Below are 72,089 nucleotides of genomic sequence, written 5' to 3'. Positions count from 1 at the left end.
ATGCATTGAGCTTATTTCTGCGTATAACTTCAGTGGTTGTCTCCCCTAAGTCTAATGAACCACTTTCTTGGTTGTCTCCCCTAAATCAACCGAACCACTTTCTAAGTGATAGCTCCTGTTAATGGCAATTTCAATTTATTTGAGAGCTTTAGACTTTAAAATTATTTGAATCCTCAGCCGCCCTCCCTGATTCGTACAGTTTGAAGAAATCAATTATTGGTTTTTTCTGAAATTACTTCATTTTAAAACAACGTTTACCAGCATTTGGTACTTGTTTAATTGAGTGTTTTAGACTTTAAAATGTTCTGAAATTTCAACCGATTCGTGTTCTTTAGCTCTTACACTTCAGTTTTCGAAATTAAATTTCAGCATTTGGTATAAGCATTTTTTGTTGTTAAATTCCATCCAACCTCTCCGTGTCTCGTTCTTCTGTTCTAGGACTTTAGCTTTTAAGTTCCATTTGTGGCAATCAGTATCAGTGGCAAAACAATACCGTAAACAGCAGAATGTTGATTAAAATATAAAAACAGGAGAGAAAAAGTATGGTATTCAGTTAGCTCCTTTTGAAATTGGGGATTCTCGAGAAATAGTTTTTTTCATTCCTTTTATGTATATCTCTTTATATTTTGTAATGAACATTTCGCCTTTTGGCAGCAATTTTCAGTTTCGTTTTTATATGGAATATACAAAAATGATTGCTTTGTTGGCACCAGATAGATTTCACGTGATATCGTAATGTAGTTTTTTTTAATATTACTATACTTACGCAAGGTGAACCTAGTGTCCACGTGATCGGTCTCGTACCAATGTCTGTCTCCACTTTGATATTTCTTAAACTGTCTGGCTATAATACAAGCAAATGTGGGTCCGACTGCTGCTCCAGGTAGACGAATCTCTGACAAACCTCCTGTATAGAGATCAATGTCATCCGGGTGACTGTAAAGGGAGGCAATTCATTATTATACAACTTGTACGTTACATATCAGCTGTGAAATATATTGTTTAGAATATATGTACCTTACCTTAATTAACTTAAAACTGAACAATATTTAAAGAATTTTTGGAGGACGTTTTTTCACAGAACACACAATATTTTTATTTGTGTGAGTGAGGTCTGGCAATCTTGCCAACTGTGTCAAAGAAATTGAAGGACAACAATATAAAACTGTAACTGAAACTTATCTAACATCAAGAGTTGGTAAACTCTTCTGTCATCTGTCTGTTCTGATAATTATGTCACATTAAATTATATTAGCACATATCTATTTTTCTTTTGCCAACTGCAGCGATCCTCCCAAAATACAATATCTAAGAGATTCGTTAGAATACTTACTGTAAGACGTTTACATTGAAAACTAGATACTTTTGAATTAGTTAAGGTAGCTTCGTATATGGATAAAAAAAAAGAATATTTTACAATACAATATATTGAATATTATACAGATAGTGGTAAGAAGTACAATATACATACGTGTATACTGTGGACAATAGCTTTCTGGTAGCTTGATCATGATCCACTAGTCTCCCAAAGCCATCCCCGAAATGAATGGCAGTCTGCAGACCACACCACTTCCGCCACGTGTTATAGGGTGCAAGTCCATGGTCACGCCCCCTTTGAATATTAATAGCTGCGAGATCAAAACTCTCTCCATCATCCTTCAAGAATAGAAAATTCCTGACACTATCCTGCAAACGTCGATCATTCCGGTCATGGTAGGAATTCGCCATCCATCGCATCATGTTTTCATCTCCGTCCTCATCAAACATCAGATCTGGTCTGTTGAATTGTGTATGAAGCGGAATAGCTTTAATAAGGCTGTAATTTCTTGCCATCATTGCTAAAACTCCCGGAACTTCTGAATGTCCGAATCGGAACGCTGCAGCACCAAAAGCATTTGAAGTCGAGGCATCTACAGTTGAGTCGTACACGTTGTTGTAACCATGCGCTGTCGGGAAGAGACCATAACGTTCCATTTGTTCCTTGCCTAAGACAATTGGAAGATATTCAGAAAATGTTATGTGTTGGAGTTCTGCAGCGACGATTCGTTTGGCTTCCTGAAACAAATGTTCGTCGTCCCAATTTGGATTCAGTGCTCGCAATCCGTCCGCCACCTTGTTGTGTTCTTTTACAAACAGCAAATGCAGACATGTCAGAGTCGGTGTCACGTGGCGGCGTCCATCACCTAGAGTGGAAACATTTCGGTACCTTAATACCCACCTATATCTATATAATCTAAGATACCGTTTTGTTTTGTTTTATTTGACAATGGCTTAAGCATAGAGACATAGGATGACAATTGACTTTTTCTAAAACTTCCAATTTTCGCCGGGTTATCTCGCTTCTCTCCCAGAGACTTATGATATCTTGCTACTCAGAATTTAATCCACTTAGCCTCAAATACCATTACACACAGAAGCATATATCGAAATCCGTATGAAACAAAAATATTAAGTAAATGCAACATAAGTTTTACCACATACAGAAAAACGAAAAAAATCAAATTATGATACCTGTCTTTATCTCCAACAATTTTTCACATCTATTTGATAATTATCAGATAATCCATTTTCTATGGTTCTATGATATAATTATCTTAACCTATCTTTAAAAAACTGGACATTTTCTGCATATTGTACCAAACCATATTAACATGAGAGACTCCGGACATATGTTCTTATTAAGTTTCCAAGATTTATATTTCACATTATGAGAATAAGATATAAATTACAGCGCAGTATGACATGAATTTATTGGGGTACAACAGGAGTATTTCAGATTATTTGATTTACGTCCCCTTCAACGATCGACACAAAAATTGAATGTTCATAGCACTTGACCAAACAATGAGTACACAAGGATTTCGGAATTTTAGTCATGTATATGAAATGTTACTATTTTTGGTAATAGTTAGGTGCTAAGTACACGGTTCAGAGCAAAAATGTCTTTCGTGTAATACAGAAATATTCTGATAATTGATTTCCTTGGTTGCTCTGTATCATCTTTTTTCGTAAGGATTTTTTCCGTCGATTTCGCGGGTACCTTATTTCACGAAATTTATATGTCCACAAACTGTTAAAGTTAGTAAAAGTAGATTGATTGAGCTGAATTCATCACCGAATTTAAATTCCGCGAAATGTTTTTTTTAATTAAAAATGAAATTTTAAACAGAAAGCCTATACAGGTGACATCAATTGAAAAGTTGTATAATGATTATACCTGATTGGAAGCAGTGATGTCCAGGTGAGGATAAGATACACTCGTCCTCAGGTGCGCTGTGCAGATGTCCAGATGGGGTCAGCTTAATACGGCCTGCCAAGAACATGAAATAAATTAAATAAGAGGAAAGCTCGTTGGAGTTTCTGGAACCGATTGTAAAAATTTAGATAAACGGACCTTTTTTGGAAACAAATTTAATGCAAATCGAATATTTCTATAAAACAGAAAACACGTACAGCTGTGAAAATTCCCATATCTTTTTTAACTTACAATTGCTGTTGTAGATATCGGATTCTTCAATTTTGTAAAACTAAAAAAAATTACGGCTTATTTGAAAATCAAATATATTTTCTTCTTAGATAAAACATATGTGATTAAGTGTCCGACAAAGTACTGTACCATTATGGTGAAGTCTCAGTTCGTCCTGGTGAACTTTGTTGGATCCGTAGATGGTGGAACCATCGATATATGATGTAGGATGGTTAAGTTGTTCTCTATGTCCTATCAATACCAAAAAAATGAATTAAAAAAGTAGTAATTGACAAATGTATTGTTGAATAATTGACAAATGTATTGTTGAGTAATTGACAAATGTATTGTTGAGTAATTGACAAATGTATTGTTGATTAATTGATAAATGTATTGTTGATTAATTGACAAATGTATTGTTGATTAATTGACAAATGTATCGTGGATTAATTGACAAATGTATTGTTGATTAATTGATAAGTGTATTGTTGATTAATTGATAAATGTATCGTTGATTAATGGACAAATATATTGTTGATTAATTGACAAATGTATCGTTGATTAATTGACAAGTGTATTTTGTATCAACAAATTACCCAATTTTGTTAGAGTTAGCTCTCTCATTTTACTCCGTACCATAAACCTTGTTGGCATGCGAAACGAAGTGAAATGCTATATGATTTTTATTCGGTTTTTTAAACCTGAAACGTAATGTTTTAGACTTCACATACAATAACTGTTCATGAGCCAGGGAACAGTTTTAAACGAGATCTCAAAAATGAATGTTGAATATTGACACGGAATGAAATGCATTTTGTTTTCTTTCCTGATCACAAATGTCTGCCAAAATCAACAATGCAATCCTTCTATCTCTATTAAAATTGTATATTTTCTTCAAAAGATGTCGCACTGGTGGAACGTAATGCATTTTGTCTGGATAACCACATCATACAAGATTATTATATTTAATTAGTTAAACCATAATTTGAATATCAAATTTATGTTAATTTAATATAATTGATTCAAAATCACATATTCAAAATGATAATTGAAACACCTGAATCAGTAACTGTAATTGCGCTCATGAGTAATGGTTAATATGCAATTTTTATTTTATTCAACATATCATACTACCTGGATCACAGTTAAGAAAGGGCGTCGCCGACGATCTCACGAAACTCATGCACCATCCCCTAAACATGGGGTCATCCAGGGGCACTGGGATCGGGAAACAATGATCACTATAAAACCAAGGAATGACATGGCCAATAACATCAAATAATAAAAAGGAATGTTGAATATTAAATATGTAAATATTAAAAGATCACATCGCTGATATTTTAATTGAATTGCTAATAATCAGTTTTTATGACATATCACTTACGTTGGAGGTATAATCATCAATTTTAAATACAGCAAGATTGTGCGTATGGAAATGGCATTATTATGTTTGAGATTGATGCACTAATTTATTTGATAATTTATTTGTTTTGCCATGACTTATTAAAATGTCTGGCATTTCATGTTTGTTATAATGGCGTACTAATTTGTTTGGATTAGGCGCATTAATGTCGTATGGTTATCATAACTCAAAAATTCCACAAACATAAAGGCTAGGACATGTTTACTGCATTTTAACCATGTAAAAATTGTCATATCTATTTCTGATTGAAATACAGATAAAAAGGGTAAAAATCTCATTTTCAGTGTGTCTTAGACATAATTCTAAGTTTCATATAAATCTGATGTTATACTTGGTCGTATATAAAGTGGGAAATATTTTCTACCCGGGTAAATTTTCGTGTCACTTTGTAACGTAAAGCACCGATTGGCTGAGAGAGGTCGCGTGACTGAGCCTCGATCCAGAAAAAAGTGGCAGGGTACATCAGAGGTAACTTTTGTTTTCGGGGAATATATTGATCAGTGATTCATTCAAGTTATCAGTTACGACATTTGGTTGTCTGTCATACTTATAAGGATAAATTGACTTTGTCTAAATATTCATTGTACGTCAATGTTTTAAATCAACATAAGTAGTTGTTAATTACGTATTTGACCATTGCTATTAACTTGACCATAATTAATTTCTATAATGGACAACTTACTCCTTATTTCCTAGTGGACAACACTTCATATCCTTTCCTTTATCATCTGTAAACAATATCATCGAAACATGTTAAATTATACACAAAATGTTGACATATTAAATAAACAGAATTGATATTTGAATATGACCGATTGAAATCACCTAACAGCTATGATGTGTACAACGGTTTAAATACAAAAATAAATGCTTGTAATATGAAACATTCCATTCACATTTATTGTGTAATTTCTCTGTCAAAAATTCCTATAATTGAGAAAAATCTATAATAGCATGAAATAAAATAAAATGGAAAGACATCGAAATAGATAAAGACATGAAATATCTTTTCTGAAATGCTGTAATATTGAAATCTGTCGATTTTATCTCTTAAATTTCTTGAACGTCTACAAATTATACTAATGTTGGAATAAAAGGAGATCGCATTAGTTTTCTATCAAAGTCTATATTCCAAGCTAATTCATTTTCGTGGGCATTTAATTTCGATGATGTCCGTGAATTCTCAATAGTTATTCTCAACGGTTTTTAATTCATCAGACTTGGTATTACCTTTCAGGACTGGTGTGTGTAGTATATCATGGTCAAGAAACTGGCCATACGCCATGAACATATTGGTGCTCTTTTTACTGTATACTGAGCTCTGGCCTGTGTTACTATGGACAACATTACTGATAAGTCTGGTACTCGGGAGTTGTCTCCCGTTGATCGATTTGGTCCTCGGTGCGTTAATTTCTGTAAACAAAGTAAATATTTTGGTGACATTTCCATTTCCAACTTCGGAGTTATAGACATCAACTTTTGCTTCGCAATTTGAAAACATAGAAAAAGAATCGATATGAGATCATGTACGTGACTTCAGTATATTGATTTTCATGGGGACGTTTTGGCAGAATCCGTACGCCATAATGATAATTATAATGATACTACGTTACAATATATTTTCAAGGAATAAATGCCGACGATGATGATGCAAGACATCAATTGAAAACGAAAGAAAATAAGACAATTACCATCTTCGTACTGAGGAGGTAGAAACCTTGTCTGTGGCATCATTGTACTAGCCCAAAATGGATGATCAACGTTGTTGCATGTTCCGTCCGCGGTCCTGTATCGCGACGAGCTCTCGCACGTAATACTTTGCGCCATAAATTCACAATGTGGTGTCACGTGCTTCCGCCATTCCTTCATCAACATTTCGTCCTTCATAATGGCTTCTGGCCATGCACCTGTCCTACATAAGAAATCAATGTTTTAATAAGTTTGAATGATAACATGGCCTGTTTCATCACCACCTTGTCTTGATTACAAGCAAAATGAAAACAATGCGAAATGCAAGCATACTTTGAATACATTACAAAATTAACGAAAACATAAAAAGGCAAAATTATATCAATAAGTAGGTTATATTGTAGGAGTCCATTACATGTTTAATATGAAATCGATAAACATCTCTAACATCACATTCAAGGTCGTACCTTGAAGTTTACTATTTCCAAGTGGGTTTCACGGTGGAGTGAAATCGCGAAAGAAATATAACTGAGGAGACACTGAACAGGGAATCATAACCGTTTTTTACGAAATGAACAAACATTTGTTTAAAACTATAAACATCCCTTGTTCGCGCATGCGGTATAGATCACTTACAGTTTTTTGAAATTTTCCTGCACTTGTCTAATGATCCGAGCATTTCTGTCGAGGATGCGCACGTGCTCATGCGAGTGTCCGCCTTCTGTATGATCCATGTGACCTGCATGGTGGAATAATTGACACTAAACAACTTCATTTTTATGTTTTTCAATATAGCGACACTTTTTTAAGATGGGAAGTTTGCTTTCGGTGTTTGTTTCATATATACTCTGATACTAAATAATTTTGTAGATGTATGGGAATGCCTGTGAAGTATGGTATGAAAGATCGCAATGTTGGATGAAGTGAATGATGTAATATATAGATATTAAAATAGACAAAAAACAAATGGAAAAAGCAACATATCTTTCATTCTAGTCCATATTTTTGCCAACTTTTCTTTTAATTTTGGGTCAACCGAAAGATTCATCAATAATTTTAACAGTACCAATCATGAGTCATACAAAACCATACCGTGCGATTTGGAGTGATTTGCTATACTAAAAATACTTACCTTTTGAGTGTCCGTTATGGGCATTGTTGTCCGGTGAATTCATCGTTTGAGAGTGATGTCCGTGATGTTGTTTGTGTCCAGCCGAGTGACCACCAGGCTTGCCCATCCTTTCTGAGTTGACTTGTTCGATAGCTGTATCTACACATATCTTGATTAGGTTAGAAACGAGGTCAACACTGGTTGGCACGTGCGATGATAGGCAGCAACTGAAAAGGCCAGCCAGGGTCAAGGACACACGCAATACTCCCGCCGCCATCATGCCTGCTGTATTTGAAAAAGGAAAGTTATAATATCACGCATCATCAAACATGATGCATGAGTGCGAGTCTCAATTAAAGATATCAGTGACACACAACGGCATCATCATCTACTATAAACTACGATAGCACAAAGAGAAAAATAAAGGACTAGTTCAATAATGATTTCTTCAACAAATGATACTATCATCCCGTGATATGTACATTGTTATTGTTGACAAGCCTGATAAGATTACATCTTGTTTGGTAGTCGGAATAGCAATGTGTGTTAATGGACAATAATACAATTTGCTAAAACTTCCATAACTTGAATTTTGTAAAATAAATAAATATGCCTCCCTTTGAAATCTTACAATTTTGTGATGTTCAGTTTCGTGGTTTTAAATAATCAAATCAACAGATCTATCTAGGCCGGTTTGAACAAGACTTGAACATATCAATTTGTGAAATAAGAATACCAACAAAAACAGCATACGATATTCCCACAAAATGAAATTATTTTTCGGTTCTTATTTTACACTTCTAATGCATACGTGATCAAGTCTAAAATGGTCTCGCGTCTCAGAACGCATTTTATACCGGAGAAGGAAGATTATTTGAAGAACAATGTAATGGATGAAAAACAAACCAGATCTAAAACATTGTCCATTTTATTTATTAACGGATGAGTTAAAGAATTATTCAGAGACGATGGTAGTATAAATCCTCCAAGTGGGAACGACAAACATCGATAATGATAATTTTTAAATATCATTTATTGATCATCGTAGAATAATGGTTATATAACGCATCTGTTTGGTTAATTTTCACGATCTAATCCCCGTTATACCTATGAAAACGTAATGCCGAAATTCGATACCACTATGCCGGGAGATGATAATGAAGATAGCGATATCATTGATCCAGAGTATTTAAGTCAACTCGATCCAAATCTGACTGGTTTATTGAAAATTGACAACGAGCTGAGCACTTCAGTCTACCCTACTGATCGTGATGCTGACACCAACATTACAGATTCTGGTGCTCCGTCTGACAGTGTATCAAGTCCCACAGATCAGGGTCCAGAACGACTTACAAAGCAAGTCTTGTATGCACACGATCTGTAGGCTATAAATATATATACTGTCAAAAACATCAGTCGTGTCAAGATCAGTAGCAAGAGAAAACAATGGATGTCTTGTGCGAGATTCGCAGGATTGAATAAATGAATGTCGTCGTTTCATCACTGTCTGCCGTGTTTTAAACAAGACTATTGTTGACCAATTGATTTTGATATTTAGGAGATGAGACCAGTGATAACCACAATGTAGCAAGATCAGGCGTGACGACAGCCAAATTTCTGGAAACAGACAAGGACGAATTGGCAAATTTAGTAGATATGAAAGATTCTGAAAGAACGAAAACAACAAAATCGGCTGTTCCCTGGCGTGTGTGAATAAAGTATTCATGGTTCAAAAATACAATGTATAAATATGCAACTCCTATTTAATAGTTAAATCAATACAAAAAGATATCTATGGTGGAATATTTCACCATATTCTGAGTTAGAATATCATGAAAAAGACGCTGAGGTAACAGACATCTAGCGGTAGACAATAAATACATGTTATTTCATACATGAAAAAAGTATGGTTTCGTAAAAGTGGAATGGAAACCACATTTGAGCAGCGAGGATTTGGACTAAAGACTGCGAGTTTTCTTATGAAGTTCGAAATGTAGAGGGGAATTCATACAGAAAATCTGTTTCTGCTGGCATCCGAACAGGCGTATAACGTTATTTAAGAGATCTGAAATTTGAAAAAAAAAATACAAACACTGTGAAAAAGTAGTCCACAGGTCAAATGTCATTTTTACTTCCATGTTAACGAGACAAAAAAGAAAATGGCATGACATTTCCAGTCATCACCAGTTCATTTCTGATGGGGAAGGAGAAGAATTATATATCTATTTCAACAACAGTGATAAGGATCCTCATTTGCTAGTGCTGAAGATTCGATATAATTGTGTCCGACGTCATGAAATCATTTTATCACACTTTGATTTTTAAGGTATCTTCGACCATAGTGAAACATTGCAACTTTCCAGTATTACAACCTTTACAGTATATAAACTTTGCATATGAACATAAGAGAATATCAAGTGAAGGGAAACACGTTGTGTCCTCATAAAAATGAAGGTCAATTAAGCAGTCATCAATGCTACGTATTCTTTCCTGCATCACGATGTTTGTCACGATGTCTCCTGTCATATCCAGGAAAGATCCCTTGACGTCTAACGCATAACAAATGTTAAGTCATAATGAATCCCTAAAAGCACATAGTTGCCAATTAATTAAAATCACAGGTGAAGTAAACAAATTTGATTTTGACATTCATAATCTTATCTTCAACAGTCAAATGTGTATGACATGCCAAACAAATGTTAAGTATTCAGGTGGTCTATCCTCCCACATAAACTTCGTTCCGTATCAATTGTTTTATATCATATTAATCGAATCCATACACTGAAATTGAAATTGATCTTCTGGTTTATGTGTCTTAGCGGTTTGCTTGTTTGGTTTTTTTTATACAATTCTGAGGTCAATGGTTGATCTTGGTTAATTAAATCATCTCAGAAATGGTACAGAAATTCCAGAAAAAAATGTAAGGTCATATTACTGTTGTCATTAATTGCAAAATTATTTATTTTTCTGCTTCTTATGTACGGCTATTAATTTTCGTTGAGGTTTCATTTTCGTTGATGTCGCGTTTACTCTTAATCCACGAATTCAAATTAACACTAATTGAAGAACTGTTAACTGAAATAGATAGCAATTTCGGGTTTCGGGTTTCTTAATTACTAAAATAACATGAAATTTCAAACCCGCGAAAAAGGAAGGGTGAACTTTACTTTTAAAGTAGGCTAAGTAAAGATGGTATTTAAAGCCTCTTCATATGGTGTGATAAGTGTTTTATTTGTTTATATGAATGGAATATGTTGTTGATAGTAATCTTGTCAAATGAAAGGTTTTTATAAGAAAAATCCTAATGGCTTGAAAAACATTACCTACATAAAAATACCGATATATTAACAGAATCATAATTCAAACAAAGTCGACGAAAGGAAGGCATAATATGAAAAAAGAAATGCTTTTCACAGTGAACGCTTCAAAAGTACAAGAGGAATAGGTTCCAGAAGGGTGAGCGTTTTCTGTTACATCGACGACACCCGCTATGTAAAGCTTGGTCAATCCAGGTAAGTAATGTTATGTTCTTACATGAGGACAAGGTTAACAACAACGGAACCATCAAGCAAATTATGGAGCATCGTTCACAACTAACTTCATATCGGATAAAGAAACAGAATATTTCCCGATCACTATAACGATCTTTTAAAATTCCAGATAGTCTTTCACAATTTTATAAGATTGTTTCAAGTTGTGTATATTGCCATTTGTGGACATAATCGTTTTTAGATTCAATCATCCGAAATATTTGTATATTAATGACAATGACCTTCTTGAAGCATGCATATGTAAAGGGTCTTACTGGATGAAGAAATTGAATTATCAAAGGAGAATGCACTAGGTTAGGCAGGTTTGTACTAACTATGCTATTTGAATCAAGTGCTTGAATGTTGTAGAAATAAGTAAGGGATGCCTATCGTACGTAAATAATCTTAAGTCGAAGAAAGTGACACAATATATTAAAGCTTTTAGATCTATTGACGCTAACAAAGTATGTACCGATTCCTTAATACACGGCGGACGAAAAAGTATTTAAAGCGACATTCAGCACTAATTAATCTATAAATATCTATTACATTACATTGAAGAATTCGATAAAGAATTATATCGTTTTTCAATTAAAAATACACGTATCGATATAAACTACCACATTTTTAACAATTTTGGTCATTCATCTTGTTGATGAATTCATACTTCTAACTTGAAGAAAAAGATTGAAATGTCAAATGTCATTTGGTCTTTACTTGATTTACTTCATTTATCCTTCGCCCCCAGAATATTCAATTTAGGAAAATCTCTTAACATTTGCCGGTATTGTGTCACGAAATTGTTAAAACATAGACCTTATAGGACGGCGTTGATTTCAGAATGAAGAAATTTTCCCCTCGGCGGAAACACTTTTTAACAATTTTACTCACTAGTCTTGTTCATGAATTTTTTATACAGCTTTGATGCAAGCTGCATGTAATATAGAATTGAAAAGTGTTTTTAAATTAAACTGAAATGGTTTTGGATGCATAAACAAAAGCCATAGACTGCTTTCATAACCATGTCATTTGTGGAAAAGTTATACTCAAAAGAAACTGAAAAATAGACACCGTCATGTCTACCGCATTGTAATCATATGTCTTACTTGATGGAAAAGTACAACATATCAAAATCGATATAACACAAAGACTCATGAAAATTTACAGGATTGGTAAGACCAAGCATTCCGGAAACATAAGCGTCATTCTGAGACCACAGCCGCCATGTTAGTAGTGTAAATTAAGATTCTGAAAATGATTTTTTATAGTGAAGAGGGACACAACTGCCTAAAGACATTTCATGTCGTGGAATCACATAAAATACACATCAAAATATTATAATGGCTACGATACAATGATATATAATTAAGATGTTCATTCAACTGTGTAGACAGCCTATGTGCTTTTCCCTGAAGACCTACCAAGCGAAATATATTTTATGTCCATGCAAATATCATAAAGATAAAGACAGAAAATGGGATCTAAGGCCTTTAGCTCATATGCGTGGATTATATATTCACTGGTAACTAAATGCACAGAATATATGGACTAAACTGAGTATCAAATACCTATGTATTGTATTTATATATAAAATGTATGGTGGAGAACTTCAAAATAGAAGAAACGGAGCAAGTACTTACCAGGTGGATGCAGGTCCCGGAAATATTCCCCTGGCTAGCGGTGAGAGATGAACTGAATCAATAGCAAGACAAGGGGGTGACATCTGTGTGCCTGTTACAACCAGACAAACGCTCCTGGTCGTCTCTGATTGACACGTGACAACTTCTCTAATATGTTTTATTAATTAACCACCTCTATAGATCAATTTCACCTATGGTAATTACTAACATATTATAGCACACACATTTTGAACGCTGTTGAGAAACCTTTGTGACATGTACGCTCCCCTAAACCACATTAGTTGAATATGTCAGCTTGAGTGTCAGAACCATATGTCTTAACTTGCTCTTAATTAAAAACTATAGCTGTCCTTAAAATATTCTGTTACCGTTGTGTTTTTAATAAAATATTAACTGATATGTAAGCTAACGTATAAGATACACGAGGTACTCAATTGACTAAAGGGTTTTTTTTAATTAATTTTGTTAAAATATTGACATGTCAAATGTCATTCTGTCTTTACTTGATTCAACTAAGGAAACTCTATTAACAATTGCCAGTATTGTGTTATGTAATTGTTGATACATCTATCTTATGTGACTTCGTTGATTTCAAAATAAAAACAAATGGAAACATGTCATCGATTGCCAATAAGGAACACTCAAGGCAGGAGAATAAATTGGTCTTCATACACAGGTGACCTTTATAAAGAGGTTAGAGTACCATGGATTGTATTATATAAGGAACCAAAAAAAACGACCATTATAGACAGGTTGCCTTTCTATTAAGGTGGCCTTTAAAACAGGTTTGACTGTATATAAATATTAATATAGCATTAACCATATTATGTCCCACCATTTTATTTAACAGAGATATTGCATGTTGCTACTTTGCAATATTTCAATGTTTAAGTGTAACGTTTCCTATGAAAGCAAACAAAAACGTATTTAGGGTTTGTTGAAAACTATGCAAGAGAATGGGCGAAACGAAAAACATGCTGTGTTGGATTCACTTTCTGAGTGGTTTTAATCCATTCGGTCCATCATTCTTAAAAGAATTTGCAGCTTGTAATCGAAAATGAAAACAAAACACAGGTAGGCTTTCCTCGATCCCCATGTTAAATCCACCTTTCAAGATTTACATGACAAGTATGCTATTATGCCAACAAATAAGGCGTTCAATAACTTTATCCTTGTCTACAAGCATTATTTCATTCCCTGTGTACAAAAACAAATGGGCTTGGTGGATTTTAATGATTGCCTATTAATGATAAGGATACGGACCTCCCCTGTTTATATTGGATCACTAAAGTTGACAAGATTCCATATAAACTATGTTTTATAGCTGGCTATAACTTTTCAACCAAGCCTTATCTAAACTTTTAACCACAATTCTAAGTACTATAAAATCTGGGTTACAGTCTAATTGTGATGCTGTTTACTCAAGAAGTGGAATTAATAGTATATGGATTTTGATGAATTACAAAGAGCTTTTGGCCAATCTTCAACATCCTCTTCTTAAAAACATTTCTTCTATAAAAACATTTTTTCGTTTTCATTTTGCCACCATGTACACCACCATATCCCATTCTAAACTGAAGTTACGCCTTCATTCTCTTGGTATGAGAGCTTTTTCCTCTCCAAGACAGGTGAACGGCGATATAAATATATGTTTGTGACCTATACTGAAGCGTATTTCATAAATTTTGCGTCCAAATCAAAGGACGATATCATAAAAATGATTGAGATTTTGGTTGACAACATCTTCGTCGAGTTTGGCATATTTATGGGAACTAAATGTGCCCCTCTGTTGGCTGACTTGTTTTTGTTTTCATACGAGGCTGAATTCATTGAAGAGCTTATCAAAACAGGCCACAAAGACCTTGCAAAATCGTTTAATTTCAACTTCAGATATACTGATATATTGATTTTCATTCTTTCAGTAACATGAAATTTGTTGACTATATCCGCCAGAAATCAAAGATACGACAGACTCTTCTAAATCAGCTGCTTATCTCGATTTTTTCCTACAGCGAAATCAGTACTAGTATGGACAGCTTTCCATTAAGCTGTATGCTAAACGTTCAATTTCCCTATTGTGAATTTTTCATTTCTTGATAACAATACCCTGCGTCTCAACCTATAGTATTTATATATCACAGTTGATTCAATAGTCAAGGGCCTGTTCCCACTATCTCGATTTTCTTGCAAGAATTCGCCAACTGACCGACAAACACAAGGGTTCAAATGATGCAGGTTGATGAAAATTATGGGGATGTTTTATGGCCGCCATAGTTATATCATTGAGAAACATTCTGCTTCTTTGTGCGACATGAAACAGGACTATCTGATGCTTATTAGTTTGTCTGTTGGTTCCGTTCTATATGCTCATTTGAGTATGTGAAGAGTAAGCATATTCTGCTTCATCGTCGATATCTGCCTTGTAAATTTAGGTCAAATTAGGTGAGTAATGTCCCGTTCCCAAATGAGAAAATGGTATACAACAACGGAACAAGTAGGCATACTACCGATATTTTCTTGAGTTTTGAAAAAAAAATAACGTCTAGTTTTATTTTGTTTTTTTCATCTTCGACTACAATTGTTTACCTCTCCCTTTTGTGATGTCGAAACAACAACACATATTGATAAATCACAGGTAAATTGTCTCATCTATCAGTATAAACATGATATGATGATGTATTAACAGACGAAGTCAGTAGCTGTTCATTCTTACGCGAAACAATGAGATTTGTAATCTATGTGCTGACAATTTCGAATGATGGAATGGTCAACACTTAAAATGACATATTATATGTAGAATAAGTAGGGATTGCTAAATTAATATTCGGCCATGTATTCTCTGGTGTAATTTTTGTAAAATACTTTTTCTCCTTATTACGAGTTCATGCTTGCAATATCACGTTTTTATATTGTTGAGGTATGACGCTTGTTTCGTAATACCCTTAATACGCAAAATATATGTTATGTGTTCTTGCACAAAAAATCATCTTTTTTGCTTAACCACTTGTTAATATTTTCTTTTTGTCTTTGTTTTCTCATGGTTCTAATCGGCTCTTGTTATCACACATGTAAAGTCTAGGTTACTAAATTAATTCTACAGTATGCATACCTTTGTTGTTTTTACAGAATAACCATAGGACAATTTATCACTGCCTCGTTAATTGATTAATTTTGTTAATTGATGATTAACATCTCCCGGAACTAGGGAATCGAAAAAAGTCATTTCTAGTAAAATTAATCAATGAAATTAAAATTTATACTAAAACTCTACGTCAGCGGAATGATAATTTTGAATTTGAAATGTAAGATAAAATTGACGCATTGTCTTGTTGCGTTTATTTTTGTAATTCCAATCTCATGATCAAAACAGAACAAGACAGGAGTAGAAGGTAATTCGTGGCAACAAGGAACTTACGTAATTGTGGAATAGATGCAGAGTTTATTAGGTATCCATGTGTATATACAATGTCCCTTGTTAAGGAAGGGTCAAATGTCAGATTTTAACGTAAGGTAAATCAGTCATAGTAATAATCTGAGTTTAATTGCATTTTTTAATCCACCAAGATATTCTTTCCTTTTTTTTATATTCAGACACGTTCTGAAATAAGAATATAGCCATCCTTACTTTCGAAAATATAAATTTGTTTAATTTTCATTTGCTTTCGTCTTTATTTTTTGTTTGCCGTTTATAAAAAAAAAGTGCAGATTATATTTTGATATGAAATTATTAAATACAAATGTCCATATATGTGTTTCTTATATCTCTGATTTTATTTGATATAAGAATAGACTTATCAGATTCTCTACTTAAGGCATTATGTCACCCGTCTCTGGAATAATATATTCATATTGTTGTTGTAAGGTAATGATGCGTGGGCGGACGATCTTTCAGATAGAATTCTAACGTGGCAACATAAAACTTAGAGTACGTGACACTTCCCTAAGAGTACGTGACACTTCCCTAAGATACGTGACACTTCCCTAAGATACATGTCGCTTCCCTAAGATACGTGTCACTTCCCTAAGAGTACGTGACACTTCCCTAAGATACGTGACACTTCCCTAAGAGTACGTGACACTTCCCTAAGATACATGTCGCTTCCCTAAGAGTACGTGACACTTCCCTAAGATACGTGTCACTTCTCTAAGAGTACGTGACACTTCCCTAAGATACGTGTCACTTCTCTAAGAGTACGTGACACTTCCCTAAGAGTACGTGACACTTCCCTAAGATACGTGTCGCTTCCCTAAGATACGTGACACTTCCCTAAGATACATGTCTCTTCCCTAAGATACGTGACACTTCCCTAAGAGTACGTGACACTTCCCTAAGATACATGACACTTCCATAAGATACGTGACACTTTCCTAAGATACATGTCGCTTCCCTAAGAGTACGTGACACTTCCCTAAGATACGTGTCACTTCTCTAAGAGTACGTGACACTTCCCTAAGATACGTGACACTTCCCTAAGAGTACGTGACACTTCCCTAAAATACGTGTCACTTCCCTAAGAGTACGTGTCACTTCCCTAAGATACATGACACTTCCCTAAGATACGTGACACTTCCCTAAGAGTACGTGACACTTCCCTAAGAGTACGTGACACTTCCCTAAGAGTACGTGACACTTCCCTAAGATACGTGACACTTCCCTAAGAGTACGTGACACTTCCCTAAGAGTACGTGACACTTCCCTTAGATACGTGACACTTCCCTAAGATACATGACACTTCCCTAGATACGTGACACTTCCCTACGTGACACTTCCCTGACACTTCCATACGTGACACTTCCCTAAGAGTACGTGACACTTCCCTAAGATACGTGACACTTTCCTACGATACTTCCCTTCTCTAAGATACATGACACTTCCCTAAGATACGTGTCACTTCTCTAAGAGTACGTGACACTTCCCTAAGAGTACGTGACACTTCCCTAAGATACGTGACACTTCCCTAAGAGTACGTGACACTTCCCTAAGAGTACGTGACACTTCCCTAAGATACGTGACACTTCCCTAAGAGTACGTGACACTTCCCTAAGATACATGACACTTCCCTAAGATACATGACACTTCCCTAAGATACGTGTCACTTCCCTAAGATACGTGACACTTCCCTAAGAGTACGTGACACTTCCCTAAGATACGTGACACTTCCCTAAGAGTACATGACACTTCCCTAGGAGTACGTGACACTTCCCTACGATACGTGACACATCCCTAAGAGTACGTGACACTTCCCTAAGATACATGACGCTTCCCTAAGATACATGACACTTCCCTAAGATACGTGACACTTCCCTAAGATACGTGACACTTCCCTAAGAGTACGTGGCACTTCCCTAAGATACGTGACACTTCCCTAAGATACATGACACTTCCCTAAGAGTACGTGTCACTTCCCTAAGAGTACGTGGCACTTCCCTAAGATACGTGACACTTCCCTAAGATACATGACACTTCCCTAAGATACGTGACACTTCCCTAAGATACGTGACACTTCCCTAAGATACGTGTCACTTCCCTAAGAGTACGTGGCACTTCCCTAAGATACGTGACACTTCCCTAAGATACATGACACTTCCCTAAGATACGTGTCACTTCCCTAAGAGTACGTGACACTTCCCTAAGAGTACGTGGCACTTCCCTAAGATACGTGACACTTCCCTAAGATACATGACACTTCCCTAAGATACGTGTCACTTCCCTAAGAGTACGTGACACTTCCCTAAGATACATGACACTTCCCTAAGAGTACATGACGCTTCCCTAAGAGTACGTGACACTTCCCTAAGATACATGACACTTCCCTAAGATACGTGACACTACACACGAAGAGTTGACAGTAAACGGAAACATGCAATACTTCGACAGTGGCATTAACGGATGTTGTCCCGTCTCCGTATATCAAAAAGTAGTATCAAAACCACACAAGTTATATTACTTTTAATGCTTTTTAAGCACACATTCTTGATAACCATATATCTCCTTTTTCGTATTTTCCCATTTAAACGAAACGTAAAAAGATAAGATTCTTTCGAGCGATAATTTTTTGCAAAGTCTTCAGAATCTGTTGCGCAGTGACATCAAATTCAGAATTATTTTTGTCGCTCGGAGTTATCGTAATTTTAATGATAGAATAATTAAAGAAAACATCGAACAGGTTCATTCATGGAGTCTCATTACAAATTTATTTATTATGGTAGTAACTTCACAATACTGTTAATGACTTAATTAGACGAAAAGGCGACACACAAACGTACTCACTGGAGAAAATAGGTATCATGTCATAAAACGTCAAATCCCATTTCATAAAATGTATAACACTTAAATTGACATGTTTGTAGTTAGTATCACCAGTATATTATACTAATATGAAACTTTTGCCAGTCAACACTATGGCGTCACTAGGGCGTAACGTCTGCCGATACCATAAAGTCACTCGTCCGTAACAACAGCATTTTTCATTCATACAAAGGTTTGTTTCTTATACGTGAATAAGTGTTATATCACTTGAAATAGACACAATAATTATTTGTCTCCCTCTTTATTTGCATATTAGGATCGACAATGTACAAGTGTAATCGTAGTAAAACATACAGGACATTCTGTACTGATATTATGACGATAATTACAACTGTTTTATATATTATGTAAATTGTTTCTGAGTATCTGTCATCATTTGCAGTGAGTAAAAAACAATTTAATTATTTAATTATAAAACGTTAAAAAATTGACAAGTAAATTAAGATTCGCATTTAGAGGTACACCCTTTCCAATATCGTTATGTTCAATCAGGGTGTTAATTAACCATTGAAACATCCAAAAGAATGATGACAGACATTTTATAAATTCATTCATGTAATATTAATGAACTCTTTCTAATGAAATCATTAATTGTCGTTGGGGGACTTATCTTCCTAGATTTTATGGGTGTTCTTCATCAGCAAATTCATACTCCAGAAAACAGTTAAAATATGTATCAGTACATTTATTCATCTATAATTATCCGTGAAATAAAAACAATCAGCAGCAAATCAATATTATATCTAAGTATTTACAACAGGTACCACTTCATATTGCTCACTTCTGATGACCCGGATGGAAGGGTCATACCTCGGAAGGAAGCCGGCATACCCAGAAAAAAATCCACCACATAAGTCAAGTGACTGCATAACTTTTAAACATCCAATCCGTGTATCGAACCGTCAACTTTTCCAATCAGATCAACCTTGAACGACATAAAATGTTTCACCAATAAAAACTTATTTCAATACGGAGCGTCAAATAAAATATTAGGATCACACTTCCTAGCAAACATGTTCTTATCTATTTTCTGTAGTGTTAAAGAAGCCCTAGCCTGTGAGACATGATGTATCCAGTTTTATTCTATTTTATTTATGTAATTGTGCTATTTTTTCTACATATTTATTTAAGATGTCTTTTGATTTTTTTCTTTTTTTCCTTGGATTTATTAAGCTTATCGTGTAGTGATCTTGGCCATTTTTTAAATAATTCTTTTTTCCGGTTATGATAACATGAAGAACCCGGACATTTAAAAACTCCATGCAGGTTACTTTGGCAAATTATGAGTGTGAAAAGTCTACCTATATTGTAATAGATGCACAGGCTCCCGATGTATCTTGGATAGCTACTTCCCACAATAGCGAATGGGTTACATTCTAACAGTTTAATCTTACGTAACTATGATACTAATTTCCAGCTATTTAAAAATCATAAGACTATGAACACCGATTTCGACAATTTTAAAACCAGAACTGAGAAAGTTCATCAGCCCTGATTGATAATCACATTCAGGACAATATCCGTTTAATTTATTGGCGAGTTAAATATTAATTCAGTGTGATTTATACAAGACGCCAGTACAGTGGTTAAATCATAGTGAAAAATTGAATGAATATGTTAATTTTATGCATCCACATGTACTTCCGCGATTCGAGCTTGTCAAACGTTTTTTCCGAGTACTATATTACCTAAATTTCACGGGGATTTCTGTTTGGTTAAGGTTTTACAATGATGAGGCAGGGTACTAAAACATTCGTAGATGGGAGCGGTGTGTGTGATTTTATTACGTGGTAGTTTAATTGTTCCTCAATTTTCAGGACATGACTATGTTGGATCTAAAGTATTTTAAATATTCTTTTGGTTCTAGAATATCTGTGTCTGGTAGGATCACAATCTCGCACTGAATTCCATTAGAAGCTACTAGATTAAATATTCGCGGAGTATCATTTAGAACAATGTAAATTGTATTTCATTCTTTCAAAAGGCCCGTTTTTAACCCAGATTTTGATTTATTAATATATGGCTGTTCAATTGTGATTATTAACATAATTAGATAAAATTAAATAAAAGATGAAACTGTATTTATTTATTATGTATTAATGAACATGTATTTGAAAGTATAACTCACAATTTAAAGATTTTTATTGAAAATAAGTAATTGCTTCAGAATTTACTTAATTTTAATTTTCAGTTTTGCGTGGATATAGAACCATAATGGAAACAAATGGATGGAATAAAAATATTCTGACTTTAAGTTGTCATGCACATATTTTCATTAGTATATCACATATAAATCATAGTTTGAATACTAAAAAACGCATTGTTTTCGAATCAACTTTCTTATCATCAGCGTCTAAAGCAATTGCCGAATGGCGGCATCCTTAAGTGTATCCCTAAGAAATTTCTAAATATTCAGGTTTTAGTAACCTTTGGTGATATTTAAAGTTGCCACAGTGATCTTCTTCAGAGCAAAATTAATTCATGTATTGTAACGTGATTGTGATAAGGTCTACTTTGTCGTCGTGTTATCAGAATCCTTGTTCCAACCTTTAGTACTTGATATTAAAAGAATAAGATTTGCACGGTAATTGTCGTTTGTGATGCTTCTGGAACACTGCATCATTTCCCGGCATTAAACGTCTTCCAAATCTTTCCAGCAGTTCTATTCTTGATCTCGTGGACAGGATTATGGTTTTGAGTTCATTTCTATATAATTTTGTTGATTTTTCACGATGGAAAAAAAAATCCACTTCAATAGAACATGATATGGTGCATAACGTTACTATTTGTTACAAAATATATCTACGAATATTCATGCTCATAGCATGGGTTTTCAATTACAACAATGACACGTTTATTTCCGTTTTCTTTAGCCCGTCAATTTTGTTATGAATTGATACACTTAACGCCTGTGCACCTGTATAACACAGCTCTGTGGTTTGTAACAGGTGTACTTCGTTGCAGACAAGGGGCAGTAAACGTGACGCTTCGTTTCCTTTACGAAAAAGCATCTATTGTATCTGTGTACTTATCTTATACAGGGTTTAATCTGACATAATATCAATCCCGGCGCAATTCACCTGATCACTTTCTTACTTATTAAAGTCCCCATATGATAAACAGGTAAATTATATGTCTTTTTTGAGCACATTCACGCCATCATCATTTTTTTCAGATATAATTTTTTTGTAATATTATATAGCATATTAGATAGCAATAGAAAATTCTAAACCTACAACCACAGTTATTCATGATATCGTAGTTCTGTAGTTATAACAAATAAATAACAACAAAGGTATTTAATATTCAGCATCTTAAAGCATTTTGATATGGTATAGCTTTTTAGGATTCCAAAGGGTCCGTATTTTCTCCATAGCAATTTATTACATTAATCCCCTTTATATTTTAACATTTGGAGGTCAAAATTAATATCATATATGAAAATTACTAAATGAATTCATTTATCAGTTAAGTGCATCTCCTTATCCAAATTTTGACATCTCTTTTGATTACTTGGCATTTAGATCGATTCTTTGGATATAGAAAGTGCTATTTACTTGTATGTCTTTGGTGCGATATATTGTATTGTATACTGTTCATATACATATACTTGTACTAGCCTGGTATATCAATTTGTTTTACTTTAATTTTAATTAATTACATCACCCTAATGACTTGGAATAAAAACATGATATCCGCGTTGCTGTAATTAAAAAGAAATGACGTCATGCATTATCACTGTTAAATGATTCCCCAATATATTATGTAGTATGTTTCGTTAGGAATCTATAAATATATTTTAGAAAATCAATGAATTCTTTAAATTGACATATTATGTCATCGGCTTCTGAATGTAAACTTCCAAACAACATATGATCTGGTTACCTTCCTCATCCGTCGAGGATGCAAGTGCCATCGTACTTTAAATAAGATACTTGTGAATGAGGAAGTGGCAATAAAATGAAAGTATCAATTTCTAACGTTTCACCTTTAACGATACAAGATAACAATGTAATTGTGGGTGGATCTTGTTTAAACCCGATGTGGTAAAATGATAAGAGAAATAAAGAAAAAAATAGAAAGAAAAACTTTATAGGAAATCTCATATGAACATCATTTGATTTTGCAATATATTTGTTTTTAATTTTGAAGTTACAATAATGTGTTTACCTTTTCGACACAACTAGGTTTCAAATATTGAAGTTTGGTTTAAATGGATATGTTTTCTCGTATGTGTATGTAGCAAAATATATAAAATATATGAAAACTCAACACTGTATAAGGTTCAGGAAATAAGTGTATAAGCTTGTTAACACATTCACATTTTTTCACCGAATCTTTTTCCTACTTCTTCAATACAAACGTATGTTTTCTACATGTGGTTATAAATAACTTGTCCATATGACAACTGATTTGTTATCATTAAAATATTAATATAAACGTTATTTACACTACAACGATTGCAAAAAAAGTATATCTTATGTCACACCTTTTGGCACAGGGATTCAATACCTTTCACCTCCTATCGGGGAATCGACCTCCGGCGGTCCGGATGAAATGCATTGCACAACAAAAATAATTTATCATTAAATCGACTGAAGTCAGCTATCTTTGTAATGATCATGGTTTATAAATATAAATATGCAGAGAAGTATTTAATACTAAAAATATGATACATTAACAGACTGTGATAACTGTGTCATTTTGATACACCTCTGAAACATCAGAGAAGATTTTACAAATGACAATCAAAGTGAACGGCGCTTTTCAATCATTCATGAAAAGATATATTAGAACCAATAAATGAATAAACCTCCGTCCTACAGCTGTTCATACATCCAGGACAGCGGTGTTCAGGGCCTAAATTGTTGAAATTAAAGAGGGAAAGCAACACTGCCCGAAACAGATGTCCAAGACCAGGCGGGGGTTGCACTCACCAGTGCATTCTGCAGATTTTAAAAGAACAACAAGTTTATGTGTATATTCTGAACAGCACGACAGTATAAATGTATACATGCAACTGCGGAAATGTCGTTTATAGTTTCATATATTCAACAGAATTAAGCATTAACATAGTACATTCCTCTATGCCACGTGTCTAATTGAAGACCTTTGAACCTTTTTCTCGAAAGTGACATCAAAATCATAATTCCAAACCATGATTGATGAATAGAGGGCAAAAATGAAAATAACAAAATAATTGTATTCCAAAGTGTAAGTGTTTGCTGCTTCCCCCGCCACAATATTCGAGGTTAAATATGTCACATTTACTAAATAGAAGCCTCTCCTATGTAAGGAGATATGTATGAATTGTTATTTTAAGTCTTTGTCAATAAAAGGCAAGGAATGCTTTTTCTCTTTGTTTTCCAAATATTTATTCATCAGAAATCTTTCGAGTAGTTACTAAAGTATGGAATTCTTAAAATAAGCCATCAAAAACAAGTTTACAATATCCTTTAACGGATCTGTTACGTCGTTAAATGACAAATTGAACTATTTCATCAACATAATTAATGTTTGTTTTTCTTAAACCAAATTCCTTAACTGAATTGTAATGTCATTAAATGTTTCAAAAACTCTACCAGGTGGGTGGCTTAGATCCAAAAATGGAGTCGCGTCCGGAACGGGAATTTCCAAATAGCCCCCACACCCATTAATGTTTTCCTTCTTTTTCCTTTCTGAGACCTCAGGATGTCTTTCTCTTCCTAAATGATATTCTAACCACAATGGATGTTAATTGTAGACGTCGTTGTGTAATCAAAATGTAATAGGATGAGAAATGTATTCTATTCCTCTTGTGACATTTGCTTTACAGCAAGTTTGATTAGCGAAATATTTCATTGGTCACATGAATGGCGAGTTAAGAATATCTTTACAAAGGTGTGTACAAAGATAAAATTGGTAGTGTTTTTCCGAGAATTGTCTTTTTCATAATTACTCTGCATGTTATACGAGATACAAGCTGCGTTCCCAATGAGTACATGTGTAGTTCCTGTGATAATTTTCACGTTATGAATGATGAAATGCTGGCATTAATGTATTCTGTGTTATTCATAAAGAAAGCGTCAACAAATAAATAATAAATTGATAAATAAATAAATGCTTTTATTCGGTTCGAGCTTCGCGTAATAATGATCTACCTGCTGAGATATTGTCAGCATACAGAGTCAATTTGTTATACTTGAAATATCAGATAATACACAATAGGAATCACCTTAGTGAAAACCTTGTCAGTGTAGTGTAGCAGCAATTATGAACACATTATTTATCAACTTATATAGCTCTTTCTGGCACGGATGGAAGTGTGCATTGGGGTCTTTAAGTTGGTGGAAACTGGAGCTTCTAGAAAAAAATCTCTGAGGACGAACATATGACACCACACCTTTGCTTTACCAATTAGGGAATGGATCCATTGACTCCTGAGATAACTACAGTATTTAGCCCACCGTCCGACCATCCCCATGATAACATAAACTGCCCAGGTACATCGTGAATTCTATTCAACATCCTGGTCTATAAATATACTATCATCTTTCTAGTAAAGGTGTTCCTAGTTTCATTTAAGAACTGGCAGTGAACCCATCTGAAATCTTTACAGAACTATACATGTACTCTTCAAAGGAGGAAGTATACATCTACCATTACAAGCAACAACACCAACAACGCCTATTGGCATGGCAAAAATAGTATATTATGTTCATAAACACAACCACGCCCTTCAATTAGATGCACATAAAATGTACATTTCACTCACAAGGCGTAACTCTTTAAACATGACACTTCAGGAATGCAGTAATATATAATTGGTATTGATTTAACTAGCGTTCTGGAATGTTGTTTATTTCATCTAATATTGGCACTTTTCCCAACATGTGATGATTTGTTAACTTCAAAATACACTGATGAGGCGAATCTTTAAAATGTTCATGAAAGATCATTAGTTTGATTTCTTTTAATTCAAATGTATTGTTGTTTTTATTTTTTAAGTAGTCCTATATGTCTATCTAAAGTCTTCCGGATATTTAACCATTTATTTAATTAATAATATAAGAAAATAAAACAGCAACATATATGATATAGGGATATAAATATCTTGCTTAAGATAAATAAAAAAACAAGAAAATATGAACAAAATAAATATCTACACGAAGACTCCTGAAACACTGCTTTGGGAATAAGATCAGATGTTCCATGAGAATAAGCGTCTTCTGCTTTCTGCTTCATCTTGGACAAATTTTGGTAAATCTGAGTACGTTATGTCAAGTTCACAAATGAGAACAAGACATATAGCACTATCACTATCCCCATAATTTCTTAAACCCTGTGTTGTAAGTTTGTCCGACATTGGGTATACACGATAAACAGGGTCAATACATTTATTGTTATTTAAAGGCAAAAGGACATCAGATATCTTAAAGTGAAAATAAAGGATTCAGCAAGGCTTTTGTGACCTGTTTTGATACGCTCATTGATAAATTCAGCACTGTTTAAAAACAAGAACAGGTCAGCAAATTGTGGGTCACAAAATATTTAGTGATTTAGTCCAATCTATTTTCACAGTATTAGTCCTGTTGAAGTTTCATATAGAAATCGGATATTTCATTTTGCTTAATAAAGTTCGGGCGTATTTTATGAAACTTTGAAAGTTTAATGTTTTGGTTTAAAATCTTATTAAAACTACAAGAAAATTACAATATTTGAACATATCATAATCCAATCTTAAATTCAATAAAACTATGGCAAGATGCCAACAAAAGTTCAAGAAGAATCAGACTAGTTGCCACGAATGAGTAAGCGTCCTCTTCATCGACGACACCTAAAGGGGTAATTTTGGTCAATCCAAGTGAGCAATGACACGTTCTCAAATTAGAAAATGGCATAATGATATAAAACAACGGAACCAACAGACAAACAACATTTTGCTTTGAGTACCTTTACAATCATATAGATATGATGAAGTCGTGAGAATAGTAGAATATCCGTGCCGTTTTTAATTGTGTTGTAATGTATCTCCACTGTCTATCGTAGCATGCGCGATTGGTAGCTAAACCCATCTCTTGGCTGACTGTTTTGTATATGAGATTAAATCTATTTGGTTTAAACTTTATTGTGGTAATAGCAGTTGTACATATAAATGATACTAATTACAGGATCTATTTAATGATAAATGAAATATTTATATTGGATCTAGCCGCCGGAATAAGAAATGAAGGCCATTATTGACCCTTCTATGGCAGCCTCGTTATTCTATCTAACCTTATGGCGCAGTTGTGATACTGTATCATTTGTGTAATGATTTTTATCGTTCCTAAAGTAGATATTCTATTCCTGACAAATTATCTTCCTGACCAATTCTTACAAACTCAAATTAATCTTTACATTGTCTCACATTTACCTTTTTGTATTTTTTAAACTAAAAAGGTCACATAACTAAATTGGGTTGACGGGTTAAAGTAACAATATCGATACATACTTTATTTATATCAATAACTCACAGATTGCATTCCTTCTTCATAAAATATTTAAAGCATCATAAATTCAAACAAAACCAATTATTATTTGCTGCAAATTATATAAATCGTAAGTCGTAAAATCTATGATTTCCCTTAGGCTTTATAAAACTAAAAACGTAATAAATACGCTGTTTAAGTTTTCTTTAAACACATAATAATTAGATGTTACAATAAGATATCTGTATCTAGAAGCTGCAAATAATGAAATGGTGGATTAACTATGTTTCCTGGTTTGGTTATATGGAGGAAAACCTTATTAAAACAATGTGGTTTTTCTCCGTACAAACCAACTTGACACTATTTAGATATGGTTTTTCACATCGCTTATCAATAATACGTTACAATCTGAATATCATAAATGCATTGTTAAGTCATTGATTATTGTGAAACGAATTCTTAGGGAAACTTTAATATCGAATTGAAGTGCAATAATACAGTTCCATTTGTCATCGTTCAAGTACTAAAAAGCATGAATTTTCGTGGTCAATTAATTTTTGTTGACTTTTTTGGTATTCTTAATCCACGAAGTTATATGGCAACGGATTGTAAAAGAAAGTACATATAGAATAACTTATTTATTTATTTCTTATCCAAGAAATCAATTATCCACAAAATAGCGTTTGTTGAAAACCACGAAAATCAATACTCAGTAAAATATAGAATTTCACAGTAATTAAGATTTCAACTGGCCAGTCCGCCATTTCTATCGTACACTTGATCGTATCTTTAATGTGTCAATACTGTAAAATATTAATTTTCCTCTGAAAATAAGTTTACGTGGTGATCAGATACCAATACTTCATTTTTATTGTACAACTAACTAATCGGCAAAACGCGATTTTTTTTTCAGAAATTTCAATAATTCAAATTTAGCAACTGATGTAATCATTCTTATCAGAAATTAACCATCCACAAAAATATACAGATCTGTATCTTTTTCTACCATTGTGTCCCAATGATATGATCAGCAACAAGGATGTCTTCCCAAAGGGGCGTGGAATCATGATTGCTTTACTAGAATAGTATAAACTTCAGGTTTATATGACTCTTTTACATATTTGAATGTATGAAACGTTCCCCAAGTCACAGACAAAAATAAACGATATTTTCTGGGAATTTTCGAAATGTTCTATATAAGAACTAAAAAGTTGAATTGAATCAGTGTCTAACATAGTTTAGAGAACACAATGTATTTGCATCGCGTGTTGCAGGTAGCTATAATTCCATCATAGATAATGCAAATTAGATTGAGTTTTAGTTCAAAAGATGAAAATTCTAGATAGAGTGCAAATTTCGAGTAAATATGAATGATGATAATTACGTTGTGGTTTATTTTTATTAAAGTAAACTCATAAAGCGTAAAATTAATGGAAAACTCATTGGACGGGAACACAACCCGTATTTAAATGCACACAAATATTTATATTTCTTTGTAATTTTCCTTGTGTGAACGTTTGTATGCGTCTGATAGTTTTCATTAAATATTTTTCTACAGAATACATATATACTTAAAAGCTCGAAACTGATATTTGTATACTGTTTGACGAGATATATTCTGCAATTGGCTCCTTATTAACAAAACAGTGGTATTATTATTTATCTATGTGACAATATAAAGTAAGACATTTGCATCTTCTCTAGATATCACTATTCCTTACCATTGTTCATGGGAACCCATTACAAACGTGCCGGGAACCAGATGAAACGTACATCAACATGATGCGGAAGAGCGTACTAGAAGATTTTGTGTACATGTCTGAGGCACATGTACACGTGGATGAAGTTAACCGACAGTAAGTTAATATAAAACTATTAATTGATGTTTATGTACACCAGTGACTTTAAAATGATTCATTTATACTTGTCTGTATTCCACCTGTTGCCGTTTTAGTCTCACTTCATTCAAATATGTCAGGAATGTTCATATTCTTTGAGATGATATTTTTCTGATATTTTATTGATACATGCATGGTTTCATTGAGCAGTACGGAAATGTCGTTTAATATTTGTTTTCGTTTATTTTTCTTAAGGATTAAAAGAGATTGTCAGTCAAGAACCTTGCTCGCTGGTGAAAACAGCTTTTCATTGTGTCCAACATACCAGGAACTTGACAGGGATGAAAGGCGAACGCCAATTGACATACTTCAAACCAGGTGTTACTGCGATCGCTGTGCCATGCGCCGTAGGAGGCGTTATCAGTATAAATGTACACCCGTCTTCCGGTACATACCTGTCCTAATGAAGGTAGGCTGCACAAATAGCATATATGATTACATGGTAGCTGAGCAGAAGGTTTCGGTTGCATGTGTTTGTTCGGAGAAACTTAAATCGAAGTTTAATCGAAGAACTGAAATATCTACTAAACAAAGAATCGAACATGATGTGACTAGAAATTCTAACACAGAAAATAAAGCTACGCATTACAAAAGGATTAGACAACCACGGCCTGTACAGATTGACTCTGACGTGGAGGCGACGCCTCATGCGTTTGAATCAACAGATACCATCGACTTTGCTCAAAACGGAACCAATGACGGCGAAGTGCAAAGGCATCATACAGAAGGAAGTCTGCTGGAAACAGAGAAAATGGCGCGTACTTTTGTGTCAACAGACGACAATATTGATTCGTCTGAAGAAATACAGACGGAAATACATGTTCCCGAAACTGAGAAAATGCCAGTTGACTTTGAGTCAATGGAGGGTATAGCTGAATCCGTTGAAACAGTTTCAACAAGGACAAACCATCATGGATTGACGTCACATCCGACAGAGAGAAAATCTCAAGATTTCAAATCTACAAATGCAGAGCCCCAGAACGTTTTTCCTCCTGTTGATCCGGAAATGTCATCTGTCTATGACGATATACAAGGATATGATACGAGTATTGAGCGAATGCCGAAATAAAAAAAGTATTGATAGAAGTTTTACAATTGCCGAGATTTATCATCTACCTGTCAGAGTTTACCTATTTTACATATTTAATGTTAACAATATATTGATTTGTTTATTCTTTTAGTTTAAATTGAGTATTAATGTTGATGTTTTGTTCTGATTAAAAATCTTATTCTATCATTAATGTTATTATTTTCAACATGGAGATGGAATGGAGCAATGTCTCTACATTATCGGTTTATTTTACAGGTAAGTTAGAATCAACGTTACTGGATATCACGGATGGCTTATAAACATCCTCTGCATGACTGTCAAAATGTTACGTGGTTCACTTATCTTAAGGTGAGGATTGAAGCTCATTCCTGTTCTACCTCGTTTATGTATTCCGGTGTTTACACTATTGATAGATTTAATATTGTTCCACATTTCCCTACTTTATATGTTCAATTGTCTTTCAGTACAGCTGTCTTTCATGTTGTTAGATATATAAAACTAAAATTCGAAATTAACAAATGACTCATTTTCAGTGTGTTACATCTTTTTATCGAAACTATTTACCATACATATTACTTCTATCAAATAATGGTTTCAACTGTATGATACCACTATTTAATTCATATGAGACTCGTCATTTGCTAAGGGCTGAAATTGATAAACCTAGAAGATGACTGAACATAATCAAATTAATAAACCAAGAAGGTGACTGAACATAATCAAATTAATAAACAAAGGAGGTGACTGAACATAATCAAATTAATAAACAAAGGAGGTGACTGAACATAATCAAATTAATAAACCAAGGAGGTGACTGAACATAGTCAAATTAATAAACCACCAAGGAGGTGACTGAACATAATCAAATTAATAAACCAAGGAGGTGACTGAACATAATCAAATTAATAAACCAAGGAGGTGACTGAACATAATCAAATTAATAAACCACCAAGGAGGTGACTGAACATAATCAAATTAATAAACCACCAAGGAGGTGACTGAACATAATCAAATTAATAAACCAAGGAGGTGACTGAACATAATCAAATTAATAAACCACCAAGGAGGTGACTGAACATAATCAAATTAATAAACAAAGGCGGTGACGGAACATAATCAAATTAATAAACAAAGGAGGTGACTGAACATAATCAAATTAATAAACCAAGAAGGTGACTGAACATAATCAAATTAATAAACCACCAAGGAGGTGACTGAACATAATCAAATTAATAAACAAAGGAGGTGACTGAACATAATCAAATTAATAAACCAAGGAGGTGACTGAACATAATCAAATTAATAAACCAAGAAGGTGACTGAACATAATCAAATTAATAAACCTAGCTAGTGACTGAAACAAATCAAATTCATAAACCTAGGAGGTGACTGAACATAATCAAATTAATAAACCACCAAGGAGGTGACTGAACATAATCAAAATAATAAACCACCAAGGAGGTGACTGAACATAATCAAATTAATAAACCACCAAGGAGGTGACTGAACATAATCAAATTAATAAACCACCAAGGAGGTGACTGAACATAATCAAATTAATAAACCACCAAGGAGGTGACTGAACATAATCAAATTAATAAACAAAGAAGGTGACTGAACATAATCAAATTAATAAACCACCAAGGAGGTGACTGAACATAATCAAATTAATAAACCACCAAGGAGGTGACTGAACATAATCAAATTAATAAACCAAGGAGGTGACTGAACATAATCAAATTAATAAACCTAGATAGTGACTGAAACAAATCAAATTCATAAACCTAGGAGGTGACTGAACATAATCAATTTCGTTGTAGCCAATGTCAACTCTCAGACGTTGGAATTTAAATTTTGAATTACTCTCCTGTCAATATTTTTGTCCGATGCTTCCGGTTGAATTCTTAATACAGAATTTCTAAGAGTTTTGTTATGGACAATAAACTTTTTATTTTCTCCACGTCTTTTCTTTCTCACAACAGCTTATAAAAAGAAATCAATGTACACTTAGGCTTAGCCAAATAAATATGTTTAGAAAATGTAGTAAGCAACCAATCATTTTAACATATCATAGATTCCATTGCACAATTGCTTGAGTGTATTCTACTTACAAGAATTATACAAAAAAAATTAATCATTGCATGAATTCGATTTCCCAATTACAGTTTGATGAAATATTTTCGCGGGGCTCAATTTTTATGTTGATGCTTAACAGTTCATGGACATATGAATCGTGGATTGACAGTAACAATGAAATCAAGACAAAGATACAACCTACGATGAATACTCGATATGTTTCCATATGGATAACACAGACATACAAAGCAAAACAAGGAATATACATTAGAATACTATTGCGACGTTTGCTTATGAGTATACAATATATCCCCAAAGAAGTTACCAATCGAGATCCTAAACTGCAATGATAAAGATATGTAGAATTGTATCATACCATAGTGTTCCACTTTACTAAAGATGGTTATTGATCGTTTGATAAAAATAAAACTGTGTTCGTTTAGTTCAAAATTATAGCCGTAATTTCAGTCAGATTGTTTTACTGTAAAGACCGATTTTTTATTGTTCAAATTTTTTGCAGAGTTTGATGCAGAAGGGATTTACTTTTAATACTATTTTTTCTGATCTTATTAACTCATAGATAACGGCGGAAAATTGTAACAAACAGAAATGTGTAATTTGTTAACAATGAATATACAAAAGTATACGGACTCGCAGCCGGACACAACCCAGCCATTCAAAAAGCCAGAAGTCATATCACTCGCAGCCAGGACACAAACTAGCCATTCAAAAAGCCAAAAGTCATATTGGACTCACAGCCGGACACAACTTAGCCATTCAAAAAGCCAAAAGTCATATTGGACTCACAACCGGACACAACTTAGCCATTCAGAAAGCCAAATGCCATATCGGACTCATGGCCGGATACAAACTAGACATTCGAAAAGCCATACAAAATCATTTGTTTTAATGTCAGTATCAAGCTTTAAGTGCTGAATCACGCAAGCCAATGCGTGTGGTGTATATCTATGTCAATACTACAGAAGAAACTCGATCCAATATTTCTTCGGTCACGCAATGAAATGAGGTTGTTAAGCGATTGCATTTCATTTTCTACACTGATTGTCTTGGATTACAACTCCTCCCATTGTCCGATATCGTACCATTCAAAGTGTTGATAAAATCCCTTAGAAATCCAAATTCCACAACTAGGAAGATTTTCTGAATGTCTGTACGGCAAATTTCTTGACTACGGAATCGGAAACGGTCGAAACAAATGTTAATCCTATTTTAATTATAAAAGGAAATATATAGCTCCTTGGATTTTCCTTCGATAGCTGTATAAATCTTCTTGTTGTCACCATTATCTAACACTCCTCTCAAGCAATAAAAGTATGAACACTATGGCCCATCAGGTAAGGTTGATTTACAAAATAAGCTATCACTTTAGTGTACCGTTAATACATATGGTATAGTAAAAAAAGAGCATTCGTAGTAGAAGACATCATAGATATATTTCCGTTTGAGCTTGGAACATAATTGTCATTTATGGTTGATATAAATGACAATGTTTGCAGTCAAACATCATATTAGGCTGTAATGCAACACATCAATCGTCTGCAAATAGTTGACAGTTATTTCAAGCATAAATGATTCAGTTATAAATTCTGTTCATGTTATTGTCCTTTGTGTACTGCTAATCAGTTCTAGCTGAATACATTATTCCTTACAGATTGGCAGTGCAGCGTTGCTGTCTCTATGTGAACAATTACAAAGTTAAAGATACATGATATATAGTATCTTAAAGGACATATTTCCTAAGAATTATATATAGTCGTCACGTCATGTAAATATCACATTATATGATAAACCACATTGCATTTAGTCTGATTATTAGATGGAAAAAACTCTGTATGTTACAATTTCAATTATCTGTTTATCATTTGATATGTTTATAATATGTTTTCAAATGTTCTAGCTGCATTTCTTAATATATATTTTCACAATTGTGCTTAATACATATTTGTTCATACATATTGGTGATATACTTTTGCCTGTAACAATTTTGGTTTCAGAATTTCCCCATGTGTTGTTAATACTTTCAGGATAACGAGTGTTTATATCATAATAACATAAAATAAAAATATGCTTATATATATATATATATCTTCTATAACAAATTATCCAAAATGCAGACATTGATATGATATCAGCTATTTTTATAGGTAGCTGATATGAACTTCTTTTTATACCAATTGTCATTTATTTCGTAAGTTCCTTACTTTAACAGTACAATGTACTCTAGTTCTAAAATTTAAATTTTGAAGTAGCAGCTTTTTCATATTTTGGAAAGTTACCAAGAAGTGTGTCTCATTTATTTTCAGCTTTGGATGGTATAAGAAACTAACTTTCTTTCTTAACGTTATTTAAGGAGGCCTCAATGGACAAAATACGAACATGTAAACATAATCATAATCTGAATCTAGGTCAATGAAACTAGGGCAAAATATGAACAAAAGAGGAAGACTCCTTAAAAGGTACAAAAAAGGGATAAGACCAGGTTGTCCGGAAACGTAGGTGTCTTATGCTTCATTGACGACACCTGCCATGTAACCTTTGGTCAATCCAAGTAGTATCACATTCTCAAATGAGAACAAGGTATACAACAACGGAACCAACAGGAAAATTAACCAGCATAAAGCACGCCTAGCTTCATATAGAACACAAAAAAGAGAAAACCTTCTCCAACATTGTCATCAACCAGCATATTTTGTATGTATTAGCATTTTATCCGTCAGTTGACGACATCTTCTCGAAAATTGTGATATTTAGAACAGGCTCTTAAATATCGAATCAACTGAGAAAGTAAATGCCATAGGTTTTGGATGCATAGCTGTTGCTATCAAGAAATGGAAACTATATCATAGGGAAAATGAAAGCATCACACTTATCATACACCTTAGTGGAGAGCTGTTCGTGTTGGTTTCATTGTAGGAAAAGATCGGGATAAGCCGCCGATATAGAAGAGTCTGGAGATCGTGTCTTTGATTTCCAATCATTGGCAGCATATACGATGGACGTGGTCATTAATTCTCATGTTATTTAAAGACAACACGTCATCAATAAATCTGAAAGTGCAAATTAAACGACTTTGCAAGGTCTCTGTGACCTGTTTCGATAAGGTCTTTAACAAATTCAGTTCGTATGAAAACATGAACAAGTCAGCCAATAGAGGTACAGAGTAATTTCCAATGATATGCCAATGGTCTGTTGGAAGATGTTACCACTAACAAGAGAGCTAATACATTCTTTCAGTTTAGAATGGGGTATGATGGTGTACAGAATTGAAAAATAAATGGTATTCATATTAGAATTTTATCTATGTTCGTATTGCGACTGATTAAGTTAAGTGACCGCTTTGAAAAAGTTACAAACATTCAGTGATATAAAAACAAGAGAAATTTAAGCACAAAATCGATAAAACGAAGAAAAGATCAAGTATATATAATACGGAGGCAATTAAAAGAGAGAGAGAGACAATTAGACCAAGTTCTGAAAGGGTATGCGTCTTATAGGTTAATCCAAGTATTTTTTTATATTTAAATTAACCAGAAAGATATGTGATTTAGATACTATACATACCATCCAGACAGTGACGAATATGAACTCGGTGTTATTGAGAGACCACCCAACCAATTGATTTTACATAGACTTCAGAGTTGATGTTCTGTGTTAATAACATTAAAACTGTTGAATTCAATTTGGCCATTATGATCTATAACAAAAGTTTAGGATTTCACATCATCACCGAATAGAAAAGGAGGAGGGAAGCCCTTCAGCTCCAACTTTTTTCTACGGGAAGGGGGGCATTTTAAAACAGGATGAATTCCACAGTTAAAATTCACAAAATTCTTTATTTTACCTGTTAATAATATGAACTAAAATTTTGACCAAAAAACTCAAATCAGGCTTACCACATTTATATCAACATTATCTATGAATAATTACCTATCAGAACATGCATCTGTTTTGGAACATAATTTACTGGCCAATCAGTGGCGGCCAAACTTTTGTTCTGGGGCTTCTTCTGTGCATAGGGGTCATTTCAAAAGTCTGTTTTCAATTTTCAATCCTTTGTTTACCACAAATCATACAAATATATTAATTATTAAGACCAAACTCTAGCTTATAAATTGTCAATTCATTACAAAAGTATTTCTATCTTGTATATGTTTTATCCACTTTGCGTTAGATTTGTTACAATTTAATAAATGTTTTCTTTGTTACATGGATAATACAAAAATAAATATATATTGCAGATGATTTCCCTATTACTGATGTTGACTGTAAATCTATCGGCTGCTGTTGTGTGTAACGAACCTAGTGTGGAAGATTTAACGCAACTTAAGAGTACACTGGCAAATTATCTATACATGACCAGTGAATCGCCTTACGGGGAGTAAGTCACGTGTTTGATATTATCTGATCTTATTTATTAATTGATTTTAATTTGTTTCATGCTGGGAATATTAATACTTATTTGACGAAACATAATCAAACATATTGCTTTAAACATTAGACGATCTACACACCATTTGTAGTTCTATCTTTGATTACTCTGGTGTTGGTTTACATAGCTGAATATAACGCAGTTACCTTCATTTAATAGAAGACATTTTTTTCAAAATTTTAAAAGCATTTTTTAAATTAATACCATGAGACTTAACCCGATAAAAATCGATTCAGCAAGATTTTTTAAACGAGAAATAACCAGAACACGTGATTTCGAAATAATTCATAGTAGTTAATTAAAACGAACTCATCCAGATCCGATAGAATTGAACTTAGATGTACAAAATGTTTTAGTCTTATTATATTTTTTACTACAAATGAAATGATGAAGCAGTCACCCCTTGCAAATATGTTTCTTTTATTTCTTCATTTACTCTTAGACCTACTTTAAGTTCTAGTACCATTCATTGTTTTGTCTTCATAGGAAGATCTACAGACCATACTTCATGATTTTTCTTTCAACATTTTCCTTTTGGACATACATCGCATTAAATGAACATAGTAGCACTATAACGCATGATACGATTATTTACATGCTATCACATAATTTCTTTTACTTTTTCATTTACAGTCCAATAGCCAATAATGATCATTGTCCTTCTCGTTATTCTTTGATGCAACAAAGAGCAGTGAACACCGTCTGTCCATCTTACACCATAATCGAGTCCGACCTTGACCGAATCCCAGTTAACATTTCTCACACCAGATGTCTCTGCAGAAATTGCCTTGTCAGTCATCATAGCATGTGTCACGTCATTCATCGACAACTTCCGGTTCTTAAAAAAACTGGAGACTGCAGAAATGGAGAACTTGTGTACAATGTTGAATTGCAAGATGTTGCAGTGGGATGTACCTGTTTACACCGTACAAATACATAAATTACGGATTCAAGAAAACGCCACTTTAGAGAACTTGTTGCAAGTATTAGGATTGGATGTGAATTGAAATTTTTTTTTTTTTTTTTTTTTAAAAATGGAAAATAATTGTCAAAGGCACAAACTTTTAATTTTCTCTTTATCTCTACTCCAAACCTGTTTGCACATACTTTAATAAAAATCATGATATGTTGGTTGTTTTTGTTTGTTGTTTGTTACTATCAACATTTATATTTCAACGGTGATCTTGTCCCATTGAAATTGTCGCATTAAGATATGATCATATAGAAATAGATGTGGAAGCGTCAATTTATCGTGGCTCTTATTTACCAAAAGGCCTTGATGGACAAAGCTGTGATTGTGCCAAATTTAGTTTATTTGATCAGAAATTATTTTGTCGTAAAACATTTATAACAATGTAAGTTTTTATAAGCCATTTTTTTATTTTATTTTTGTGTTCTTTCTATCTTTTCCTGTCTGATATCCTGACGATACACAAGTCTTTCTATTCTTCAATATTTTATGATTTGTTCGTATATTGCAATAAAGGATTTATTAGAAGTTTAAACTGTCTTTCCTTTTATCATTAAGATGTTAAGTTTCATATGGAATCAAGAAACTATATTAACTGACACGCAAAAGAAACTAACCCTCCAATGTTCGATACTATTTTATTGTTTCGTTCAAATGAATCTTTTTATCTATTCGATTATATATCACAGTGAATTTAGAGTTAGCAATCATCACTTAAGAAAGCAATGTCAAGGCTGAATTAATGGTAGTCATCGAAATCTTGGATTAATTAATGTACGAAATCAACGGTCTATTAGTTTGCACGTTTACATTAAAACAATATGTCTTCTTTCAATAATAATTTGTAAAATCTTATAAATTTGGCAATATGTTATTGAGAATTAAAGAACCCACAAGAACATGACAACAACTCACAATCTCATGATTTCAACCAGACGTCTCATAACAACCAGCTACCCCAGGAAAAAAACAAGACATCTCATGGATACAACAAGACATCTCATGGAAACAACAAGACATCTCATGGAAACAACAAGACATCTCATGGAAACAACAAGACATCTCATGAAAACAACAAGACATATCATGGAAACAACAAGACATCTCATGGATACAACAAGATATTTCATGGAAACAACAAGACATCTCATGAAAACAACAAGACATCTCATGGAAACAACAAGACATCTCATGTAAACAACAAGACATCTCATGGATACAACAAGACATCTCATGGAAACAGCAAGACATCTCATGAAAACAACAAGACATATCATGGAAACAACAAGACATCTCATGAAAACAACAAGATGGAAACAACAAGACATCTCATGAAAACAACAAGACATCTCATGGAAACAACAAGACATCTCATGTAAACAACAAGACATCTCATGGATACAACAAGATATTTCATGGAAACAACAAGACATCTCATGAAAACAACAAGACATCTCATGGAAACAACAAGACATCTCATGGATACAACAAGACATCTCATGAAAACAACAAGACATCTCATGGAAACAACAAGACATCTCATGGAAACAACAAGACATCTCATGGATACAACAAGAAATCTCATGGATACAACAAGACATCTCATGGATACAACAAGAAATCTCATGGAAACAACAAGACATCTCATGGAAACAACAAGACATCTCATGGAAACAACAAGACATCTCATGGATACAACAAGACATCTCATGGGAAATCTCACAATCTTTTGATAACAACAAGACATCTCATGGAAACAACAAGACATCTCATGGATAATATCCATGTGATAATATCCCACCAATCCATGATAACAACCCGTCATCCCGTGATAATATCCCACCATTCCATGATAACAACCCGTCATCCCGTGATAATATCCCACCATTCCATGATAACAACCCGTCATCCCGTGATAACATCCCACCATTCCATGATAACAACCCGTCATCCCGTGATAATATCCCACCATTCCATAATAACAACCCGTCATCCCGTGATAATATCCCACCATTCCATGATAACAACCCGTCATCCCGTGATAATATCCCACCATTCCATAATAACAACCGGTCATCCCGTGATAATATCCCACCATTCCATGATAACAACCCGTCATCCCGTGATAATATCCCACCATTCCATAATAACAACCCGTCATCCCGTGATAATATCCCACCATTCCATGATAACAACCTGTGTCTATATCCCGTGATAACAACCCATCATATGATAATAACCTAACATCCCTTGACAACATCCCACTTCCCCAAGATAACAAACAACTATCTGAATTCAATTTTTCAGATTATCTCGTCGTAATATTAGATATAATGGCAAACACTTGTGTCTATATCCGGATGTTTTACATACATTCGCATGCAGCTACTAGGAAAGAGCTTAGTTTGCCAAAAAAGTCAAATATAGATCACCATTGATAACATTCTTTTAAGTTATCTATTAATTTTAATTCCTTATCCTTTTAAGATTCATCTGGTATACCTATGTTCTAATTTAGAAAATGGATCAAACAAAATTGTTGAAATTCGATTTCAATTTGCACTAATTGAGAAGTGTTTAGAAGTGGCGTTCCAGAATATGGCAAAGATTGGGGATTTTATTACAAATTACATCATACTAGGATCAGGAGACCAGCAAAAAAACATAACACCAAATGCCATAACCATTATTTAATAAATTAAAACACAAAGTTCGAAAATCATCATGTTGAAAAATCCTGTGGAATTTTACGAGTTGCAGAATATTTCTTTTTCATTGGTTTCTTCCCCTTCTTGATCCTTCTTGTTCTTTTCCTCGTCAATGGTTTACGAACGCAGTGACATGACACTGCTACCCTCTGTTGCACAATGACGTAATCATACTCCCCGTTCACACACGCATCCTGTCTTTTCAGTACCGGAAGAAAGCGATGCGCCGGCTCACACCTATACTGCAGTCTGTTCCTTCCTTTAATTCCAGATATCTGACAACTGTCACATGCACAGCGTGTATGCATGATCACAGAGGGTATTCTCGTCGGCACGGTTTCCTTCACCATGTAAGATGGACACGTAGAGTTTGTAGTTTTGGGGCAAGTTGTAATTATTTCATTGGTAATCTTTGATCTGAAACACATATTTTATATATCTAATGATTAACCACTTGGTATACATATTATTCTTAATCTACATATGAACTAGGCATTTTCTTTAAATCTCCCTGTATTTGTATCAATGAAATCATTTAAGTTTGGGGCTATTGCACCTCGCCGTATAATTTTGACACTTAAATTTGGATTTTGTTCGGTGGCTTCAATAAGCTTAGTTCTTAACATCAGCTAAACAAAATAGTTTATTTCATTTTTCGTTATATTGGACATAATTGGTATTGAACGGCGCTATTCATTAGTATGTTTGCACAACACATATGTATACAATTGTGTAAACTTGAAATCACAACGAGACCATTTTTTCGTGTATACTCATGTTGTTAAATTAAATTTATTTGGTTGGTTTTACAATATCACAATACTGTGACCTTTGCTGATCTTATTAAAAATCAAATATAAATGTTGATGATTTCTTAAAAGTTGTATGACACACAATTCAAATGTAAATATCCATTCAGCTTTTTTTATAATTTTTGACTAACTTGTATTGAAATTATCGTTATTAATTGCTTACATTTTTCACAATATGCTTAGGTCTATATATATATATATATATATATATATATATATATTATCTCTTTTATCTATTTGTTACAAATTCAATAAACATAGATCTGTACAAATGCTACTTACGGTAAGATCTCAATCACAGCCTCAGAGTGTATATCGATGGCGTCGTATGTTAACCAATGACTGTCCCTTAAAAACAGCATCTGTGTTAAATTTTTCAACCTATCCGAACTCGCTTCTCTGCAGGCTGGAGGGCGACCCGTACACATTACAATCAATGCCGTCATCTATGGAGGAAGAATAATAGAGTGTTTTTATTCGCTAGATAAAGTTTCGTACCTAATTAACATTCGTGCCAAGACTGATTTATAACGGCGGACATCAAAACCATTAACGATTTGTAAATGTACTAGCTTGTGTCAAGTAAAATTTGTACACGTTTCTTATAACTAGTATTATGATTTAATCATACTTATAATTGATTATACTTAAAACTGTGGTTATGACATTACAGTTGTAGTTTTGCTTGTTACGAGTAACCGTGAAAAGATTTGTAAAGCAAATCAAGGGAGAAAGCCATTGTTCGTTTTATATTCTCCGTGAACAATTTATCGTCTTTGCTAAACTGCGAGAATTTTAAAAAATAATATTTTGCATAAGTGTCATACTTTGATTACACTTAACATTTTTATTTGTAAAAAAAAACTCAACAAAATTCAAAATTGTTGTATCAAATAAGCAGAGTCACAAACAAGAATGAAAAGGTGTTCCACAGTATAACATATATGCGTGTCGATCGTACATCTCATAAATAATACCGAACACTATCTCAGACTATTAATGTCAGTTGTTTATAGTTCGTCTTTGATTTGCATGGTTGACTTGCCCTGTCCCAGATAAATGACAGGTAATATTCTAGTTGCTGTAACCCATTTCCTAGACCCCGATAAAAGATTTGTCAACTTGCAAAAATTCAGGCGCACTGAATCTGAATCGTTCTCCACATATGATGAATTTTATAAGCTCATTTGGTCGCTTCATAAGGTTGTCTTTTTACGTGTTATTTGACATGTATTTTGCTTGACTTATATAAATTTCACTCGAAATTCAGATCATCTTTAACTCCATCTAAAATTTTGAATAAACTGACAATAGACTATTCAAGATCTAGGAGAATAGGCTAATTCTATGCAGCAAGGTATAAAACACCTTGAATTACGATTCGTGTATCATGTTTTATAGAGGAAAGATAGCTATCAGAACAAGTACAAGCGTAAACTCATTTACTCAAGGATATGTGAAATGGCAATTATCATCCCTGTCATCAAAACAAACAGTGTCTAAACGAGAACTCGACACCGATACACAAAATACGGATATGACAAAGAAAAGAAGTAAGGAAGAGAGGAATGTTGAAAACAAAACCAAAAAAACACAAACAAACATTGAAATTGGAATGTTGTTTCACGGGCCTTGTGTGGGACCTATCTAAACAGCTGTCCTGAAGTTGGCAAAGTATTATTCTTCAAATCTAATGAAATATAAACATCACGACTTTGGCGGTTTGGCATTTCTTCTTTTCACTTTGTTGCTAATGAAAAATGGCGGGCGAAAAAAAGAAATAACAATGTAAATAAAAGAGAGGAAAATCCGCCAAAACGAAAAAAGAAGAAATGATAAAGGGAGGAGACGTCAGGAGTAAACCATCGTCATTGTATCTGAAGATACATTTTATCTGAACAATCAAGATACAATCTGCCAGAAATACTATATTACATACCCCATCTCAATTCCGCTGCCGTACACTTTACACGGAATATTTGAAATCATACTTTTCATATTTGACTTTTGAATTTTAAATAATGCAAAAAGGTTCTTGTGAGTTTGTGTGTAAAACTGAAGTGAAGGAAAATCTAGGTAGATATTTATGATTCAGTATTTAACCTATCTGGAAAAACTACAAGGGGACACTAGTCGATAATTTACCTGACAGAGCAAGATGACCACATCTCTAAAACGAAAAACAGTCATGGTATGAGATTCTCCTGGTCAATTCAATGGTTTCTGGTCTCAACTTAAAACGGACAATTTTGATTTTACTTTTATACAAACACGGACTGGTTTTCCATCATTAACCTTTTTTCTCTCTTTCCTTCCTGAATCTTCTTGGCTATCATTTGTTACATTATTAAACAGGAAGATATTTCCATGTTCACGTATAGGGTATATTCACATATGGATATTAGATGTCAAAATAATTCCCAATCAGATAAGCAGGGAAACTATGTACATATATTACATTGCAATTCAATCTCAATTTCATAAAAAATTAAAGAAGATTAATGAGACTTAAACTTACCACAGAATTTTATCATAAATATTTGAAAAATCACCGCGTCATGCTAAAATCATGATGCTACGTCACAAGATACATGTTTGATTTTTACAAATTGACGATTCGTAAGAATACAATAAATATGACATGTTTCTGCGCTGCTGATAAATTTGTCTTATTACATATATTTGTAACTATTCTTTAAATCGTCCAACAAGCTAATACTCTAAAATCCTTCATTTTCGTGGTAGATTTATTTTCGTTGATTTTTGCTGGAATAAGTTTAAGATGCTTTATTCGACTACATTCATTGAAATTTATCGATCACGAAACAGTATTTTCTTGAAAAACCATAAAATTTGCGCCCCACCAAAATATGTGATTTTACAATAGTGAGAGCTCTCTAGTCAAACGCACAGTACAACCACATACAGATAAGTTTATGTAAAATTTCAGGATTACATTACATTATCTCTTTCTATTCCTAAGTTAAACATTCCGCTATAACGTTAACGGCATTAATAAAGTTCCTAACGGGCGGACTTTGACCATGACCAGAACCAAAATAATAGTAGATAAAAAAAACTTCAGCTTAATGGTATATTACACTTGTATTTTGAGAAAACAAAGTCAAACAAACTATACATGAAAACTGCACACAAGTAATAATTTTATATACTTCAAATTAGATAGATAGATAAAGATTCGCCAAACAATGAATAAAACTGCATCATACAGCTGCTTTTGTTCTCCCAGAACTCTAAAGGCCATGGAATCTGGTGTTTCAATAGAAAATATAATGACAACGAAACGACAGATGTGGTTATAGCCTCCTTCGATTTTTTGTCCTAAATAATCATGAAAGTCAAATGTTTTAGTTGAAAATGTAATAAAATACAGCAGGAAATTATCTACCTTTGACCCAATTTGTAACTCAAACTTAAGGTCAATGAAACGTCAGGATATGAAATAAAAGTTAACACTGGAAAAATAGATAATCAGACCATGTGTTAGACAAGGGTAAGTATCTTATACTTCAATGACGAAACCCCTACCATTCAAATATATTTCAATACCTTTAATGTAACATTAATTCTAAATTCATACCCATTTTCCACTTTCTATTTTATTATCTGTGATAGACTGTATATACAACTGCTCATCAAAATTTTTCACATTTCTTTGATGTTTACATTCACCTCACGATTTAAGCCTTAAGCATCACTAACGAGTCCTATAAGACCAAAACAGTTGTATGGTTCGGTTTAATTCAGTATTTGGTAATACTGATTTAATTCTAATTTTGAATCGATAACTCCTGTTAATTGGTAGAGTCCTTTTAATGGTTCATTTAACTCAGAGCTTGTCAGGGTCCAACACCCAAATTCCCATATTACTCATTTGTAACAAAACATGACATCACCTGATTTATGACAATATTTGAGAGTAAGAACGAAAACGTCGACTTGTGTCAGATCTCAAACCAAACTCGATAACAAAATACGATGAAACTAAGACAAAATAGGAACAAAAGAAATACTTCTACATCTACCACATAATGACCAACTTGAATAGGTTGAATCTTTTGTCATTTATGGTTCACACGAAGACTCCTGAAAGTACAAACAGAATTAAGCTAGGCGTTTCAGAAGAGAATTTGTTTTATATTCTACCGACGACACTGGCGTTGCCAATTATGGTCAATCCAATCAAATAATGTCAAGGTAAACAAGGTGGGCAACAACGAGACCAGCATTCCTACGAACAAAAGTCAAACACAAAAAGTTAAGCAAAATGTCTTATACAAATGATCGCCATTTTCATTCAGTTTATGGCGTTTTATTTCATTGATGATTAATGAATAATTAATTTCAAAAAAATAAATTCTGGTCCTTTCTCTTTTTCGTGTTGTCAATTAACACTTAATGGCAAACTTAACAGTATTTGATTTAAGGTAAGGTTGGCAATAAAGTCTTCAAAATTAATAAGTCACATTATATTGGGAATCCCTTTCGCAAAGCATGCAAGTGGTTGTCTGTGAGTGAAAAATCCACCTATGACATTTCTTCGCCAGCTGCGTTTCATAATAGGTATTGATTCAATTAACAAATCGAGGAAAAAACAGAAAATTTATGGATTGAGATACTTTATCAACACGGTAAACATTGTATAATACTTTATATGGGTGTTTTACGCTCACAATACTGTGATGATACGTCTCTAGTAATGAGCATCAGAAGATATAAGGAAAAGTATCCGATACCATGTAACCTGAAGAATTATTATGTGTATCATAAAACATTGAAATGTACCACCTGGTACCTCTTTTTATCAAAGTAATTGCAACTTAACGATCTTATCGCAAATCACACAGTTTTGTTCAGTTAAAGAAAACAATATTCACATCATTTCAAAACGGTAGTCTTCTAAACTTATGTCTTTACCTTTAAACGTTAAAACACAATGTGAACCCAAGTTACAATTATTTCTCAAGTATCAAACTATAAATATGTGTAAATCTTTCATTAAGCTAACAAGGCTTTTCAAATACTGTTCCATCTTCATACCTCTAGGTTTTAGTATCGTTTTCATCACACTGTATCACAGTTTGAATTGGGCACGCTTGATCAAATTTTACTCCGTTTGACAAAACATTGAAACATAGCGAAATAATAAAATAAAGACATTTCCCAGATTTAAACACTGATTGAGATTTCTGATGCTGTCACTAAAAATTGTTTCAAAGTGTCTTTAGATTAAATGCTTCGTTTTGCTTTTTAGTATCATGTTAATTATCCAATACCGTATATCATGTAGTATTACCTGTCATAGAAGGATTATTACTAAACAAAGACGATACAAGGTAATCAATTAAATTGAATTTTATTTTCAATACCTGAGAATCATATTAATGTTTTCTCGAAGGACGAAACTGTATGATGCAGATCAATTAATCATATGGCTATATCTATCTTGATCTAAATATTCTTAATATGTTGTTATAGATGTCATTCACTGAGTTGTCTTTCCTGCTATCATTTCTTATACGAGGAAATTATTTTTTTATTTTTTCGTCAATAACAAAAACGTGTATATAGATTATAAACACTCTTCTTTAATCAAGACCAAATAAAGTATACCATTTAAAACGTAATTTCACATAAACACAGGCAAATGTAAAAACAGATTATCAAATGTCTTATTTTGGCATTTTCTCCGTTTCACTATGATCAAAAATATATTGATGATCGTTTCGATGGTCTTCTGCTTGAATATCATCGGTATGAACGGAACTAGGAATTTCACTTCCGGGTTCAAAGTCCGTAACAATCTTTCCAGTAATTGAGTAAGACATTGTGTCGTTACGCCGAGGCTCCTCCACCGGTCCTAACTGATTTCGATTATCCTGCTGTAAAACATGTTTCTTCATGCACACACATGTCACAGCTACTTCCTGCAGGAACTCCCTGTATTCATACACACCTGCTACACAACCGACCTTCTTCAGGACAGGGATGTGTCTGAGCACAGGTTTACAAATGTGATGATGACGATGCTTGTGACGTAGTACACAATTCTTACAGCGACATCTAGTTTGAATGATTTGGGATGGTATTCTTGTCGCATCAAAATCTAGTTCCTGAAAGGTAGGACAGAGAGGGAAATTTTCTCCTTTCTTTGGTAGGCGGTAGGATGGGCAATCTTGGTCAAACCTAAAAATTAAAAGTATAAGATTAGAAAGTTTGGTTTCGTCTTTTATGTAAAGAAATATCCTCTGTCACCTAAACAATAACGACCTTAAAGAATTTCACTACGTCATTATCGAGAAATGCACAAAAAACAAGTTATGAAATACAATGTATCATACAGTTTTTTGTCATTCAAGGACTCTACCATGATGATGAGAATGAAAGAGGATCAAAATTGACCGGAAAAGATGTCAAACGGAAGAGCATTAACTGAAACTTCCAAATAAGAAAAATTAGTTCTGCAGAAATTTCATTTTTTCACACAGTATTGCTTGAATGTGAATGTATCGACTCCCGGGTGAACAAAATGCCTGGTTCGGAAGCTATTACAAGGAAAAAGCATGTGACTCTATAACGCATGTGTTCCTTTGTTATCAGAAGTCTTCAGAAAGCAATGATAACAAACAACTCTAGTACTGTATAGGCTCCCGATCACGATACTCAACGTTACATGACATTCTTTCTACTTTCATGCTTAATGGTTTTATTCAAAAGATGTAAACATCTATAATGGTTAATAATACAATGGTTCAGCATATACACATATACTGGACGTTCTTTTAAAATATTAAAAATTTATCGGATTTATGAACCATCCCATCTAAAGTCTGACATCTATTTTGACTACCTTCGATTTTCCTTATTTACCTCAACACATGGCTTAGCTTGAATTAACACAGACGAGTCCTACAATGCGGAAACAGCTGTATGATGAAGTTAAATTCATTTATACGGCTCTACTGTGTATAATTCTAAATTTATGAGGAAAAGTGCTGTTCACTTGTATGTATTTTGTAGTGTCTGGATAATGATTTCGTGTATCGAGACATATTTCTACTCGGCTACATGATTTTCAAAGAAATAATATAAAAAAAAAACAGTCAGAAATTTTTTTCATTACTTGTAAATGATGAAGACTTCGATATATTTTTTTCTAATTTCAAGGATACCATACCCAAATATTCAGCCGCTGCATAAAAGGCAACACTTCTGCGAACATTACTTAATATCTTGTTTCATTAGACGTTGAGACATACCTACTTCCATAAGTTTCGCTCTTAGAAGGTTGTTTATTACCTAACCAAGATAAAACTTTATATGAATTTATAATCACCTTGTGAAAACGTGTCTGTTTATCACTTCTGACATGTACATATAGTTCTCTAATATTCCTCTTTGCTTTCTGTCCATTTCAGCTGCATCCGGTTCACGACATGGACTGTCGCTGTGGAGGACCTCGCCCCGAATTTGTAGCATCAAAAAAGCCTAAGGAATGATAGAGCACCAAGTTGAAACTTTTCAAACTTTATATAGATATTTATGTTCACGTCATAGTTTCACATATCTAATGTATTAACGTTCAAAGATATCTTGCCGTCTTTAGACTTTGAAATTCTTGAAATTCGAACTTTTATAAAATTACATTTATATAAATGAATTTTGAATATTTTTTTGAAGTGCAGATATACATTGAGTTGCATAACCATAATAATGTCATACTATAACACACAAATTCTAATTAACAAAATCAACTGGCTTTTTTATAAGATTCCTATTACCTGTATCGTTATCACCACAAACATTCTGGTCTGTATTAGGTAGTTTGGTAAGAGCAATGCCAATGACTTTTAGCAATGATTGAAGGCAAGATCGAACTTTTATTGTAACATTTTCCAAATTTCCAAAATGCTTTTCCTCTGGATGTCTTCCTTGTGGCTGGAGGAAAAGTCCCTGTATTAAATGTTTGAGAAAAGATCATGACTAATGTGCCGAGAAAAATTGCAATATAAAAGGATTTCAAATTGAGTGTGACAAAAGACATTTTATGCATTTAAATCATGCGGTTTAAAATTATAATGTGAAAAGCATTTTCATACTTGAGTTATTTTCATGGTATTGAAGAAGGATATGATACATCTTAAAAGCAATGAATATGCATTTGGTGAGATGATGAACATTGATAAAAAAGACCCTTAAATTTTCACTATGAAGTGACATTTTTTTCCAGATACTATATTGGAAAACAAGTACTTCCGATATTTTTTTTGGAACTTAATCAGGTACAGTTTATTAGACATGATAGACAAGTGATAGACATTTCATATTAAGTGACATGTATCAGGAAAATAACTTCATGTTCCTTACGAAAAGTATTAAAGTACAAAAACCGCCCTCAATGATAGACATTTCATGCAAGCTTTTAATATGCCATTTATTATTCTATCCATGTAATTTGTAATTCCTCTATTTACTTTCAGACCAGACGTCCGTCTCGTTAAGGAGGGGTGTCAATCCGAGCTATTCTATAGTCACTTAGTGTAGTGTGTCGCCCATAGGCATGTGAAGATCACAGTAAAGGAGTGATGTGAGATACGCACTTCTATTGATAAATATCAAACAAACACAATACTCGAGTGAAAATGGATTATCATTATTTGTACGTGGGGGAGGGATGTCTTTTTCTAGATAAACAGCAGTTCTTATCAGTTAAGTTACAGAAAAGCCAAAAAGTGAAAAAAACAAGTCAGTCACAATCATTTTATTTACTGTTCTATACTTAGTCGTCTTTCGTTTGTTTTTCTCATAATTGAAATGTTTTATTCTGTACAGTTTACGAGGTGTCATCAAAGTAGAGTATTACAGTTGGGATTTTAAGACATTTTGGATAGTCATTGATATCTAAAATGAACAACAAATGTACATGTACAGAACCTTGAGTTACATCGATATTGATTGGTTAAAACTAACACATTTCTTCGCCATAATTAACAAACTAGGACATGTATGATTTAGGTGAAAAGCAAAGAACTGAAATGAAAGAGGTGATATTAGCTACATATGTAAAAGTCCAGTCTGACAGTGTAAAGGCACATAAATACAGTTCCAGTTAACAAGAAAATCTTCGTCTATATTTTTCATCACTTGTTGACAAAAACCAATATGTATCAGTAGAGTAATTTGAATGGAACCATAATTGGCGGACGTGTTACAGTTTGCTATATTATTATGTTTGTTTTTCAAAATATCTTACTGTGGATACTTAATACAGTGATAGGTGTTTAATTATTGACGCAGGAAGGATTACCCAATTTAAGGATAGGAGTAACCTTGGACCTTTTCCATGCGGATAGAAAAAAAATCCCTTTCAGATTGACAAGGTTAAATGTCACACAATAGAATCACCAGCAGATTTCCACAGAAATACCGTCTACCTAAGTAGCCTTACCATCGGTCATTTGCCTGATTTCAGCAATAACAACGCTTTATGTAATATTTGGAATTGCATGGATTGTCACTAACAAAGCTTTTCGTAAACTGTCATTAACGTTGTTACCAATTTCTGTTCAAGTACTACAGACAAAGTCTAAAGCATTAGCAACATCTACCCTTAAAATTGAAAACTTCTGTTTTGCCTTATCGCATGAAATTAAACTGAGATGAGCATTTTCATAATCGTTAACATCCCATAGACTGAGAGAACTATAGAATTTGGAATCCGGATAAAAACTGTTGAATATTAATTTTTAACATACATCACTATGCATGTTTCAATTGTATAGAAAAGATGCGCTTTAAGTAAACATCACATAGTGCTGTCATTGACGGAAGAATTTTGCCAAAACGGAATGGTAAGCATCGTAACAATATTAATAGAAAAAGGACAAAAACTCAAGTATCCAAAATTAACATGGGGTGATCATTCTAATTATGCCACAAAATCGGAGATTAATAAACATTAGAAATTGGGAAAACCTGTACAAATTCTGGATTTTAAATAAGGCCACTTTCATGTTACATAGTATCCCAAAGGAGGTCGGAATTGCAAAAAATAAGCATCACACCACCTTGTGAAATGGATCGTATGTATATCCATTGAAATAGTTACTTAATGTTGCATGAATTGCAAAAAACAAGCATCACACCACCTTGTGAAATGGGTCGTATGTATATCCATTGAAATAGTTACTTCTGCAAATAGATCAGAAAATCTAATGACATAATTCTAATTTACATTTTATACATCTAGTGAGATATATTTAGAAATGTATGGTGTACATAATAATCACAAATATCACGCCATTTATACAAAAAAAAAGGTACAACTGTGTCCATGACTAGCTTGAGAAACCGAGGTGCATAACTGGAGTGACACAGTGCGTGTTGTAACCTTATCATTGTTTACAAATAGTTTGTTTACATTTGGCTACTAAATTTCATCAACATTTTTCTCACCTATGCCTATTCAGGTTTTTTCCCCTCTTTTTTATTTAAATCGTAATGTAGTGGTGTGGTCTCGTGTTAAATTGACTTCAGAAACGACAGCTTTTGTAAAACAAAAATGCAGTTTTTTTAAGTGATCGAACACATAATATTGTTTACCTCAAAAGTTTTCAGTGATCTTAATTTAAATTTACCTTTTACCCTACTTTTGATTCTAATCAAGACTCTTTAGGCGTTTTCGTTTTTCTTGTTTGTGCTTTTAAATCCAGCTAAAAACATTATTCGAAATTTCATAATAAGAATGAAAAATTATCGCATAGCCATGTTTATTATACCTCAGCAATATATGTATTGAACAATGTATTTTCAGAGGAAGCATACGATTTCTAGGACCTTAAATAACATCTATGTGGTTACAATATACATAAACAATTGCGTCACATTTACCGACCATGTGAAAACATGAAATGTAGATCTTGGATTTTCAAATTTCATCAACTACTATGTAGGCTGAGATGGAAGATGACACATCCCTTTAATTTAAGTTTGCAACTTTTTAAAAATCTTGTTGCTATTTTAATACAGCTCTAGATATATTGGAAAACTATGTTACATAACTCAAGTCTAATTGGGGATATTTTGCAATCTTCGTGGCTTAGTGATTGCATTCTTATCCTTTTGTTCCTAAATTTGGTATGCTGAAATATCTGATTACAAAAAATCCTTCTGAAATGTATTTTTAGATACTAAAGCATGTTGACTTCAAAAAAAATATCGTACCACCACAATTAGTAAACAATTAACATAATCGAAATACATCACGCCACTTAACTAAAGAAATCCCCATTGACTTAAAGATGTGTTTGACCTAACATTTTTTCAATCCTCGTCAAATAATTCAAATAATTATCTCCGGGATTAAATAGTATTTGGCATTAAAGGTCATCGACGAAATTGGCGAAGTCATTGAAGTTTGTGATATATATCAAATCTAGGAAATCACTGGGGAAAATATCGCAACAAATACGATTTAAGGCATCTTTTGAATACCTGGATGCAGAGAGGAACGCTTTTAAACATAGTTTTCACAGCATAACCCTATAACCATCTAGTCAGTCTGAATGCAGCATTATCAATAGCTATCACTTTCCGAGACAGACGATTATGGTTTCAGCTTGATCTTGTTCCAAGTGACTACGAGATATTTCTGATATAGATTATAAGTAACCTTTCCAGAATATTCTAGGTAAGATTCTTCCTTATTCAATGGAACTATACTATCCTGAAGTTGGGCTGGTCTGCCCGGATCCGGTTAATCCTTTGTTACCGGGCTACCATATTACTTAAACTGTATACTGTGTATTTTACACACACTGTTTCACACGGTATAAAACTACTGGGAACAGAATGCCACACTCAAACATTTCTTGCTTACATAAACTGAACTATACTTACATTAAATGACCTTAAATATAAGCGTTACGCCCATACAATGTTACAAACGAGAAGCTAGAAATAAGAAAGAGATCCAATTACGATGGAGAATTATCTTTTTTCCTGAAGCTTCACCCAAACAAACTCAAAATACAATCCACTTTCACATCAAACATATTAAAATAATACTAGAGATTGATGAAAGATCAATTAAAATAAATACTAATCAGAATTAGACTTCTTTATGAATCAGAGAAAGTTTTTTTATGAATCAGAGAAAGTTTTTTATGAATCAGAGAAAGTTTATGAATCAGAGAAAGTTTTTTATGAATCAGAGAAAGTTTTTTATGAATCAGAGAAAGTTTTTTTATGAATCAGAGAAAGATTTTTATGAATCAGAGAAAACATTGTTATGAAAAGTGCTTTATGGTTGGTATTTTATCAATTAGAGAAAGATGTATGACAAATTAGAAATAGATACTTGATAAGTTATAATTAGATACTTGAAATAAAAATAAATATTTAACAAATTAGAGATAGATTTTTATGTCACCATGTGTTTTATTAGGTCGCGTGGCATGATTGCTGTGTATGATTTGATTACGATTCATCGTTTATTTTTAAATTAAAGAGGAGATCATTCTAACAGATTAAAATTGTTTACTCATTCAAATTTTGTTTTCAGCATCTTATTTTGACTAAACTTTCTGTTATTAATATATATGGCATTTATCAATACCAAAGTCTGACAGTTCAGTTACTGTATCTACAATTTAGCACTCTTTTTCTTCTGATCATTTGAAGTTATTTTCATGTAAGACAGGTGCGTTTCCAATGTGGTCTCCGACCACTCATAAGGCAGAAAAGGAACAAAGAAAATTTAACACCACGATATAACAAACTAATCATAAATAATGGATTTATACTCATTTAGTACCTGAATCTTATAGTTTTGATAAAGATCATTTTACATTTTTTGTACGTCTGCATGGAATATTTATGTAAATCTATCATTTAACTTCATATGTGGTTCCTGTTGCTAATTTTATTACTCTCTTTTTTGGTATTGTAAGAAATACTCTGTTGTCCGTTATGTCCAATATTTTCTTATCACGATCATAGATCTTTTTCAAACCTTGGACAATATTTTTTTCAATATGTCCGTCAAATAACAAATGTCGGCGTAAGACGATCAAATTACTATTATCTTTGTGTGTCACCATCAAATCAAAAATATATTTTCATATCGTCAAATTAAAACAATTATTGTCACACCAGCAAATTACACCATCTTTGTTGCGTCATCGAATTACACCATTTTTGTCACACTATCAAAATGCAACTATCATTGTCACACCAGCGAATTACACCATCTTTGTCACACCATCAAAATGCAGCTATCATTGTCACACCATCAAATTACAACATCTTTGTCACACCAGCGAATAACACCATCTTTGTAACACCGTCAAATTACACCATCTTTGTCAAACCATCAAATTACACCATCTTTGTCAAACCACATCGTCACACCATCAGATCACAACAATTGTCACACCATCAGATCACAACAATCGTTGTCACATCATCAAATTGCGACAATCGTTGTTACACCGTCACAAGATAGTTATTCTTTTAGTGCCATTCAAAGCACAGCACCATTGTAACACTTTCATAAATACGACTAGTTTGTAAATCAGAAGTGACGTTGATATGCAATTCATTATATTACAAAATGAAGTTTTGAGAGAATTTTGGCTTTTGTGTCCCGTAAATTACATGTTCCTTTTTACGTTGGTTGTTGAATTTCATCCTCATATTTGATAATTTGATTTATTTTTTTCATCCGTTATTTCTTTTCTCAACTCAATTTACATATCACGTCAAATTAGTTTTATTTTTTGTTTATATTGACAAAAAATATTAATAGCAATGTTGATATTTCTGTTTGATGTGGGATTTCATTGATATTGTTTTAGACATGAAATTAGTATATTTAGAATCACTTTTATACTGGTATTACAGTTTGTTCTTTTAATGGAAAAAATACATGAAAATGAATTATTTCTCAATCAAATATTTGTTTTCTATGTAAACATATTTGATGATGTAGTACATGTAGAAGATGTCTATTATTATCCTTCTGATCTGTCCATGCAAAAGTTTCTGGATAAGTCATGGTTTATCAAGGAAACTTACTAGTTTTATTGACTAGGTACTCGGTTTACATTATTCGGGTGGACAGACTTCCTATATGAACAGGATGGAGTTTCCATGAGGGAAGTCCAGGTACCGGACCCGTAGAGAGAGGAAAAACCTTAAGTGGTCAGTATAAAACTCTGCTTAATATAAGAAACAATCATAGTTCAGAATTTTGTTGATAGTTCTGCTACAGAAATTTTGCTACAACTATGCTCCTCTTGCTGTTGTTTCTGCAGGTAATATACTAACTTACAGCGATAGGGAAGAGAATGTTTGTGTGTTAGAGAGAGTAGAGGAATGCTGGTGTTACTGCAGATAATCTACTAACTTACCACGAGAGGGAAGAGAGTGTTTGTGTGTTAGAGAGAGTAGAGGAATGCTGGTGTTACTGCAGATAATCTACTAACTTACCACGAGAGGGAAGAGAGTGTTTGTGTGTTAGAGAGAGTAGAGGAATGCTGTTGTTACTGCAGGTAATATACTTACTGTACAGCGAGATGGAAGAGAGTGTTTGTGTGTTAGAGAGAGTAGAGGAATGCTGTTGTTACTGCAGGTAATATACTTACTGTACAGCGAGATGGAAGAGAGTGTTTGTGTGTTAGAGAGAGTAGAGGAATGCTGTTGTTACTGCAGGTAATATACTTACTGTACAGCGAGATGGAAGAGAGTGTTGTGTGTTAGAAAGAGTAAAGGGGTGTTGTTGAAGAAGCTGTTTATCCAGTACGAATATCAAAGCATCAATAACGATACTAATTAAATTTTGGTGGAGGATTTTGAAAGAATTTGTCAAATGTTTTAAACCTACCCGCTTTTGTATCCGTAACGATGTTATTTAACTATAAACACCTTAAAAAATCACCATACATTATTATATTTCATGACTGAACTACTATTTGGTGTTTGGTGGCGTTTTAATTTATGATCACGTTGCGGAGATCGGGATGTTGGATGGAAGATGGAAAAACAAATCAGACTCCACCCATTCTATTGTTTTCAGTTCGAGAAATGAAAGGCAATTGGCTGAAACAAGTTTGAGATAACCGAATCAAATTTGATTGATATTGAGTTACAATGAGAAAACATTTAAAATGCACTAAAGCAGGTTATGTAAATGATAAACATCATGTAATATAAGATGTAGTGTTACACGGTGTCTATCGACAATTCAAACATAAAGGCATTCTTGATCTCCTAATAGAAGCCACCGTGCGTAACCATAATAGCACAGTGTTACTACCATTTTTAACAGCGTAATTGAATCTTTAAACTAGATACCTGCTGTAACACCTGAACCGCGTGTAAGGGCATTCATTCATGAGGACGAGAGATATGATTATATGTTCAGACATGTATGGGAAGCTTGCATATACCTATCATAAACTTAACTACTAGACAAAAAGGGTAATTTACATCAGGAAACCGGATCATATCCTCCAACCATTACAAGACTATCTATAACTTGAATGGAATAATTAAGTTACCAACTGCAGGGTAAGAAATACAATTCAAGTTTAGCAGACTGACAAGACTATTGACATTTATTGGACATAAAAAATACAAAAGTACACCGCGTCGACACATTAAAAATAGCACACTTTAACTTAATGATGTTCACAATTATTATTCCTCATTAATCAAATTCAAAATACGAACTCTCATGATTGCTTACCGTTTTAAAATAAGCAATTAAATGAGTTGAAATTTTATGTGATTTAACTGCGATCAATCGATCTTAATCTGAATATCTGTAAACAGTATTTTGATACGCTTTTATTGAAAGAATTTTCTTTTATAGAATAAAAATTCAATGTATGATTCAAACGTTATCTGAAAATATGCATCTGAAGTAACAAACATGTAATGTATGTTTCTAACAGGTGATGACACTGCTGGATCGTCAGGTGGTCCAGGCCACGTGGTGTCGCAATCCCAACGCTACCCAGATGATTAACCTTACCCATACCTTGTTACAAGGAAGTAGCCTGTGGCTGTCGCACGAAGCGACGGATATAGATGCATCCAGTGTTTACAGGTAAGTGTATAAACATCTATATTTTCAATTGTTTTCTTTTAGATTTCTGAGATAACTGTGGGTAATTATATGGGGCGTGTACATGAGAATGTAAATCCGCTCTGTCAGATGATGATTGGGTAGCTTTGTAACCTACGTCACTTCCGTGATATTAATGAAAGCCAATCAGCACCCGAAACGCTAGCTCACGAAATGGATAATAGGATCATTATTAGACCCCAATATGTTCAAAACATTCAGGACATTCTTGGATGTTTCAACCATCTCTATCATCTAAGTTCCAACATTTCCCTGTGATGACTCCACATTTTGTGTTTATTAGAACGGGGATTGTCTCTTGGTCTTGAAGGATATTTTACTTCCTTGTAGGCTTATGGTTAACATCATTTACACTGATCACGACGATATGTTAAATTGCACCCTACAGACATATGGAAGCTGGAAAATTTCGTTCTGACGAGGTTTTTTTCGTGTTGTCTTCCGATTTGTTTCGGGGACATTTTAGTAAACTGGGGCTATACTATTCAAAAAATAATAATAACGAAAGAAGACCAGCGGTGGTCAATAGAAAAATACCAATGCATTGTTGAATAATAATTCCATCGTTTTGACGCATATAACATCGACTATTCCTCAGTTCGTATAATCTACTAGTAGTAGTCAATGCTTTGAAAATGTATAGAAAAATAATGAATTATCTCCGTGTGTTGTAGGCAGATCTATATTAATCCTCTAGATAATGTTTAAAGGAATAAACTGCTTAATTATTACTTTTATGACTAGTTTGTGATAATTTTTTCTACATCACGCGGTGGTAATATATCATGAGATAAGATAATGACATTTTTTTCTAGAATAAGAAAAGTCCGTATATTCTTTATTGGTATCAAAGTATGCATCCTATTCTAGTTATGTTGTGTATTTGACGTATTATATCCTTGATTCCACAGAAGTTTACTACAAGGGGACACAAGTTGTCCCGTTCCAACAGGCAATGGCGAGCTGGAAGATCCATCCACGTGTCCTTCATATCTAGTGAAAGAAGTAGACGCTACCAGAATACCGTCAACTATTGTACATGCCCAGTGTAGATGTGATAGTTGTCAGATATCTGGACTACGACATAAGCGAAGACAGCAATATGCGTGCGAGCCTGTTTACCGCTTCCTTCCGGTTCTCAAGAGACAAAACACTTGTATCAACGGAGAGTATGAATACGTCTTATCTCAACAGAAAGTTGCTGTGGCTTGCCATTGTGTACGGTCCAGAACGAATCGTCCACAAATATCGGCTAATCATAAATCTCCTGAAAACTTCGTGTGGTGAATAGACTTCATGTATTGAGGAATTATATAAATGCCTTGTTTGGGTTGGTAATAAATTCTCTTTTATTTATGATTGACTTTTGTCGTGTTATGGAAACTTTATTTCGAATACGTGTTAACGGTATAATGTGACCGGGTGGGATGGCGTGCTGGGAGCCATCGGCAGCATAATTTGATGTGCTGGAACTACTAAGTCTGCGTAAAAGTTTTACGTTCATTGTTTAAACATTTCGACCATTCTTTGGAAACACCGTTCTGCACTATCATAAGAAGGCTTGCACGAACATATCGTAGCCTCCCAAAAGCAAACATAATTACCTCGTATCCACCGGGAGGCCGTCCTCACATGACCTTAGCTGTTGATAGGGCGTTAAACAATATAAACCAAGTCAAACAACTAAGAATACACTCAGAGTATCGGTCGATTCTAGTCATAAATAGGTTTCTTTTTACAGACTTTAGTGTACGGAAGAAAACAGAAAAAATCATGAAAAAAACACACCCCGAAGAAGCAGAACAAAAACAAAAAATGAGCATTAATAGATAATATTTTATCTGAATAAAATGAGATTTGATATGAAAATGGAGCTAGTTTAAGATCGCTTTATGAAATATTGTAGAAAACGTCCCCATTTTCTCTTCAGTGCTTGTAATCCTCTTTGTCATATATGTTTGGCCTCCGGGGTGAATAGGCAAGTGTATGACGTCATTTTTTTTTCTTACCCCGGACAGGGATATCCACAGTTTTTACCGTTGTGAGATTTTTCTATCTCATCCTAGGGTTGAGACAAGCTACACGCGCTCCTCGTGGGTTCTCAACAATAACGTGACGTCACTATCTTGACCTGGAAGTGGAACTTCACAAGTAAATGACGTCATTGTAAAATAACGATTTAATAATATGTGTTGATTTTGTGTATATATTGAAGTCATTTCATCCATACTTTCACATTAAAATTGTTTTTGTCATTGATATTATGCCTTTTTATGTTTTACTGTAACGTTAATGGGAATTATATTTTGTGAGGGATATTACAATTAAGCGTGACGCGGTTGAGACGGCCTCGTCACTATATTCATCCGTTGTCTAAAAAATTTTGTTTTGATCCCCCTGTCTCACCCCAAAGGGGGTGAAAGATTCTATTAATCATCTATTTCTGATGTTGTAAAATGACTTTACTGTTTTTTTATGTCTTTGGCATTGATGCGTGTCTACCCGTATATTCATTTATGTTTTATTGTTATTTTGTCTGGAAGTAACTATGTAAACTTGTATGTAAATAAAGCCCTTTCTTCACAATTCAAAATTGTCTCCATTCTGAGCTATATCAACATGCAAATTGCAAAATTCCTTTTCATCTGAACATGCACGTGTTTCCTCATTAGACAACATCTAAATGTCCAGTCCAGGTTTCAAAGACACTCTTGGAGACATTTGCAACAAAATACAGACATTGACCTTTAAAAGAGCGTTTCAAGTGCACGGGCTACATTTCTTTATAGCATAATATATGTATACAATGAATGCGGAAATTTGAATGTTGTCATAATGACCACTGTTAACTATTTAACATGTCTATAAACTAAACAGTTTCTTTAGAATTAAAGAAAACAAATACATAATCTGTTATTTGAAACGTTAACTCTAACAAACGTTAACTCTGACAAACTTTGGGAGGACTTTCTATCCTTTGGTGTATCCCAATTATGACATGAGAAAAAAGGGCAATATAAAGACTTTTTCTCCAAATGACCGAAAATAAGACTCAAATGCAACTAATTGTTACTGAATCAGAACGAACTGTGTTTGATGAAGTATCAGTCTTGTGTCTATGTACAGTATGTAACCTGTCTGGAGTGTTAGGAAACTTAATTACCGGTTTTTTTTAGCTATTCCTTAATCTAAAATGATAAAATGTATCGAATTCATGACATGAAACATGTCTTGTTAAAGTGCTGTCATGGTTAATCGGTTTATAAAACTTTGATAATAAATCACATTGAATGCATCCAAATACTTTGTCATCATGATATTACAGTTACTTTATCAATTATGACTGCCGTATTCAACCCAAGAACCATCTCATTTCTTTAAAGGTTCCTTTACAGTTAAAATGTATTCTCTCCTTTGTTTGTCAGTCGTACCGAGAAATATGAGACTTTTTTTTTAGTTTTAGAAAATTTAAGAACTTTTTATTTTCATGCTTAGCTGATTGACAAGCGCTCCAGCACGTTTGTTTGGTCACTAAGTGTAAATATTATAATAAGTAGACGAGAAACATTCTTTATCTGATTGCCTGTCTGTATTTGTGACACAGACCTATATAGGTATCCATTGAGGTCATATATCTGTCTCTGTGAGTCGTATTAATGGCTGAATTCCGTCACATGAAAGTACTCAATTTAAATTCCCAGAATAATTCATCAGTCTTAGGCACATTTTATGAATATGTGTAATATTTAATAAATATTTAAATAACAGATATAAACACGTTAGAGAAATATATATAGCATTTCCTGTTTTTTTTCAGTCCCAGGTTCTTCATGTTAAGGTACTCTTAGTTACCAAATATCGATCTAAATAAGCGAAAAAAATGTATAAAATAGGAATTAAAGAAACATTGAAACAAAAGCCAAGACAACACCATAAAAAAGAAGTTAAAAAGACATCGAACAAAACACAAATTTGTACGCAGGTGTGATGAGTGACTTTGATCTATCACTTATTTCTATATGAGTTTCTTTCTATTCCAAACATAGATTAACCCTCTCTGACCATTGATTTTCTCGCTTCTGAAACAAATATATTTTATGTTATGGATGTTTCTGTATTACTTATGAAACGTTGAAGTGCTTTACATACTGTATGTTAACGTGCTCAACAACGTCTTGTTCAGTTTATTAACATATCAAATTAGTTAAGGAGATAAGTGACCGTTCTATAACATAATTTCTTTTTAATAGCTACAAGTTTACGGATATAAAAGGATTATTGTTTGCATGATGTTGGCACATCGCAATTTCAATGGAGAGGCGTGCACGCATGGAAAACACAAGGGGGAGTAACTCGAACGAAAATCGAAGCAACGATTCTAAACGAAGTCATTGTCTGTAATAAAATAGGTAGTCACACTCTCTGATAACACAAGTCATTTTAATATAGTCTTGGTTTATTTCATAAATTTGGTCATCTTTTCCACATAAAATGTACTTTATAACCAAATATCAATTCATCATTCTTATTGGAAATTCAAACAGAATAAAACTATCATGAAATTTAATTAAAATGTTCAGATTTTGTCATGTGATGCGGGAACAAACATCAAGACTGGAAACAGAGTCGAGAAAGAAACTCATCTGAAAAGACACAAACATTCATGATAGAAATCAAGGCTCATAAATCATAATATCTATGTCACAGTGATTCTAGTGACACAGAAACTAACAAACAATTATATACTATAAAATGATATACATTTTTGTAAGGATCATTTCCTGGGGAGGAAGGGGGAGGGGTTCCTAAAAAAATGGTTTTTTGTGGACACTTGATTCCGTGGATAATCAAAGCTTAATAAGCCTGATTATACTTATAATAACAGTTCGTGTACGTATGAGTTTGTGGATGAAGAGTACCCATGGAATCAAAAAATTTATACGAAAATGAATGATTTTACAATATTTGTAGTCTATAAAACGCTAAATTTTCCAATGAACTGATGGTGGAGATAATGGGCCAGACCAATAGTCATTAAGTTGATGGTTGAGGGTCGTCCGATGTATGTAAATGAAATAAGTAATTGCAAATTAGATAAAACAATTTATGTAAATTGCCTTTGTGTACATAGCATGACCATCGGTTAAATAAATAAATGTGTAAATTAGCATAACGATTATGATATCACACGTTTCAGGTAACAAAGAAAAGTTATTAATAGTTTAATAAGTTTTGTTAATTTTCTTGGTGTATAATAAAACGTGAGTTTAATCTGTATAATTGAATTAAAATATGCAAATTATATACAATTTGATATGGCCAAAACAAACACCGAACTGTCGACATTAAAACGATGTGAAAAAAGCTACAGAATGAGATTTAAATGCTTGTCTGGGTAACCGTTTACACACTATCCTGGAAGTAGCGAAAGCGTGTGTTTTAGATTGATGTTGATTCCACCATAATGAAAGAAACCACAGACCACAGGCTTAGAGGTCAATAGTTTCTGACTACTGTAAAAATAGGTGGATGATGATGGAAGTTGACGTAACGTTTATCTGATGTTGTTGTGGCTTGTTGTTATGACAATGTTCTTGTGGAGTAGCATATTTGACCCATCTTGAGTTGGTTTAAGTAGACAAATGTATATATCTCCATCCAGTATATGCTCTTATATCTAGGCATCAAATGTTTTACAACACATTTCTTTAAATTACTTTTATTTTCACTACAAGCAGAACATGGAAAATATGGCTGCTGTATTCCACTGCGTATTCATTGTAGGCGACTAATTATTAACCCGTCACAGAATCGGGAGCCTTTCTCGGACTTCTACCAAAGGAACATTGTAGATACCAAACTAGATCTGCTGGACTCATTACAATACTTGGGATCTTACTATTTCCCTTTTCTATCTAGTTCTATCCGTGCTTTTCGTGACTCTCTTGACACTCGTCTTCATATTTGAAAAGAGAAAAATCCAAGTTCAATATTTCCTTGCTAACTATAATCTTTCAACAGAACCATGGAACTCAAACAGCGAAATGGCCAAACACCGCCACATAAACATTTTCATTTTAAAAAAGACGCCAGCACAACGACAACCGTAATTTGAGCTAGCATTCTCAAGTGAAAAAGAACCAGTGCAACTCACCTACGACAGGTCTACAGGTTCAGTGTCTCCCTCGTTGTCATCTCCAAGGTTGAGGTCGCTTTGAATGGTAACACAAAGATGTTATGGTTTTTGACTGATATATTAAAGGAGTTGTATTCTCATGTAAACAACTCAGTATTCGCGAGTTACTAATTTTCCCGGTATTTGTGAACAGACGCATTAATTAATCGTTGCCGATATTAAACTATTAGATTCGTAAAAACATATCGCTGAGATGCAGTCTAAGAGAGTAAAACTGGAAATTGATAACCACGAGAAAGAACTGGTACAAAGTAGCTCTCAATTTTAATAAAATAAAATCACCTTTTAATGTTGGTCATTTGGTTAACAAAAATGATTTAAAAGAAACTGATATAACAAATGACGTTTCTTATCGATAAACACAAAAAAATAGATGTTTCTTAAGCAATTTTACAATTTTGGCGCAAAATTGATTTCACTTTCTAAATATAATAATCATTCCACACTCGAAGAAAAAAGACCCTCGAAAATTACATTTTTTATAGTAAATTTGACGTTACTTACGCGCCAAGTTGCTGAATGCGTTCCCTCGCTGAATCCAGATGCATTCTCATCCGATCCCCGAGTTGGTCAAGCTGTTCCCTGACGTTTTCATGACTCTCCCTCATAGCTTCGCCGGCATTCTCTATATGGACCTTGGCGGCTAAAAAGCTCTCTTGTACACTGTTCATACTGTTGCGAACAAATTCCGAGGCAGTGTCAAACAATGATCGTTTCTGTTACAACGAAAAGCAAGACGTTTACAATAAGATCCTGCATCCGATTTGTGTAATAGGATGGAGTAATGAAAAATATACTGCCACTGCTGGTGTTCGAACTAGCGACCCTTCGGTCTCTAGCCGGACATTCCGCCGCTCGACTAAGGGGAAATTCCGACTAGCCGAGGCTAGTAAGACGAACTGTAAAATTCAAACAAACAAACCCTTGGAGTGGTCAACGACACCAAGTCTGTAATAGGAACAAGTAATGAAAATAACCTGCCACCATGGAGGTTCGAATTGCCACATGACGGAAGGGAAGTTGTTTTTAAGATGAAGGCCAAGGCAGATTTTTATAACTCATATTTCCATGTTTTAACTTTTACGTCTTGGTAATATTTACACAAGAGCCTTAACAGTCACCTGAGTCACTATGCTTCTAGCAACATGTCATAGAAATGATTTTGATAAAAAACTTTAACTTTATTGTACACATTACGAAAATGTAAATTGTGTACATATTAATTACTGTCCCATACTAAGGCTTCTAACCAAGGTTTGAATTAAAAGAAATTACACTGAAGATTTGAATTTTCCTAAATAAAATCTTCCATCCAGGAACAGTAGAACCGAGTCTAGATTCTGTCTGTACCGCTCAGTCGGAAGAAAAAAGGCATATTGCAGATGCGGTGAGTGTTTCGCCGACGCATGCGTGGTTGAACGCGATAGATTCGATGGGGCTTATGTAATGGTTTGTAAAATCCTCTTTAGTGGTCCTGTATCTAAACCTCAATGCCGTTCGATACAGAGACCAGATCCTTCAACCACACGTCCTTTCACTTCTTAGACGTCATAACCTAATTTCCCAGCAAGACATTTCTCGACCACAAACAACGTTCAGTCTCTGGAAATTTACAATTCTGGTAAGGCATCTGAAGGCAATGCCTGGCATTTGAGAGAAGAAAATTTCTGAAGTTTCAATTAATTAGACCCTATTTGGCCCCACCCCTCAGGCCCCGGGGGGGGGAGTCTAGGGGCCATATAAATTTTGGTGCGCCTTAGGCCATGGAAGGTTTTTGTGAAATTTCATTGAAATCGGTTCAGGAGTTTTTCAGCAGAAGTTTAAATATGTTAAAAGCTCACGACGCACGACGCCGAACAAAGGGTGATCGCAATAGGTCACCCTGAGACTTTGTATCTAAGAAATAACAAGGTGACACGTAACACGAATAATATCACTTCCTCGCCAAAGTTCGCTTTCTAGTACTCGTTTCATTTTTAGGCTAAACGCACTCAGTACGCATAGCCTATTGTGACGGCCTTTCAGACAAAATTTACCGATCCTGGCCTTCTCATTGGCTGAAATATCGAAAAGAGTTAGAGCCCTCTAGCGGCAATTTTCTGCGTAAATAATGCCGCGATTTTTCAAATCGCTATTTTAAAAGCATCCAAAATAAGTTTATTTTTTTAATAACAATACAATTACTATATGTTTCAAAAAAGAAGCACAGTGTGGTTGAACTATTGATAAATTTTACGGAATTCTCGACATGACGTAAGCGTACAGAACACTGTACGTGCGAGTTGGCGCCATGATAAGAAGCTAGTCTGGGGGCTTGGTTTGAATTATCAACTAACAGCACTTATAAACAAACAAAACTTACAAACAGAACATCAATTTTGCTTTAATCCTTGTCGTTGTGGCAAGATCGTTTTAATATATAACATCACTTTACCTCATTAGACGTCACAAAATTGGACTGTTCGTCCTACGCGCACACCTGCCGATATGACACTTTTTCAGGATTTTCACATCCACCGCCCTGACACTTTTTCAAGTTTTTGAAGATGAAAAGTTTGCGCTTCGTAGGCAAGGTACATTTGGTGCTCATGATTTATGAATGATATATTCTAATACTGTACTGATCATGATGTTGACTTTGTTATAACCTATATTTTTTGTCTTTTAGTTTTATTTGATGAAGGTTGATTGTGCTGATTTCTCAATGTTTTTTAATGTGTATCAAAGTTCCTTGAAATGAAAATATTCCTTTAAACAAAGCGCGTATAAAAAAACTCAAAATATTCATGTTTATAATTATCAATTAACTAAAACGAAATATTTCCATAACACATTTATTCATTTAGCGTGTCATGGTGACACTATCTAATGCATTGGAGATCAGAAATAATAGTAGCTTTAGTGAAAATATTGTAAATTGTGTATATATATTGAAGTCTGGTTTAATCTCATAGAACTATGCCTTTATAGACGTAATTACTGGAAGAAAAGTCTAACCATGACACTTCAAGGAAGATAGGCATGTAAATACATTTAATGTAATTACTTACACTTCTATCTATCTGAAATGCTGTGTATACCTTATCTACTTTCCTCAACTACAAATATGATTATAATAAGTAAGGACTATTACTTTGCAATACATTTAAAATAAAGAAGTAGGTATAAAGTCCTTTCAATTTGTTTAAATCCTCATATTGATAGGATAGTAATTGCAACATCTTGGGTATTTCAAAGGTTTTATTTAGTCAACTTCATCATAGAGCTATTTGTCATTTGGCTTGTTAGCGATAAATATATGGTTGTGTGTATTTTGTTATTATTTTTTTTTCCCCCTATTTTTATTTTTACATTATTGTCGTCAAATTTGAAATAAGAATTAAAGAAGATATAAAATCGCTTAAAATCAAGAAAAATAGCCTCTGGTTCTCTTATTTAAGCAATTTTTGCATTCCAAAGTGTAGGAGTATGGGGAAAGTAATATATCTTAGCGGTTATTTGTCAACATTTTTCAATACGTTTAGCCTCTCAGTACTTTCAGTACTTTGATTATAGTTTGTATAGAAATTAAATATGATGAAGTGAATGTATGAGGTGTTATTGTAAACGAGAGAAAATGAAAAACTGACACAAGGCAGATATCGCTATGAATATATATAAGCTTTTATTCGATAGGAAAGTTATTTATGGCCGTTACTTGTTGGATGGCCGCTGTGATATAGCCCATAGGGGAAAAAAGAATTTAAAATAAGATTTCTTTTAATTTGAGTTACTTCCCTTGGACTATGCTACTGTCATGTTGACACATTAAGACACCATTTATTGTGTATTATTTAGTTCATTTTGCAAATTGAAAACGGTACCGAATTGTGTGGTAGAGAAAATATAAAGATTTTAAAAATAGAAAATAAAAATGCGTAAGCTGGCGATGATGACTGATATTTAGTTAAGCACGAATCTATTTCAAAATGGAGACGACAATCAGAAAAGTTCCAGTCTTGAAAAGTTTGTGATGGAACATGTGTACCTTCACTGCCGATCGTTCATAATATTTCAACTGGTTCACTTTAGAATATAAGTGCACATCGACTTTTAATACTTAAGAATTAGATACAGTAGAGCCAAATAGTGAATATCACAGCATTGATCATACAGTTGTTTCATAATTCTAGGACACATCAGTGGTACCAAACGCCTCAAGTTTAGACATCTATTGGAAGCAACAAATGTAGATCCAAATTAATAGAAAGATGTAAAAAAAAAACTAGATGGGGAACTGCACTAGTTCAATAATTTAAATATATATATCGGATAATTTCATGAGAATGCGAGGAATATGCATACATGTATATTCTGAACAGTACCACTATTCGAATGGGTAAAACACGGGAAAGATTTCTACAACTTTAGTGTTAATTGCAGCCACAGGAATAAGATATTTGGTTCTTCAGGAATTTGGTACCCGAATGTTGATACTTACGACGAGTTTATGGTCTTTCTTGATTGGAGGGGCTGCCTCGGTGAAAACTATCACCAGAGACACCAAAAGTATCAGTTTCATGTTTACCATCTTGTTTCTGTTGAAAACAAATTAGATGATTAATGTTTGGCTGTAAAAAACTAGTAAATAAACGTTTTATACACAAGCATACCATTGAAAACAATGTTATTGTTAAATCGTATACTTTCGTGGGAATATATTTTCGCTATTTCGGGGGTACTCTTAATCTACAAATTTATATGCCAAAATATTTCAAAATCATTTTTTTATTAATATTTAAATAGCTATAATTATGTATTCATCCATAAAATCAAGAGTCCATGAAAAACACAAAAAAAAATAAACTCCACGAAAATTAATGATTTTGAAGTAATTTCAAAACACCCAATGCCAAATATAGTGACAGATAGCTACAAAACCACGGAAGACAAGCAGTAAGAAAGCTTATATTGTAGATCCTAGCTGAACAATCTGGGTCTTTTTGAGACAATGTCACCTAATAGTAGCTAGTGATTACCTCATACGGAAGGTTCATTGCATTTCATTCAGAGCAAAAAGGGGGAAAGAGGATTTAGACCAAGAACACAACTTCATCTTACTGAGAAACAAAACCGCCACAGAGTATAGGGATAGTCGATATTTGGTGAAAACGTTTCCGGGCACGGAAAATGTCATTCCACATTACGACAATGGCGTCATAAAAATGATGACGTCATAAATTTAGCTATGACATTCATAGGTGATATGAATGTTATCTGAATTCGAAAAAAATAATATGTTTAACAGTACTACTTATCTATATTTTTTTTGTTTTTATTTTTGTTTTTGTTTTGTTTTTTTTTATTGATTAATATCTATTATGTCCAGCTAGGATGTATAATCTAGAGAGAAATCACCAATCCGTCCTGATTTGAAATAAAGCTATAAGGTATAGGCCATATATCCGACCTGTAAGCTTGTGTTTGTACATTGATATGTCAGTCATTCCAGTGGGACTTGTTTACGTGTCAACTAATTACAGGTAAATATGTTATGGTGTAAAGTCTAATACTATCAACAATATCCCTATCGGAAAACTTATCGTGTCATTTAGTACTAGTCAAATAATTACGTTATCCTGATGAATGCGTTCAAATTTCACAAGAGAAAAGAGTAAATAACATAGACTTGGAAAAAATCTTATTTCTATTCAACACAGAAAATAGACAATTTGTCTAAAAATCGCAAGCTGGAGTCGGAGAGTTCAAAATCAAGGTCAATGAACCATATCATATAATCAAAGAAATAGCAATTGGTTTTCGCGTGCCGTCAATTTCTAGTGACAATAGATTTATTCAATTATTTTTACATCTTCGGTTGAAATAAAAAGTAAATTCAATTAAAAACAAAAAAAAAGACGTTTAAATAATGTTAGGAAGAAAGGATTGGCGGGTGAGAGATGAAAAGTTATCAAGAAATGTTTCCGTTATAGATCAAATCTATAATGAAGATATACCAAGTATGCTACGGGCCCCTGTGTGTTGTTCAGTGATGAAGTTACCGCCTTTAAATTACCCTGGTAGTTTATTGGGGCCAAACACAGCAAAAATTATTAGCATTTCAGCAAAGAAATTACTGTTGGCGGGAAAATGAACAAAGTATTTTTTTCAATAGAATCATTACACTGAAAAATCAAGAATGTTGGTAATTATGTGAATATTGTCAATTGAAATTGTGCTAGATTTCGTCAAAATAGGTCAGAGAATATAATGGAATAAACATTATTAAATAAAACAAATACAAATTGACATGTTACCCAATAGCAGAGTTAGAATTAGGAGTTTACATATCGGTCCCAAAGTAATAGAATGAAATCAGCAATACAAAGCATTCAGAAATAGTCTTACTTTTTCACAAATGCGTTCCTTCTTGTCTTCTATCCGTGAGCAAAATGACAGTCAACAGAACAGTCCTCTCTTAAGTACTTACTTCACACTGTGACGTCGACAGTCACACTGACTTTTGACCCAAGGAAGCTGGGCCCATCTGATACATAAACGAAAACAGTTCACATCCTTCGCTCGCTACTGATAAATAATTCGCGGGTACCTGAAGAAAGAATACGATTGTTTAAGATCAGGTTATTGTTTATCAACAGTATGAAATTCGCATCCTGATATGAATTAAAGCATTGTGAGCTTACTTTTATCAAAATTAGTCAAAAGAAGTTCAAACAAATATGATTTAATTAAATCATACGTCCATCTTTTCTTAATTGTTTTCCAACTTTTAAGAATTTACAGTTTTAATCATAAGCTTGTTTTTACCTGTAGATTTATAAAATTCAAGTTATATTCTAGATATATATATAGACTGACAAACGGCCTTGCATGACTAATGCATGTCACGATGTTGTCCTCAGTAATCCTAATTAAGGGTCCGAACAGAGCAAAGTCCGGAAAATATGTTTGTGCACATTCTTTGCTATCTTTGTCGGGCACGGTGATACGTTAACAAGATCAAAGTACAAAACACGAAAACTATAACACGAGCACACATGAGCAGGGTTACTTAATGAATGACTTCTACAATAGCTAGAGATCTGTTTTTGTAAACTTATTATTACTGAAATCCCTAAAAAAAACTGTAATAAATATATTTCGGCTGGAGTTCGACAGGGTTCCAAGTTGGGTCATGCCTTTAATGAATATTCTGGCCTTTGACCTTGATAATTTATTTTTGGGAAAAATCACTTACTTGACCTTTGACGTTGATATCAAGGTTGCATTAGCCAAACAACAGTGTACTGCATATTGGCTTTAGGTAATAAATGTGTACAGCACTCCCCATCAAGATATTTTCAACGGTTTGAAAGTCATTACCCGAACAAGATTGTTTTTAGGAAAAAAAAAGAATAGGGACCAAAAGAGCCAGTACTAAAAAGATATGTCTTCCTCTTTTCATTTAAAAGGAGGCATAATAATCACAAAAGTAATGTTCCGATAGTATCTTTAAAATTTCATTAAAGTATACCACTAGAAGAAAGAATCATACACTAGTATAATATTAGATGTGTTTTCCTCAGATAAGTCAAGTGTGGTTAAAGTTAACATATCTACGGACTTTGAACGCTCACCTAATGATAAAGATTTGTAAAAAAAAAAACTTATGGTTTTAAATTTAATTTTTCCTGTGGAGTAAAGGGAAGCCGATTCCAATAACTCACCGGCTTTGTATCTATTTATAGAAATGTCTTTTTAGTGATATTGAACATTCGCTCTTTTTTAATCCTTTATAATCGGAAATGGTGTGTGTTGGGTCGGGGGCGTGATCTGACAGCATCTTTTACAATGAAAATGGAAGAACCTGTTACCTGCACGTAATTAAAAAGGCTTTCATGGTCAGTTAGAAAATGTACGAATATCGTTTCCATGACCACATTTTCTCCTTCATCAGATTAATGTCCAGTAGTGTGAAGCGTATTTACAACAAAGAGGTGTGCAGTGTATGATATGGTAACCGACAAGACTTTTTCAGCTGTGTTATAATCCCATGAACGGGAAGAGCAAGAAAAATAATGTAGAAGATGTCGATGAGGTTATAACACAAACAGGACTAGTTGGCGGTGTTTCATTGGTGCGTGCCAGTAGCAATGTAC

General features: G+C 33.7%; 5 protein-coding genes across 5 annotated transcripts in view; 2 read left to right on the top strand and 3 right to left on the bottom strand.

Annotated features, from left to right (window-relative positions):
- The window catches only part of LOC132552411 (peroxidase-like protein), a 9,402-nt gene extending 1,433 nt beyond the window's left edge, over positions 1 to 7,969 (bottom strand). Inside the window, exons 1-10 of the mRNA XM_060216578.1 lie at positions 7,711 to 7,969; positions 7,215 to 7,317; positions 6,581 to 6,801; positions 6,120 to 6,302; positions 5,572 to 5,617; positions 4,601 to 4,707; positions 3,617 to 3,718; positions 3,218 to 3,310; positions 1,472 to 2,183; positions 767 to 936 (exon numbers count right to left, since the gene is read on the bottom strand). Of these exons, the coding sequence (XP_060072561.1) occupies positions 767 to 936; positions 1,472 to 2,183; positions 3,218 to 3,310; positions 3,617 to 3,718; positions 4,601 to 4,707; positions 5,572 to 5,617; positions 6,120 to 6,302; positions 6,581 to 6,801; positions 7,215 to 7,317; positions 7,711 to 7,969 (1,996 nt within the window). The remainder of the gene's footprint in view (positions 1 to 766; positions 937 to 1,471; positions 2,184 to 3,217; positions 3,311 to 3,616; positions 3,719 to 4,600; positions 4,708 to 5,571; positions 5,618 to 6,119; positions 6,303 to 6,580; positions 6,802 to 7,214; positions 7,318 to 7,710) is intronic.
- A 21,432-nt stretch (positions 7,970 to 29,401) lies between these two features.
- LOC132552395 (uncharacterized) lies at positions 29,402 to 30,586 on the top strand. The gene is made up of 2 exons (XM_060216564.1): positions 29,402 to 29,475; positions 29,713 to 30,586. Exons 1-2 carry the CDS (start codon positions 29,402 to 29,404, stop codon positions 30,584 to 30,586), a joined length of 948 nt encoding a protein of 315 aa, XP_060072547.1.
- A 10,200-nt stretch (positions 30,587 to 40,786) lies between these two features.
- On the bottom strand, positions 40,787 to 43,774 carry LOC132552394 (interleukin 17-like protein). Its single transcript, XM_060216563.1, has 3 exons — positions 43,730 to 43,774; positions 41,867 to 42,030; positions 40,787 to 41,189 (listed from the first exon to the last, which is right to left on the bottom strand). Exons 1-3 carry the CDS (start codon positions 43,772 to 43,774, stop codon positions 40,787 to 40,789), a joined length of 612 nt encoding a protein of 203 aa, XP_060072546.1.
- A 13,790-nt stretch (positions 43,775 to 57,564) lies between these two features.
- LOC132552393 (interleukin 17-like protein) lies at positions 57,565 to 59,042 on the top strand. The gene is made up of 2 exons (XM_060216562.1): positions 57,565 to 57,716; positions 58,667 to 59,042. The coding sequence occupies exons 1-2, from the start codon at positions 57,565 to 57,567 to the stop codon at positions 59,040 to 59,042; spliced, it is 528 nt and encodes a 175-aa protein (XP_060072545.1).
- A 3,134-nt stretch (positions 59,043 to 62,176) lies between these two features.
- LOC132552377 (uncharacterized) lies at positions 62,177 to 70,424 on the bottom strand. Its single transcript, XM_060216544.1, has 5 exons — positions 70,339 to 70,424; positions 68,432 to 68,528; positions 64,456 to 64,667; positions 63,910 to 63,967; positions 62,177 to 62,398 (listed from the first exon to the last, which is right to left on the bottom strand). Exons 2-4 carry the CDS (start codon positions 68,519 to 68,521, stop codon positions 63,910 to 63,912), a joined length of 360 nt encoding a protein of 119 aa, XP_060072527.1. The 5' UTR covers positions 68,522 to 68,528; positions 70,339 to 70,424; the 3' UTR covers positions 62,177 to 62,398.
- Positions 70,425 to 72,089: the final 1,665 nt, after the last annotated feature.

This window comes from Ylistrum balloti, unplaced genomic scaffold (assembly GCF_031769215.1).
Source record: "Ylistrum balloti isolate Yb309-2 unplaced genomic scaffold, AGI_CSIRO_Ybal_v1 Utg370246, whole genome shotgun sequence".
In the NCBI taxonomy this organism is placed as follows: Eukaryota; Metazoa; Mollusca; class Bivalvia; order Pectinida; family Pectinidae; genus Ylistrum; species Ylistrum balloti.
This window is presented reverse-complemented; position numbering and strand designations above follow the sequence as displayed.

Bases quoted from the DNA above. Each gene is read 5' to 3' on its own strand.
- LOC132552395 (XM_060216564.1), top strand. From the start codon at position 29,402: ATGCGGAAGAGCGTACTAGAAGATTTTGTGTACATGTCTGAGGCACAT. The intron at 29,476-29,712 runs GTAAGTTAATAT...ATTTTTCTTAAG, and splicing joins GTGGATGAAGTTAACCGACA to GATTAAAAGAGATTGTCAGT.
- LOC132552394 (XM_060216563.1), bottom strand. From the start codon at position 43,774: ATGACTGTTTTTCGTTTTAGAGATGTGGTCATCTTGCTCTGTCAG. The intron at 42,031-43,729 runs GTAAATTATCGA...CTTCCTCCATAG, and splicing joins TGGTCATCTTGCTCTGTCAG to ATGACGGCATTGATTGTAAT. The intron at 41,190-41,866 runs GTAAGTAGCATT...TATGTGTTTCAG, and splicing joins GCTGTGATTGAGATCTTACC to ATCAAAGATTACCAATGAAA.
- LOC132552393 (XM_060216562.1), top strand. From the start codon at position 57,565: ATGACACTGCTGGATCGTCAGGTGGTCCAGGCCACGTGGTGTCGCAAT. The intron at 57,717-58,666 runs GTAAGTGTATAA...TTGATTCCACAG, and splicing joins GATGCATCCAGTGTTTACAG to AAGTTTACTACAAGGGGACA.
- LOC132552377 (XM_060216544.1), bottom strand. From the start codon at position 68,521: ATGGTAAACATGAAACTGATACTTTTGGTGTCTCTGGTGATAGTTTTC. The intron at 64,668-68,431 runs GTAAGTATCAAC...TCGTTGTAACAG, and splicing joins AGAAAGACCATAAACTCGTC to AAACGATCATTGTTTGACAC. The intron at 63,968-64,455 runs GTAAGTAACGTC...TACCATTCAAAG, and splicing joins CGCATTCAGCAACTTGGCGC to CGACCTCAACCTTGGAGATG.